Here is a 52,943-nt window from a genome sequence, read left to right on the forward strand (position 1 = left end):
GCCAGAGAAAGAGGCGACTTTCCCCAGTTCCAGGCCTGTAGCTACCGGGGAGAGATGGCCCTCCTTCCCAGCCCCAGCTCAGGAGCTGCCTGGGTGGGGATGAGAGGGAGACACCTCCCTCCTTCCCAGCCCCAGTTCGGGGACTGTCGGGGCAGGGGAGAGAGGGCACATCCATCGCATTAGAAAGGTAAGACTACTGATACTAAAAATATGAAGTGTGTGCTTTTATTTGTAGAACAAAAAACATGAATTTTTTTAAATATAATGCTTTTATCCAAAGCACTTTACAAGAGTTAGCTAAGGGTACAAACATTTGGAAAGGTCATTAAGTGGCCTGCTGAGACTTCAGCAATTTTTAAGTGGTCCGTGAAAATAAAAGTTTGATAACCACTCCCCAGCCTACACATCTTACTACACACCTTAGACAGTATACTAGGGGAAGGCAGCTGCACAGCATTGCCTCATTCACTGCACACTTTCCAAGATGCCCTTGAGAAGGGCATTAGAAAACGGTAAGGATGTTCTGCTGTGTTACCGGAGACACAATACATCAGGTAATTAAAGAGGGTGTCAGAAGGCAGGGTAATGAGGCACAGTTAGGGCTGCAGGTGGAATTTTCAAATGGTACTTCCTGATTTTTTAGTGCTTAATTATGCAACCTGCGCATTCCCTTAGCATACTTTCTGCGTAGTAGTCTGCAAAGAGAAAGTCAGATTATGGGATGATGTTTTCATCCACTGTGGTCCTCCCACATAAACGCTGCAGGGTTTACAATCCCCTCCACTGCGTTATTGGGTCAGTGCCTCTCCCTAGCATTCGAGAGGGATGCAAACAGGTCAGGCTAAAGACGAGTTTGGGAAGCTGTGAGTTACAGTCAGCGGAATAACGCGAGGAGCAGAACAAGCCCCTGCTCCTCTGTGCCATGAAGGCGATGAAGAGCGATCATTTATAAATGAACCCCCTCCCCATACACACACACCCGCCCACAGCTCTCACCCGGGGGGGCGCTCTGCCAAAGCCCCTTTTCCCAGCTGGCAGAGCTGTTCAGCCCGCAGCAAGGGAGCGTGGGCGGGTGTGTGGGCAGCTGCCAGCGCGGAGCTGTGTGCGCTCCCATGCCCAGGCGGGAGGGAGAGAGCCGCGGCCGCTGGAGGGGCGGAGAGAGCGGGCGCGAAGGCGGCGCTGCTGCTGGGAGGGGGTTTGACATCAGTTCCCCTGTAGGAGTTTCAGTAAATGCCACAAGCCGAAGGCGCGGAGCCCTGGGCGGCGGCTGAGGCTGCAGCTGCCCCCGGGGGAGCCGACCCGCCTGCCAGAGGTGAGCCCGGCCCCCGCCTCCCCCATCGCGGACACCGCGCGGAGCAGAGCCTGGGCGGCCCGGGCGCAGGCAGCCCACCTCCCTGCCGTGCATGCGGCTCTGGATCTCCTTCCCCTGGGTGCCGGGCTGAGGCGGGCGGGGGCCCCCCGACATCCCAGGCGAGCGACCAGTCCCCGCAGCCCCCGCGGGGGGTCCCCTTGCTCCCGCTCCGGCCGGAGGCGGGGCGGGCCCCCTGGCCGGCCGGGCGGGCAGCATGAGCGGCGGCCGGGCGGCGGTGAAGATGGAGGCCCCGTTCTACCCCGAGGAGGGGCTGGAGCTGCTGCCCGACTTCGTGCCCGGCTTCGGCAACGGGCTCGGGGCAGGGGCGGAGACGGCGGGGCACAAGCTGCTGCTCGGGGCCGGTAAGAAGCGGGAGATGGCGGCGGCCGCCTCCCCCTCGGCGCTGCCGGGGTCGTACACCCTGCGGCCGCCCGGCGGCACCCGGAGCGGCGCGGCGCTTAGGCTCATCCCCGCCGCGGCGCCCCCGGGCTCGGCAGCGGGGGGAGGAGCCGGCGGCAGGGGCGGCCCGGAGGCGGCTCTGTTGGCGGCCGGGTCCCCTGCGGAGCTGCCGCTGCTGAAGCTGCCGCCCGCCGCGGACCTGGAGCGGCTGCTGATCCAAGGCAGCCCGGGCCTGGGCCCCGCCAGCCCCTGCCCCGCCGCCGCCCCCCCGCCCCCCGCGGCCGGGCCCTTCCTCTACCGCCAGCAGGTGACGCAGGAGCAGGAGGGATTCGCCGACGGCTTCGTCAAGGCCCTGGCCGACCTGCACAAGCAGAACCAGCTGCTCGGGGCGCCGCTCTCCCCGGGGCCCTGCCGGCCCGCCGCCGACCCGCCCGCCGTCTACACCACCCTCGGCAGCTTCCACCCGGCCGGGCCGCTCAGCCCCGCGGGCGGCACCTACTCCGCCGCCCCGCCGGGCCTGCCCTTCTCCTCCCCCGCCCCGCCGGGGCTGGGCAGCGGCCGGCTCCCCGCTCCCGGCGCCGCCAGGGCCCTGGAGGAGCCGCAGACTGTGCCCGAGGCGCCCCCGCCGGGCGAGGCCGGCAGCAGCGCCCCGACGCCGCCCTCGCTGTCGCCGCTGGACGCGGAGAGCCAGGAGCGGCTGAAGGCCGAGCGGAAGCGGCTGCGGAACCGCATCGCGGCCTCCAAGTGCCGGCGGCGGAAGCTGGAGCGGATCGCGCGGCTGGAGGAGAAGGTGAAGGCGCTGAAGGGGCAGAACGCCGAGCTGGCCGCCACCGCCAGCCTCCTGCGGGCCCAGGTCACCCAGCTGCAGGGCCGCGTCCGCAGCCACCTCTCCAGCGGCTGCCACATCAGCGCCGCGGGCCCGCCCGCCCCGCCGCCCCCGGAGGAGCCCGCCGCGCCGGAGACCAGCGCCTGCTGAAGCCGCGGGCCGGAGTGGGACAGAGACTGAGCAGCCTGCCCGGGAGAAGGGGGCGACCCCCAGCCCCGCGCCTCAGACTGGACCCGGGACGGGAGCGGCCCCGAAAACACGTGCGAGTCTCGCTTCCTCGTCGTCCCCCGCCCCGGCGCTTTGCACGGCGGCTCGCAGACTGGGCTCGCCTGCCGGGGAGGAGCCAAAGGCCCCCGGCCCCAACGCGCTGCCGCAGCGGAGAAGGAAAGATCTTCGACTTTCCAGAGTCGTCTTAAAATATTCCGGAGTCGGTTTGGGGATTTGATTGGGGCGGGGAAGCACTAGAGCGTTGCAGGGAAAACATAGGGGTTCAAAGGTTCGAGATTTATTGACCAATAGATAATTTTAAGTACCTAGATTGAAGGTCCCTCTTTATTTATTGATGCCTGGAAAGGAAGCAAAGTACAGAAGTCGGGTATTAAACATCTTGTAAGGTATATTTTATGTTGCACTGAGTACAAAACGGTTTTATATTGGGTATTTAACGTTTAAAGCTGACTTCAAGAGAAATTCCTACACTTCAAAGTGAAGGGTGTTTGGGGGTTGTTTTTTTCAAAGTTCAAGTGAAGAACTTGTAAAGATTTCAGAACTAAAATAAGCCGTTTACAGAGAGTCAACTTTATTTTCCTGCAAAAGGCATAATTCCTAATACACCTTAATATAGTGTGTAGTGATGGTTCAATATGTTTGTTCAGAGCTTGAAAAAAGCTAAAATTACCCATTTCTTTTTTTAAAGCGTGTGTGTATAGAAAACAAAATGTGGTGATGGTATTTCTTGGTATTGAGAAGAATTTTTTTAAAAAGATTGTTTTGCTGCAGAGTAGCTTTTAATTTGCAGCTGGCAGTGAAGAGATGCAAGTAAAGCACTTGAATGGGTCTGCTTTTAAAATCTAGCCTTAGCTGAGAGAGATTCTGCTAGGTAACTTAGGTTAGAATGAACGATATTTAATTACAGATTCAACTGTAAGAAAGTACTCTTACAGACCATAAGCTCCATATTATTTCTTGTGCTAATGCAAACTTGGAGCATTGATATATATATATTTATTTATTTATTGAAACTTGAAACTTTTTTGATGTCACCTAAACCTTATTTTTATAGCAAACGCATCTGGAAGAAATTAATTTGGCAGAAGAGTGTCATTTATGCCATTTCTTTCACTGTGCACATTCCAGTTCTGCTTGCTCTTTATGGGGTATAGTAGCAATTCAGTGCTACCCAGAAAAGGGCTCAGATTGTTTTTTAGCTCTAACAGTTACTTTATGGTAACTCCATTGTATTATGTTTGAATAAATCATAGAAACACAATGGAGAACTAGATTTATTTTTTCAGAAGAAATATGTAAATAATATTTTCTTGTTCTATTTTATCCTAAACACATTTTTCTAGTTGTCTAGGGAGGGGAAGAGTCAAAAGTCAGAATGTGAGATGAGTTTCTGGGTGGAAGAGTCCAGTGTGATTTATTTATTTTTGCCTAGATTTTACTAATAAGGGATAGAAAAGGAATGGTTTTCTCTGCTTAGACTTGCTTTTTGGGATTCTCTGGATAAATAGCAAAAACCATGTTATGGGCAGTTTTGCTTTTTTACTACCCTTTGATATGCATGTTTTGAGAGCTTCTGCAAATCAAGGTTTATTCAGTCTTGTGGTTTCGTACAATTAAATTTTCATTTTCAGCATGAACTCTGAAGGTTCATTCAACAAGAAACCCTGTAAGGCCCTGATCCTGGATCTGCCCATACTTAGAACCACTGAAGTCAGTGGGGCTCAGCATGAGCAGACCCAGTTGCAGGATGGGGCCCCACCATAGTCTTTGGAAAATATCTTAACTAATATAGTTTGTTTTATAAGCATGATCAATTAAACCAATTCCATAACCATTTTATCTCATCCATGTCCTCTTCTGAAAGCTACTTCAGCTATGCTTTGAAATGCACGAAGGGGAACTGATATGCATAGAATGTTTTTTGCTTGTAAAGAGAGTCTTGTGAGAGGGTTGACTTAAAATAGCATAGCTGTAAATGTAAACTGTGCGTGAGGCTTCCCCTTGTCAGGCCTGGGACACACACTTAGCACAGATGACTTCAATGAGTAGTGGAGATGCAAACCACGTTAATCATTTAAAAACTGAGTAAAGTTGTAGCATAGCCAGAGCCAGAATGAGTGATTTCAGTGATAGTCTAAAACTCCCTTCTTCTGTCCTAAGAATTGTGTATTAGAAATACTAGCGAACAAACGCAATGCCGCTTAATTCTTACGAAGTAACTACAACGTAAAGATCTTTTGCTAAGCGTTCAGTCAGTTTCACCACACTAATAGAATTCAACCAGTAGTAATGTGCCATGTCTGGCAAATGTGTTAAAAATGAACCAGTGCTTAGTACATGAAAAACTGCATGTCTTTGCAAAGGTGATGGTGCAGAAGTAGAGAATCGATTAATTTTTTACACTTAAACACAAGCTTTACATAATGAGGGAAGGAGGGAACTCTACTTGGTAAGCAAACTTGCACTGAGTGCTCTGCACTGGCAGTGTTTCTACTTCATTAATGGAAAATATACTAAGTATTTTGATGATACGGCACAGTGGTCAACTTGTGTAGTTTCAAATGAAAGTGGGGGAGGTGGGTGAAGACCTTCTAGCAGTACCTGAGGAAAAGGTTGAAAAACACCTGACACTTGCTGCAATCTAGTCCATTTTGTAGGTGCTCTTTGCTCCTCAGAAGTATTTAAAGATATAGCTTTAAAGGCACTGCATATCATTTCCGATAGGGTTAGTTCACCAATATCTAGAGAAGGGGATGAGCTCCACGAAGAGAAATCACCACAACCTTGCTTCCAAAATGGTGGCAGAATTATGATATGGGGCCAATGAGGAGCCCCTCCAGCATAGCACTAGTAGGGCTACGAAACATCACTTGGTTTCTTTCTCCAGTGATACTTCCGCAATTTGTGGAGCTACATGGCATGTTATTCTCACCAAAGTCTTATCCAACCTCATCTTGAATGCCTGCAGTGTTGGTTTTATGACTACCTCCTTAAGTCTGTTCTTCTACCACTCTTTTTAGCTTGTAATATTAAGCCTAAGCTTTCTTTACTTCAGTCCATTGTTGCTTGTTGGACTATCTTTTAAAATATTGTAATACCCTGTTTATTTCCCCAGGTGTTCTTTTTAGATTATATATAGCTCCCTCAGTCTTTCATGTCGTCTGATCCTTGTATCATTTTTGTTGCTTTTTGTATTTCTCCTAGTTTTTCTTCATTGTTCCTAAATTTTCAGAACCAATAAAGTGCACCGTGCACCAAGTACAGTCTCATTAGGCCATTTTAGACCCTGATATCTGGTAAAATTTTCAAAACCACTTAAGTGACTTGGGTGCTCACATCCTGTTTTCAGAAGTGACAGGCACTTAAAAGCCTAATTCTCATTAAAAGTCGGCTGACTTTAAATGAGACTTCAGGACTATGAAAATTTTACCTATCCTCCTAGACTTAATCTGATCTCTTCACACGCATTCCTGATACTGACTGTTCAAGCAAAAGATTCTCATATCTGCAATTTATCATCACTACCAGTCAGTCTTGCATTATTTTCTAGACAGTTCCAATCTCTCTTGGTCACTCTGCTTGTGTGTTACTATTTTGTGTTTCTCATCAGTAAATTTGATTGCAGTTTAGTTGACACCTTCCTTAAGATCTAGAGTATAAAAATATTACTCTGCACTAAAAAGCATTGGTCCATGGTATTTAATTGGTACTTATGTTTGGCATGTCTTTGTGTCTAGGTGCTACAGAAAGGTGGTGGTGGGTGAGTACTTGTGGCTAGGAATTCCTGTTCACTCCTACTTTCCTCGGGCAGGGGGTGGGAGCTATTGGCAACTGATTACTGCCCACGCTGACTTGGAGTATGGAAAACATATTCTACTGCTTGTAATTTGTGGTTCCATTCCTAGAAGAGCTGTTTAATTCACTCCTCACTCAGAATGTGTAGTAACATCGTCCAGTTTCATCAGCTGGCCTGACCCATCGGCGTGGTTGTTACAGATTCCCGTAATGGGTTTTTCCCCTCCACTTCTGGGTATAAACTGCGTCAAGCTCAGATGTGGAATCCAAACTCCATTGATATTCTAATAAATGTGTTTTGTTCTAGTTCTGTTTCCCCTGTTCTTTAGTTAAAGGAAAAGAGTGAAAAGACTAACTGAATTGTGATGTTGGTAAATAAGTAGATGGCATTCTTCTCTCTTAGTTCAGTACTGAGCTAATGTCACAGTGCATTGCTGGGATTAGCTGTTCTGTTGGAGGTCCTATCTGCCAGAAGAGGCATAAAGACAATGTCCTGAGTAGCACTTAAAATTTAGGTGGCATAGATCTGATGCTCATAGTTTGGCCAACCAAACCTCTGGTGTAGACGTAACTAGGCTAATGGAAGAATACTTCTGTCAGCCTAGCTTCTGTCACTCAGGGAGGTAGAGTTCTGACCTCGAGCATCAAGAAAACCCCCTTTCAGTGCTCTAGGCTCCATCTACACTATGGAGTTATGCCAGTATATGTTCAGGGCCGTCGCTATGCTGCACTGTAGTCCTTTTTGCATAGATATGGCACTAAAGATCCCATGGCACTTTCCCAAGAGTATGGGGTGTCCTGTCAAAACACAGGTGTTGAATTACAACTTGAGCAATTACATTCTGCATACCTAAAATTCCTGCTCCATTTTCAGTGATGCAGGCTATTCTGACATATACCAACACTGACTAGAGAAGAGCAGTGCTGCAGCAGCTGTCATTTCACCTCAGCGGTGGCTGCATTTCAGTGTTTGGGTGGAGAAGTCTCTAAATATCACTTATACCTTCAATTACATATCTGTCTCATCGTAAAATGTTGTTTGAATAAGTCCCAATATTAAACCCTGAATTATCCCACAGGATGTGATTGTTAGCATAGCAATCTTGATATGAACTGCTACTTCTCTTATTTGGCAACCAATTTCTAATCCATGGTATGGGATTTTTAACTAATGGTATTTATTCAGTTTTCCTATAAGATTATTCTGGGCATTGATAGTCAAATATACACTAAATCTCCTTTATGTCCTAATCATTAGTCCCACTGCAGATGGTAGTTGGATTGCCATGATGTAACTAAACTTTATATACTGATTCCTGTCTGAATGTATTCCTTGTATAGATGCCTGCCTAATAAGCCAACAGTTTCTTAGGGTTTTTCCTTCTTATTCTTAAAGTTATTTTCAGAGTTCCTGAAACTTCCTCTGCTGTTTCTTCAGTGCATTTTGTCAGGGCCTCCAGACTTACTTTTTTCACCATCAATTTATATATATAAAAATAATGATCACCAAAAATAATTATATAATTATTTTTGGTGATACTTTTTTCATCATCTTTGTTTACACCTCCAACTACTGTCTCTAGCAATTTCACTGTTTCTTTCACAGGGTTTTCTGATTTCCTTCCGCTTATCTCTTTTTCATTGAAGCTAAGTATACATTTGACAAATACTCGATTTGTGCAGCAACATTGCCATTTTCTAAGTATTTTTATTTGGTTAAATAGTAATGTGACCAAGAACAAAATCATCTGCCTGTTAATCTGATCACCAAGGAGGAGAGTATGTATGTCATCAACGTTGAGCACAGTGGCTTGATAGGCTATTCAGATATACAGAATCTGGCAGGCAGCCTCCCTTTTAAAAACATGTAGGAAGATGAGCAAGGGAAAGTGAAGTCTTGATTGGGCAGTGTGTGTGTGAAGAGAATCCTGCAAATGCTGACTGCAAAGTCCCTGTCTCTTGCTGCAATTCAACCTTGGGTGCAGTAAGTCCTAACTCTGTGGTACTTAATTACATGACAGCTACTCCTGTGATTCACTGAAGAAACTTCTCGAGTTGAATTACATCTTCTCAAAAAGAAAAGGAGGACTTGTGGCACATTAGAGACGAACCAATTTATTTGAGCATAAGCTTTCGTGAGCTACAGCTCACTTCATCGGATGCATACTGTGGAAAGTACAGAAGATGTTTTTATACACACAAACCATGAAAAAATGGGTGTTTACCACTACAAAAGGTTTTCTCTCCCCCCACCCCACTCTCCTGTTGGTAATAGCTTATCTAAAGTGAGCACTCTCCTTACAATGTGTATGATAATCAAGTTGGGCCACTTCCAGCACAAATCCAGGTTTTTACTCTGAAATCTTCTCAAAACTAGAGTATTTAGCAAACTTGGTTCCAGTTGCCTCTTTGAAGGTTGTCAACGAAATCAGAGTTTATGGAGAGTCTCAATGCTCTGGGTGAGAAATTTTGCAGTTAATATGGAAACCATATTCTATTGTGGAGGACAAAGTGTGTTAAACTGCTAAGCAATCTTGTGCCACTCAATTGTTTTCTATCATGCCATGCATCCCTGTTGTGAAGTGACTTGCAACCTGTTCATGCTGTTAGACTTATCAGACATAAAGAAGAGAGAGATGTTGGCTCAGAGCAGGAACATAATTTACTTTTGCACTGTGGGATCTTCGATGGCAAGTGCTGCTAATACAGGTTTCAGAAAACAGGAGGAAAAAAGAGTGCGAAAGATCATGTGTAGTGTGTACTAATGGGACAAACATCCAAATAGCTTTAACTGAAATTTTACAGTTTGAACTGTCTTCCAAAACAACTTTGCATTGGCCTTGTTTAGCCACTTGTCCCTGTTTGACATTATGGCTACTGGCTAGACGCTCTTTCTAAACTTCTTCTGAAGTTCATTGCATGCAGAAAACAGGCCTAAGATGGAACTCCACTTATATGTTGAAACAACTCATACAAACAGGGTGTATACGTCCAGGAATTAAAATCCACATCCCCAGTGGCTTTACAGTGGAATATTGTTAATGAGAATTGGTGCATTGGAACCCTGGAAGCAACCCAAGCTGGCATCTGTTTTTTGGTACTAGCTATGTCCTTTGAAAATGGACCTATGCTTAAGTCAGTGATTCTCAACTGGTGTACACAGAGGTCTTCCAGGGTGTACATAACTCATCTAGATCAGTCTCTCAACCTGAGGGTTGTGAGACAGATTTAGAATGGTCACAAGTGCAGGGCTTGCATTAGGGGGTGACAAGCAAGGTCAATGCCCGTGCCCCAGGGGGCCCTGCAAAGCTAAAATATATGCTTAACCCCCGGGCAGCGAGGCTTAGGCTTCAGACAAAGCTTGCAAGTGAAAAACAGGCTCAAGTATCACACTATGATGTAAATACAATATTTATATTCCAATCAATTTTATTATATGGTAAAAATGAGAGTCAGCAATTTTTCAGTAACAGTGTGCTGTGACACTTCTGTAGTTTTATGTCTGATTTTGTAAGCAAGTAGTTTTTAAGTGAGGTGAAACTTGAGGGGGACACGACAAATCAGACTCTTGAAAGGGGTACAGTAATCTGGAAAGGTTGAGAACCACTACACTAAGTTTTTGACAATGGCATAAATACTGTGAATGCAGAAATTTTGTCTCCTTGTGGTTCCAGCCGTAACTAATTCTAAAGTCAGGCCGTTTCTTGTGCCAGATATGTGCATTTAAGTATTTTCCTTTCAGCTCAGATATGATTTATCAATGCTAGAGTAGCCAACAAATCTGATTAAAGCATGCAAATATCTATGAATTCAAAGCAAGAAATAAATACTTCCCTTTATCTAATCTACCCATCCAGGTATACAAAATTAAAGGAACTGCAGTTTCCTCAACTGTAATGAATGTGACGGTGAAGTATGCAATAGCACCGTACTTTCCATATTCCAGCAATCAAATAGTAGGGTGGAAGCCCTGCATAATTACACTAAATCTTGCGACTGCAAGGCCGCTTTTAGAAGTTCTGCCAAACAGCATTTCTACCAAGAGGCAGTTCAGAACTGATGATGCAGAGAATATGGTTATTTTATAATACCATTTATCACTGATACATTTTAAGCATTACAGGTCATGGCTGTATGTACTGCAAACTGAATGGATGGTCACCATAAATAATAACTGCTCTGAATTAGCATTGTGGAAAGAGGAGGTTCCCTACTGGGGAACACAGTACTCCTGTCTGACCTGTGAAAGCCAGAGAGATTGAACCTTAAGATTGTGACTTTTAGGTACAAAGTCGATTTCATGGCTGTTACTGAGCTCTGTAGAGTTAGTCTAAGGAGCCTGGCTTTACAGGTAAAAGGATATGAAAGTCCTGGTTTAAAAAAAACCTCCATTTTTCTGTAACAGAGAATACATAGAACATATGATGGTGGGTATGTAGTAAATACTTACTGGCACTTACTTGGGATAGCTTACTTAATTCACTCGAGTAATAGCTCAGAATCATGCCGATCACATAGGGCACTCTGTGCAAAAAGAACTGAAACAGAGGAGACTCAGAAATGAGGTTCTGGATTCTTACTGTGCCACTTTTCCTATTTAATATCCATCACAAGAGGAAGACTCTCTAAAATGGTGGGTAGGTAATGACTATGGTAGGGTTGTTTAACACTACCATAGTCATTACCTACCCACCATTCTCGAGCCAATGTCATGAAGTCTTATGACCCCAAGCAGACAGGACCTCTGCCTTACATACACTCTGCAAGATTGCAGCTGTACAGTGCCCTCAAACACTCCTGGGGCATTAGATTGTTACTGACCCAGATCATTTTGTGCTAGTTCCTGAATCATTATTACTACTTCTACAGGAGTACTTCTGGGCTCCCAAAACTTGACCTGCACCAGTTTCTGAGATGGCAACAGAAACTTACATGCTTGTGGTAAGCAATATGGTGCCATGTATCCTAGCAGGCTGGGAAAATATAATGCAACAATTTTTTTAATTGCTTTGGGGACGGAAGTCTGTAAAACAGTAGCCTTGAAATCTTTTTGACCAGTTTTGTAGTCTATCCATGGATAAATTTGACAATCAAATTTAGTAAAAGTTTTCTATACTGAATACAAACTTTATAAAAATATTTAGTCAAAACTAGCTTGTGTTGCTCATTTAAATGTTTCCCAGACTTGTTCTCTAGAAAGTCTGTGCCTCCCAGCCTTGTGACTGGTAACTTCACAATCTTTCTCTCTATAGCCATGGTCACCATCACCCACATGTGATCGAGTAAGGTTCCTGAGTTCTGAAAATGAACCAGACAACGCAGAGTTCTGATCTGTAGTTAAGTGAAATCTGCAGTAAGGACAAACTCCAAAAGGCAGCTACTTTCCTGATTTTTTTTTTTTTTTTTAAAGGCAAATCTCGAGTTCAGTGGTTCTTAACCAGAGGTCCGGGTCCCCTAGGGGGCCTCAAGCAGGTTTCAGGGGGGGTTCCAAGCAGAGCCAGCATTAGACTTGCTGGGGCCCAGGGCAGAAAGCCACAGCCCCACTGCATGGGGCTGAAGCCTGGGTCCCTGAGCTCTGCCACTCAGGGCTGAAGCTGAAGCTTGAGCAATGTAGCTTCGTGAGGGGGTCCTGTGACATGGGGCCCTGAGCAGTTGCCCTGCTCGCTACCCCCTAACACCGGCCCTGGCTTTTAGAGGCAGAAAACCAGTGACTGTAGCACAGGTGGGAGTTTTTATAGCATGTTGTGGGGCCTCAGAAAGAAAAAGGTTGAGAACCCCCCGCTCTAGTTAAGGATTTGGCTCTAGAAGGAAACAAGTTTTTGCTGGTCCCTTGGGTGTTCCCTTATCTAAAAGATTAGAGGTATTTGGCTTATTAATACCGCCCATTGAAAAATCAGCTCTGGCGAACAGTGCTACTTAGTTGCAAATACTGTGTATTATGAAGACACGTTTAGGGTAGTTCTGGCATACGAACAACCAGTTTCAATGTACTAAGTACTGTATTTACGCTGGAATAGCTTTACCACTGTCACATTTTTTTAACTCCATTGGTGGGGGGAAAAATAATTTTTTTTTTAAAGGTGCAATATTGGGTTAGTGAAGTTATTGGCTTTCATGTGCTGTTTAAAAGTGAGCTAGTTTGCATGGTGTGACATGAGAGAGGAAATTTAAGGGCACTATTCAGCCGAAATTCTGTGCCTCCCACCACACCCTGTATTCTGAATGCACAGTTGACTCAACTGAGAAACAGGCCCACCAGCTTTGAGGCCAAAAAGGGAGGGGAGAAATAATTCCCTACCAGGCAGTTGTGGGGCCGTGTGGGGATGAAGAGCTTATGTGATTGAGCATCTTGCTTAATTATAGTTGCATTGCTACTCTCTGTCTCGGGTCTGAGCATTTCCACTGCTCCAGCTTTCTGAATGACGGCAACTGTGAGCTTGCAGTAACTCCCCATACAGGTTCATCGGGGCGTGACAAAGTTTGTTGGAGTGAGAACTCTCCCACCTCTGTAGGTTTTTTGGTCTGTGATGTGGAGCAGGGGGAGGAAGAAACCAGTTGCTTCTCCTAGACAAGCTCTGTTTTTTGAGGTGTCCGTCCAAGGTTTGTCGTCGTGCTCTCTCTAAAATTTCTTCTTGGGCTGATAAAGCTTCCTGTGTTAGAATATGGTGTCCTGCTGTCATCCCAAGAGTAATTACTACTGCTGCTGAGTTGGGTGGAGTGTGTGTGTCTCTACAGAAGGGAACAGGTTTGGGCAGGCACATACCAACATCACTGATGTATAATGCCAGTTTCTTGGTGGGGAGGGCAGGTACTTTGGGTTGTGTGTGTGGCTGCCTAAGCCTAGTAGAATGGCCCAGCTGCTACAGAAGTGATGGGAGGCTGGATAGAGTCCTGAAAGTTCTCATCTATAGTGGTCGTCATTCTTAGTTCTCATTAAGTTTATTACATTTCTTTATAGTGTGGGAAAAAATCTATTCTTAGCCTCAAACTTTTCAACTTGGAGCTCTGTTAACCACCACTTGAATTCTATTCTGAATTCTCCATTCCCAAGAGCAGTATCACTTTAACTGCAAACAGAGGGGATCAAAGGACTCTCTCAGAAGTGAGAGGTAACAACTGTCATTCCCCTCCCCCCCCGCATACACCCCCATATAGCCACCAGCAGCCCAACCACCTTAACATTGCTCAAAAGCAGAACTGTACAAAAATCAGTCATTTAGAAACTAGAATCCCACATTATATTCCTCCAGGGGTTTCAGACAGGTAACTAGAATGACCAGGCATTCAAGACCTAACGTAAAGAAGAGTAGCTAGTAAACCTAAGCAACTCATCCCAGATTCCACTTTGCTGCTGCAACAATGGTGGTAGATTTTTAATTGTGTTTTTGTCTCTCCCTACTTGCCTCATTAAATTAACAGGTTGAGAAGAGGCAACCGTTCCTGAACCTCCCTGGCAGGAGGGATTTTGAAATTTGAGCAGGTACTTTTTTTGGAGTCGGTTGAATGAGAAATTTGGGATTTATTCCTACAAACAGAGCCTGTTCACATTGTAAAAACTAATTTGCTTGGATTCAGTATTACTTCAGGGTTTCTGTTTCTAGTGGAGTTTTAGAATTCTGTGTGTGTAAATTTCTGTTCTGGCTAGTGTATCTTATTCAGACAGAGCTAACTGATTAATTCTGTTGCATACTGACTCCAAATTCTCTATTTTTTGTCAGAAAAGCCTTTCCAAGATAATTTTCAACAGATTGGCTTTCAAACATGGTAACATTCTATACTTAAACTGGAGACTACAGGGCTTAATAAAAATGCAGCTGTGGATTATGTGTACTGGATTTTTTTTTACATTGCTATTACAGACTGTAATATTAGAATCAAAATAATTAGTCGAAGTGGAAAATATTCGTTTATAACTTGCACTTGATTAAATGTAAAACAGTTTATCTTAATTTAGTAGTGTGTAGGAGATACTGTATCTTTTTTAATCAACTTGAGTGGAAAATCCATGTTTACAAGTGTACTCCTGGTTCCTACCAATTGATGGTAGCCAATTTAAAAACAAAACTGGAGGTTAAAACATACTGCAATCCGCTACCTTGGAATAGTGGTCTCACTCCTGCAGCCACTGACGGCACTGAGAGCCTTGTTAGGGACTCAAACAGGAGCAAGATTGGATTCTAAGTCTTTGTTTTACATGCTTAAGACAGAAAGGCGACTTGCCTTGTGCGCTGTTTTGTGCTCCTGTGTGTCATATATAATTTAGAAATACACCAATCAGTTTGTAATACTAGCACCTCTATGGAGATTGCAGTTTGTTTGGGTTTTTTTCCATGGAGGGTTAGACATTTTGGAATGTATAACATTCATCCCTGTGCTAGAATTGTTTACAGGCAAAGAGATTACTTGTTTGATTTTTGCAATCTGCAATGTGCAATTTTGTACATGCATTTTAAACTAAAAGAAGAGTTTATAAGGAAGATACGGTCTGTACAGGACTTGGCCATGAGTATTATTTCTTTTATATAAATATCTGAAAAAATAAAATTTCTTTATATTTATCTTTGTGGTGTTGTTTTGAAAATTCAGAAACTTAAACAAGTTAAATTGTTCAATGAAACACGTTTGGCATTGCCTACATAGTCTGTATTCCTAACACAAAAGCCTAGCTTGATCTCTTGTAGTAAATAGGTTGCACTCCTGCTTCATACTTGCTAGTTGTTCCTTCTTCCAGTGCTAGCCACTTACTTTGTTCTTCGTCTCTTAGCATTCTAAGTTAGGTATGGTCGGGAAAAGTCACGTGTAAAAACGTTGTGGAATTCTGTCTCTCTCTGAATAACTTTCCACTGACCACTCGATTGACAACTCAAAATGTTAGTCTTCTGAAAAAGCTCCAGCCCTTATTTAACTTGATTGTTCTGTCTCTTAGCACTAGCTTGGAATATGAACAAGTATAGTGAATCCGTCTCAGACTAGGGCTGACAATAGCTTACTGGAATCCCGCTTACTGTTAAGGTTTGTATTGTCTCAGAGCTAACTAGTAAAAACTTGTTTTGTCACAGACTAGTCTGACTTGAAGATGACCATGGAGCAGATCTGTTGAATAAAGCATGTTTTGTTTTTTTTTCTCCATAGTCACTACATTAACTACATTTTAATACTGGGTGGGATGTAATAGTTTAGAAGTGTCCCACTGCACAGCACATTTGCCAACTAGGAGAGCTGAGCACAACCATTTTCCCACCCTCCAAAAATCCGAGATTTCAGAAAAATTCCCGTTGTGCATTGAGGTGAAAGAGATTCAGACCACCCCACCCTGGGATTGCTAATAACCCGGGGGTTAGAGCTCTCGCCTGGGATGTGGGGAACCTTTGTTCAAGTCCCTGCTCTGGCTTATTTGAAAGAGGGCCTTGAAGCTAAAGTTTCCCATTCCCAGAAGGGGCCCTACCCACCAGGCTTGACTAATTCAGAGGGATTTTTATCTCTGATTTTGACCAGAAATTCCACCTTGGACCAGAAAACTTCCTATGAAAAGTTTATTTCATTTCAGCTAATCTGCATTTTCTGATAAAACAGTTTTTTGAAAAATTCCCAGCCAGCTCTGCCCAGTAGTGACCGGATATGGCACAACTGACCGGCGTCGCTCAGCCATTGCTTCAGTTGTTTGGGTACTAGTTGTAAGCACTTAGAGAGAGCCCAGTGCTTGTGCTCTAGAAGAAAGCTGTTCAATTAAGACAGACAGAAGTCCCACTTGGAGAACAACTTTCGTAACCAACCCCACCCTACTGCCAGGCTCCCCCCGGAATTAAGATGGTAGGAGAATAATAAAATGTCAAAGCAGATAAGAATGCTGATAACATGCCTTTAAGGCAAAGATAGATGCCTCACATATTGGGTCTTCAGGTCCCTGGAGGATTCCCAACGCACATTCACACGTGTGTGTAACTGAACATGGATCTTCAGTAGGTCTGTAGAGAAAGTGTAAATACTCTCCACACACTGATTTCTCGTGTGTATGAACTTTAAGAACTATTCAGTGTCAAAGTTGCAAAGTCAAGCACTCTAAAGTTAGAAAATGCCACAATTAAGGTTTAGTGCAACCTTAATGCAGCCCTCTTGTGCATCTGTATTTTGATAGTCTTTCATTACATGATCAAATATTTTCCCCCCTACAGGACCCTCTGCACTGGGCAACCTTAATTGTGGGATCTCCTAAATTGAGTGCTTGACTTTGCAATCTTCAGTTCATTTAAAAGAGGTGTTGTAAAACAAAATGAAGGAACAGACATTCCATCAGAGAGAATCATGTTGATCCCCTAAGGTGGGTGAGCAGGGTTCAGACCTTTAGATCTACAGCACGCGTGTTTTCCACCTAAGATTGCTACCAGTTACGCAGTTATCTTCTCTGTGAACCTGCCACGATGGCGGGCAGAAAGAGCTTTAAAACCCACTGGCAAAGTATATTAGTTGACAGCAGAGGAATGTAGACACAGTACTCCCAGCTTAAATTCTAGGCTCTGGAGGGAAGTGGTTAGTCCCCTGCCCCTAGCCTGTTTATTCCCACCCCCACCCCCCTTCCCTTTCCCTTCTGCTGCCCCTCACCCTCAGGTAGCTGCAGTCCCCCTCTTTCCCTTCCTCCTCCCAAACACACACCCCTCCCTGCTTTGCATTCCAGTGTGGCTGCTGCTTCCTTACTGCCTGGACACCAGCAGACAGCCTCCCTGCTCTCAGGTTTGCCCAGCACCAAGCACGCCCTAGGTTTGCCCAGCACCATGGCCAGGAGCAATAATTGCATTGAAAACCCTTCTCAGTCCAGTGATGGAGCATGCTCAGCATCTATGGAGTCTCTAGAGAATTTAGCTTCAGAACAAGTCTGTTGAACATGTGTGGATTGAGGGGTGGGGTGTTTTTTTTTTTTTTTTTTTGGAAGCTTATAACTTAGTCAAATTTGGGCAAGTTTTCACAGGGATGCCAAAAAGCACATCCCTAACACCAGACGTTCCTGCTCTAAAGCATGGGGGCCCCAGAGCTACTCAACTAAGAAGTTATAAGAATTAACGGGAAAAATATTTCCCTAATCTTGTTTCTAAAAACAGCTCTACGATTTTAGCTACAACTTTATCCAGAAATTCAGCCTGAAGGAGGCAACTGCCATGGGAAATTTCTGCCCAAATGGTTAAAGTTTTGCAAAGTTATAAGCAACTGAAAGCAGAGTCTAATTCAAAATGTTGGGCAACCTTACCTATAGGTGTTGCTACCAGTTCCACCTATAATGGGTGAGTGTACATATAGCTGTACTGTACAGTTATCATTAAAGGTTATTAGAAGGCATTTAGTTGAGAAAGGTAATTATCTTCTGGGCAAACTAAGATTTATCATCTACATATGCCTCTTCAGATCTGTCCCATTCTCTCTGCCAACTCCCATTAACAATAGCCTTATGTTTACTTTTGAGGGTTGGCTACCTGTCCCAACAGATGTCAAATGGGTCTTGTTGCGCTCCTGCAGAATCTCTTCCATGCCCAAGGCTCATGTCAGTAGTCACACAGGTTCCTCATCGGATATCTTGCTGGAAGGGTGACAGCCCACATGTTCTTCTTGGCCTAATCCCTACCAGTTCACATCATGGTGGTTGGTTCACCTCTCATTCCCGTCCTGAACTAGAGATTGGTTCCTAAAGAACAGACATTTCCCCAGCTGCAGCCTCTTTAAAAATGCCTCTCTTCCCCTCCCCATGAGTCAATCACATATTACCAAGCTGAGCCTTCTCCCTTACCTGTGCTCCTGGTTGATTCCCAATTTCTGGGCCACTACTTTGAGAAATACAAATGGGTGCTAGCACCCAGTACTAAAACAGGGTGGACAGCTCTTGTCTGAGAGTAGCATTTCACTAAGTTACAACATCAGGCTAGTCTAGTGCTTAGCTTGCTTAGGTACATTTCATGGAGCTGTTGCTTTCACTGCAGGTAGGGAAGAGAGGATGGTGAAAAGAATCCCCCCTGACCCCCAGCAGATTGATACTATTCCCACTATGTGAACTGATCTGTCTTCTACTCAGGGAGTGTTGGGTGACAGTCTTCTCACAGGTTAGCTGGGGAGGAGGTGGCCATTGGGGAATGGTGCTCCAGGTCTGGCAATAGGTCAATTAGCAGGAGATAAACTGAACAGATTAGTTCCCAACTTGAGGATGTTTTATAAAGCCTGTTCTAAAAAGCATGTATCTGTGTTCTGGCTTGGTTTAGTTACCTTCCCGCCAGTATCTATTTGGGAGAGAAAAGACACCTTGAAACTAAACTGCAAGCCATATCTATGTATGTTTGTTTTTTAAAAAAGTTTCTCTGTACCACAAGGTGGTATCCATGCTGAAGCTCTAATGGTGTTCTTCGTGCTACACACACATCAGGTGGGGAAGTACACATAAGCCTCAGCAAGAAATCAGAGCCACCTGAGACAAACTGCTGAAATTCCTATTTTTTCCCTCAAAGTTAGCAAATCTTCAATTTCAGTCCCAGTGGGACCCTGGCAAAGACCAGACTTTTTTCTGTTAATGGATTGCCACTCTAAATTCAGGGAAGTGTCAGCCCTACGTGTGGGGATTACCCTATATCAAATCTGGCCAGTCCTGATTAGTACCAGACTCCAGTTCACAAGCATCACATTTCAGTGCTTGAGACCCACCCTGCTGAGCATGCCACCCCCTTGTCAAAAACCAGAGGGACTGAACAGAACATTTACAGAAAACAGGACTATCCAGTTATAATAGTTAACAACAGTTCTGGAAGGGATATAAAAGCTTCAGGGCTCAGCCATTCTAATGATCAGAGAGCAGGATGAAACCATGGTAGATTATCCCACAGCTGGCTGCTGTCAGAGACTGCACACTGGGCTACACGGACCACTGGTTTGATCTGCTCTGGCAGTTTTAATCGCCACAGCACAACGTGATTATGAGGGCTACAAAGAGTGAAAAATCTCTTAACGCTAAGCATGGCACTGGACAGCCATACCTTGCTGAGTTTGATCTTTAGAAAAAAGCTGCTCTCAGTTTCTGTAGCACTTGTATCCAAAGTATACAAAATGCTAATTGGTAGAAGATTTTACTTCCTGCATAACTGTATTTTACTCAAGCTTAAGCAAATAGCAGGGTTACAAATAGAACTGAGAGTAAAATGAAATCCTACTTCTTGCAACCCGCAAAGCACTGGCTGTTGCAACAAGCCCCCATTGGACTGGGTGAGGATGGCTGAGAGCACTAGTGTCATTGCACCCCAAAAGCTGGGGTGGGGGGAAGGGGCTAGTTCCACACACCAGCTCTGCCTCCCGCCCCCCCTCCACTCCTCTCCCCCACCTCCCCCGGGCCTCTAGTAACACCTCGCCCTACACTTAAGCCACACATGTTGATAAAAAGATACAAACCCAATAATGTGTATTTCACTGTAACACAATTTTAAATATTACCTTGCTGTCTCCCTTGGGTTGTTTCTCCCCGCTTCTCTCCCCCCTCCGTTTATTCTGTTTTTTCTTTCCTTCACTCCCTCCCACTCCCTCCTGCTGCGATCAGCCACTCACCATTCTTCTGACCCTAACATGGCTCCCCCATCTGCTCCCTCCCACTGCAACTGGCATGTCTTCCTTACCTGGTATGGGGGTCCCCTTCTTTACCCTCCAGCTCTATCTCCCGTTGTCCACACCCCGCTGCTCTCCCCTTTGCTGAGTCCAGGCTCCCAAATTGAGGGGGGGGGGCAGAAGACGGGGGGGATTTCCAGCCTCATAGCAAATTTTGTTTATCCCCTTCTTTTTTAATTGTAATTTTAAAATTACCCTGAACACTAGATACCTGATACAGTAAGTCAGTTACAGATTGAAGGGTCAGGCTCACCAGTAGGTCTCTGCTAGCCAGCACTACTCCAGTAATGCAAAGCAGGTGTAAACCTAGCCTAGCTGTTCAATGCATCCTGGCCCTTCTACACTGCCCAAGCATGATATAAAACAGCCAGAGCCTACTGGTGAATGTGGCCATTAAAACTTGGTTTTTAAATCCTTTAAGGCCAATGCTACAGCTGTTCAACTCACAGGAGAGATCACACGGAAATACTTGTTTAGTGTTTGGGTATGAAATTTTTAATAGGACAAAAACCTAAGGATATTCCCAGAGAGAAAGCTACATTCAGCTGGATCTAAATTGGAGAGTATATATCAGTTGTTTAAGGGGAAAACCACATACTATGAGAGAGCGTTGTAATTGTCCCCAAAACATGCATTACAAATCCAGAAGCTTCAGAGTGAAGGTTAAACTTAAGAAATCCAGATGGATTCAGATATGGAAATTCACAGTTCGGGCACTTAAACTACTTTCACTCTGCCCTGTGGCCGTGCCAAACAATAACCATATTAAGGCATTTTGGTGTTTGTGGTCCTTGAGTAAACTATTTTTAAAAAAAGATAAATGAGAGGTCTTCATTTATCTTCACTGCATTAGTTCAGGGAACAAGATGGAGACTCTAAGTCCAGCCACTGCCTGGCTGAGCTGCTCTCATGAGACCTGGAATCTGCTCAAGCCCTCAGGTTTTGGTGCAGGTTGTCCCTAGTATGTGGCAGCCATTACTTTGAAATCTTTGCCTTGCCCAACACACCCAAGATTATTGCTGAACTGCAGAGGGGAACTCAGGTTTGCTAGTCTGACAGAGCACCCGCTGGGAACAGGGCACAGTCAACTCCAGCAAGTAGCTCTGCAGGAGAGGGACCTAATTCCGCAGATGCTGATGGACAATAAACCTGCTTCTTAAACTGTTCTTATGTCGTGTTTCTGTTCCTTCTCCAAGTGACTCATGACAAGCTTCTCCCGAACACTTAAAGGCGCTGAAAGGATTCAGTGTGTAAACAAGGCAGATGGGACTCACTTTCATGTCCAGAAATGAGAAGGTAAGTGGCAGGACCTGCTCCCACTGTCAAACCCAAAGGTTTTGGGGTGGCAGAAGAAGGTGTGCAGGAAACCTGCCCATGTGTACCCTACCGGTGTGACCTCAAGGAGGAAATAACTGGGGTGGATTTGAACTAGGTCTGTACTGGTTTATGACATGTGTATGAGGTTTGGGTACTGCAAGAATCTTGAAATTGGCTGTTAGCTCACAAATAAGGGCAATGGTGGCATTTGTCTGGACATGTATTGATGACCTTTGTGTTTTAGTTACAGGATGCAGACCAGTGGGGGGGTCTGCCCTAAGCAGCACTGAAGGGGTAAATATGCAGTTCTTTTTGGCTGAAACTCTGCACATCTCTTTATCCTCTACTTTTAAAATGCACTGTCATAAATACCCCTTTGCAGCTGAAAACCCTTTCTGATTTTCTTAGTCACTGAACTGCCCCAAAGGAGATGGGTTAGAAAGAGAGATGATTGACTTGTTGTAGTAACGCACTTCACTTAAACACATGCTGGCTCTACTTTATTAAACGATGTAGCTTAATCCCCCACTTGCAGCACTCCACCCACATGCTTTGCCAGCAACCCTGCAAGACTCAGGTCCTGTCTTCACAAACACATCCCTTGTTGATATAGCTGGACCTGCACCTTCGTGGAGGCTGATGTCAAACTGCTGCCTGGGGGCTCTTGCCTAATGTTCACCACTGTGTGCTGGTGCCCAGCCCAGAGTTCTTTTCAGCCCCAGTGCTGGTTTTCCCCAAAGAGGGGATTGTGCACCAACCCTGTTCCTTGTGAAGTCTTTTCACTGAAAGCTGGGTCAATGTAGCTGGAGCGTAGCTTTTTGGTGACTCTGCTCTTCTCCCCAGGCAAGTGCCATCCCCTGAAAATACACACAGAGAACGGGGACCCATCTCCAGCTAAAAGGAAAAAAATGAGTTTTCGTTGGCTACCAGCAGCATGAAGCCCCAGGAAGTTGGACTGAAACACTGTAGGATTTCCATTCCGCGATGTATCTACATAGAGACTCACTATAAGCAGGTTCCTGTATATCCATATTCAGCAGAAGCAGCTTAGTGCTGTATTTCCTGCTGTTTAGTTGTTGGAATTTTTCAGACAAGGCTGCACTTATTAGAAAAAATAAATATCAAAACTCTGTTAGACAGAAGTACCTCAGAACTTCGCCTGCCCCTTACCTCCCCTCACTTCCACACCTTTGCAAAGACTGCTAGAGGTAAGAACATGAACCAAATATATAGACAGCGAGGTCTGTGGTTTTATTTCCACCCCAGGGTGAGAATGGGATAAGCACAATATTCAAAGTACTAAATTAAGAACCTGTTCAAACAGGCATGAGGTAGCGTCTGAGACCACAGGACAAATATTTGTCTGCCACGCACTTTGGCAGATAATCAAAAGGCAGCCAAAAGAGGGTGGAGAAGGAGTCCAGCGGAGACAAGGCCCAGCCTGTTTGCTCATCCCAGTGGAGAGAATTAACCCAGACCTTTGCTAGACGGAGTTCCTTCAGAACCCAACAGAACCATCCCACTTAGATAATCTGAGCCGTAGGTGCAGGCCTGCTTGGTGATGTCCTACGCATGTGTAAGTCACCCTAAGAATACAGGTGACCCTTTGAAACACAGCAGGTGTCCTTACGCCATCTGCCTATGATCAACATGCTGGGGAAAACTCAGATTATTGTGAGACTGTGGCAGCAGAGGAAGCTTCCTTGCTTCTCCTCATCCCCCTCCTGTTGCTACACAAACAGCACGTTGCCAAGTGATGGGATTGTGACATCAGATATAAGTCACGCTCCCCCTTCTCTCCTCATCCCCAAAATCAGCTATTTGCACAGTGCAATCCTATTGGTTGAAATGAAGCATGTCAGTGCATTCATGTGCTTAAGGTGACGCTGTTAGACCAGTGGGTCTCCATATTTTCCCATCCTGTCTAGCTGAGAACCTTTTTCCTTTAGTGGTATGGGAAGGGCAGGCAGATTGCAGCCCACAAGTTGAGAACCCCTTTATTAGATGGAACAAGTCAGACATAGCATCACAGACAAAGCAAGAAGGAAACTTACTATTCTTGTCCCTATGCTGAGTAGTAGTAGAATTTGGGGCCCTGCCTGTCAGGTTCCCATTTGGAGCAGAAATCTAGGATGTGGACCCCAGTATTTTCTTCGTGTAATTTGTCCATTTATGACACATGCTGTGTCCTAGAACAAGGGTGGTGACGAACAGCATGTACCTATCTCCCTCTTACAGAAACCTCAGGTTAGGCACTGCTGCCCTGTCTGCAGAAGCAACTGCCTTGTGCCTCTGTCTCTCTCCAGGACTTCATGCAAATCTCATTGCTTAAACTCTACCTCTTTTCCTCCCTCAGCCCCTGCACTTCTCAGCTGGGAAAACCCTAACCCAAGGCTGAGGCCACATGGCCTGGCTAGATAATCCTTGTCTCTCTCTCTCTCTCACACACACAAGCTTGGACAAGGCTAGAGGCCTGAACACGGAGGAGTGCTCCCCCACCATACCCTTCAGACTCTGGCTGTCATTAGTAGAGTTCCATCCTGGGGGCTTATATGTCACAAGCCATTAGCTCCTTCTGATATTATATGTATCTATTCCCTCCCCCAGAAACTTCTTAATATAGAGAGAAGGTTGAGAGCACGTACCAGTAAGGCAAGGATCACACCTGTTCCAGGGATGTTGTAATTATCTCTCCCCCCCTTCCCCTCCCCGGCCCATAAAACCAGCACTACAAACCCAGCAATTTCATAGCTAAGGTGAAAATAAAAAGGAAGGAAGCCATGTTAGAGGAGGGAGCACACGGTTTGGCACAGATACACCCATCTGCAGGACAATCATACTTCCAGAGTGAAAACTGGGGGACACGACAGCAAAGGGCCATGTGCAAGAACACAGCATTTATCCTTCTAGGATCCTTTCAGTATCTTCTCCTGGGCTCAGCCTCTCTCTTCCGAGATGCTCTTGCCCAGCTGCCACCCCCCTCCCCCACAACACACACAACCTCAACTCTGCCCCCTGGTGATACCAAGTGAAAAAACTGGTTTTAAATCAGTTTCATCTGGGTCACACACTAACATTTACGAATCGTAAGCACACGTTTACTGCTCAGTGTCACCCCAGGAAAGTGTGAAGGCTCTCTGTGTATTAACGGTGCTTTTCCAGTCCTTGACATGTTTTACCTGAGTTCTGTGGTGCCTAGCTTTTCAGTGCTTGTTTTGAGAGATGACGACAACATCCCCGTGATGTTTTTATCCTAACGTGCACTATAAACCTTGACTGCATCGTAATACAGCTCTTGTATATGGGAAGACCTAAAGTACTGTATGGTTGAACACCTGCTTCAAGTGCAAGACTCAGCCTACCTATGGAGTCACCTCCATAACAAAGAACACAGGTTAAAACAAAGGCATGGAAGGCTGGGCCTTGGTTGGCACTAGTAGAACAATATTCCTCCCACCCTGCAAGCCAATTGTCTCATGGCAAAGCCGGTATTTCTCATCCTGCCTCCCTCAACACCACTGGGGGCCTCTTCCTCCCTGGGAGAGCCTTCAAATACAATAGTGGGGTTTCCAAGTGGCTCACCCACTCCCCCTGCCACACTCCATCAGGCCCTGCTCTCTCCATCCATCCTGCTGTTCTGCATCACCCCCATACGACTCTCACATTGTGGTCCTCTCTGACACCAACAGCTAGCGCTCTCACTCTGTCCTCACATTCGCTCCCTCATGGGTCTAGGAAAGCCTAAAGCCCGGCTCTCCCTATTGGCTCTAGGCAGATCTAGGGTTCAGAAATAAATATAGAAATGGGGATGGGTAAGACTTTGACTTTCAGGTGCTTCCTTCTAGATTTTTCTGCACCTTCTATAAATCGAGTCACACCAAACTCTCACCATCCTGTTCCTTTGGAACTGCAAAATCTTCCGGCTGGCAAAAACTCACAGTCCCATAGAACAGGGGCAGGTATGGATACTGCATCTAAAACTTTATCACTGGGCTGCCGTGCTCAGAAACAGACATGATTTCTCAGTGTGAATGATAAGCCAGTATGGATGCAGGATACAGCCAGCAACGGTTCCTATACAGGACTGCATGTAAGCACCTGCTTATAGAAATCAATGGGACTTCAGCACATGCTTAAATGTTGTGCCGAACATGGATGGCCTTAAGCATGTGCTTAAATCCTTTCCTGAATTAGTGCCCACGTGAGATGTCCCCACTTTATAAGATGGCTTGGGCACAAGGATGACACCCACCTCTCTGAACCCACTGTTTGGAATGAGGTGCGCTGCCAGCATGGTCTCTATACTGGATACTACATTGTTATAGAATAATTACCCACCTCAGACAGAGATTTAACTGCAAATAACATACTTGGGTCCCTTCAGCAGCTTCACACACAATATGGCCTTCCTGATAAAGTAATTTACAAATTAGACGCTGCTTACAAAATCAGACATAAAAATACAAGTGTCACAGCACGCTGTTACTGAAAAAGTTATTACTTTCTCATTTTTACCATATAATTATAAAATAAATCACAACCCTCAGGCTGAGAAACACTGATCCAGTGTACAGAGCAGTATAAACAAGTCACTGTATGAAATTTTAGTTTGTACTGACTTCCAGGGGCGGCTCTACCAATTTTGCCGCCCCCAAGCAGTCGCCGCCAAATTGCCGCCGCACTCGGAAGAGCGGCGGACCTGCCGCCGACTTGCTGCCTTGGGACACGGACTGCCGCCCCATTCTCAATGCCGCCCCAGGCACCTGCTTGGAAAGCTGGTGCCTGGAGCCGGCCTTGCTGACTTCACTCGTGCTTTTTATGTAGCCTGTTGTCAGGGTTGAAAGTAACTTAAGGGACTTACCAGTACGCAGGGCCGGGGTCCTGAGCAAGGTTTGCCGGGGAGGGGAGGAAGGGGCTCAACCGGAAGGGGCGGGACCTCAGGTGGAAGGGGCGGGGCTGGGAGCCCCGGCAGCGATTTAAAGGGCTGGAGCCCCAGGCCCTTTAAATCGCCGCCGCTACCCTGGGGCTCCAGCTGCGGTAGCAGCGGCCGGGAGCGGGCCCCCTTTAAATCACCACCACAGCGCCATGGTGGTGGTAGCGGCGGCGACTGCCAGGACCCCAGGACCCTTTTAAATTGCTGGGCCCCAGGGACGCTGCCCCCTGCTGGTACGGCTCTTACCGGTACACCAAACCGGACCGGCTTACTTTCACCTCTGCCAGTTGCAAAACTAGACAAATGTCTAGATGAGTTGATGAACCCCTTGGAAGAGCTCTGCATGCCCTGGGTTGAGAACCACTGCCTTAGTCTGCCAGCTGTGATCCTTTAAAAACTACTCAGCTTAGTTATGAGGGGCTGAATCGGGAGCTGAGGACCAAGCCAGCTTCCGAGTCCATATATTTCAGGTAAATTAAGTCCAGCTCCTTTTCAGCTATTCTGGGAGATGACTTCCAAAGGTATGCAAGGAATGGCACCTCTCCCTTTTTTCTGATTTATGTTTCGTAAAGAAATCATTTTAACCATTTTTTTCCTGCTGAACTTTTACTTTCGGGCTTGTCTACATATGGGGTTACTGAGGAATAGCCACCGTGCTTTAAATTCACACCCACTTAATCCAAATTCATTTTCAACTACAGACAAGCCCTTAGAAATCCTGGATGAGGAATATAAATCGGGTCTCACTTTGTTTTGTTGGAGGAGCTCTGGGAGGGGCCAGAGATGCCTATTGAGCTCTAAAATCTTAATGGAAAGGCAGGGCTGTGGAACCTTTAACAAAAGCTTCACTTATCCAATGTGTTAGTTAAGCCTTAGTTAAATGAATATTAGCAAAAATCAGAGATTTAAGCATCATCCCGCAATATCCCTTCTCCTCACACTTGTTCAGGTTTTTTTCCAGCCTCTTGTGAGGTCCCCATTTCACTAGTTCTCCAGCCACCTAAGGACTTGTCTGCACAACAAAAATTACCCACTGCTGACAAGAGGTGCCAGCATGGGGTGTAGCTGACCACATGTTAGCTGCAAATAGTGTAGGCAAGGATGAATCATGTTGGCGCAGTTTCAGAAACTGGGTTTAAAACTGGAACAGATTTTAATGAACGTTCCTTAAACAGCACTGAACACGGTGTGTCCTTGTCTACCCTTGCAGAGGAACCGTGTGCCCCCTTTGCCAGCAATGGGTAATTTTTTTACAGTGTGAATCAGGCTAGAGAGTCTTTTGATGGATCCTGAATTTCAAATGTAAAGAAAAAGCAGAACCTACGAACTTTTCTTCTTTAGCCTTCTCAGTCCTTCTTTGTATACAAAATGAAAGAGCAACACAGGACAGAAACCTCAGCTTTATTCCTTCTTCAACCCGCCAGGTTGTCTTTAGCACTAAGGCCAGACTACAAGGACAAGCGCCAATTTCCAAGCACTGACATTAACACTATTCCAGGCAGTGCATCAAAGGAAAAGGCCCCTTTAGTGCACCTGAAAAATATTTAGTCATCCTAACCGAACTGGGCAGAGTTGGCAGTTGGTTGTGAGCCTTTCCTAAGATAATTACTTTTAAGGACCCTGGCTGCCCTCAAAAGAGGTAGCTTGGAGGTGGGGAGGGGAAGAGAGAGGATAAAAGGCAGCTGACCTGGCTAGAGAAGGAGCAGCGGTTTGGAGGTCCCCCATGAATTTGCTGCCATTTGTGGCCTGCTGGCTTCTTTCAATTCTCACTCTCTTTTATAAAGTTAGCTTGAGGATTTACTCCATTGTAAGTCACCCCTTACCCTGGCTGATTGCCATAGACCTCACCCCAATGTAGTGCCTCATCCTTCTACTGTGAAAGTCCATATTTAAATGCCAGGCCAGGCCGGGCTGACAACACAGGCTCCTGAGGCCTTTATGGGGCAACTGTCACTGCAAAAAGGGGCACATTAGTAGCCTACGATTGGCACCCTACGGTGGCTTGTTACAGTAGCACTGTCACTACCCATCCCAACGTTATGTAGCCCTACAATCCACGGTGCCTTCTCCACAGCTAGTGGTATAGTCCCCAAATTGTAATTCTCATGCCCAGGCCCTGGAGAGCCCCGCTTGCCTCCCACCTGGCCCAAACCCCTTGGTTCCCTTCCACAACATGGGGGGAGGCCAGAGTTAACCCCAGAAATCAACGCACGCTGGTATAGCACCAGTGATTTCACTTGAACAGACACAAAACCTCAGATTTTGTCAGGGATGATCCTGGGGCCCCTATGGGGAGTCATGGCTGGATCCCCAGCAACAGTACAACTGACCAGGTCCCCACCACTCACGTGTACAGAGTGACCTGACAAAGAGCCCATACAGCCCCCCAGCCCTGAGTCCCAAAGTTCCCGCTTTGCATTAAGCGGTGGTGGCTGGGTGGGGTGTGAGCTTGGAGTGGTGAATCCCACTCTCTGCTGCATCTCCAGGTGCTGGTGATAACCTGCCCATGCTCCAGCCTGCTCCCTGGCCTTCCTGAGCCCCAAGTCTGGGCTGCATTTTGAGCTGCTTCTCACAGCAGCAGCAACAGGTGTCCTCCGGAGTGACATCCCCTTCCTCCATTGGGAGGCAAGCTGGAAGCAGGTAGCCAGGGTGGGATATCCTCCCAGGCTTCTGGGGAACGCTCCCCTTTCTGTCCCAACCCTAATGAATCAGGGCTTGCTAGGGTAGGGCTACCTCCAGGGGCATGTGGAGTTGGGGCTCCTTTCCAGCCATTTCCTAAATGGAGCAGAACATCATATTTTGAAATGTGAGACATAGGCTTCCGACGGGTCCAGAGGGACACTTGGGTGTCTCTATAATACCACACTCACGTTCATCCTTCAGTCTATACCACTGTCTCTAAACAGAGGGTGTGTGGAGGACGAAGGAGGGAAAGCAGACAGGCCTCTCAATTGTTCCCCAGAGTGTCAGCTTTCAGCAAATTAAAAAAAGGAAACTTGTAGCTTATAGGTTTGTAAAGAAAAGCTTGAAAACATGACTTGAGTGTAACCACTTCAGCCATGTCTGCCTGACTTTGAAGAGAGCCTGAAACAAGAGCTGAGACACAAATTGCCCCTATGCGTCTCAGTAGGGGCTAAGTATCAACACTGTTAACTATTTCCCTGCTCTTTAAAGCAGGTCAGAAAAGAGAGGAAGCATCATTATGTGTGGTTTCAGAGTAACAGCCGTGTTAGTCTGTATTTGCAAAAAGAAAAGGAGTACTTGTGGCTAACCAATTTATTTGAGCATAAGCTTTCGTGAGCTACAGCTCACTTCATCGGATGCATACTGTGGAAACTGCAGAAGATATTATATACCCAGAGACCATGAAACAATACCTCCTCCCACCCCACTCTCCTGCTGGTAATAGCTCATCCAAACTGACCACTCTCCTTACAATGTGCATGATAATCAAGGTGGGCCATCTCCAGCATAAATCCAAGTTTAACCAGAACGTCTGGGGGGGAGAGTGGGTAGGAAAAAACAAGGGGAAAGAGGCTACCTTGCATAATGACTTAGCCACTCCCAGGCTCTAATTAAGCCTAAATTAATAGTATCCAATTTGCAAATTAATTCCAATTCAGCAGTTTCTCGCTGGAGTCTGGATTTGAAGTTCTTTTTGTTGTAAGATAGCGACCTCCATGTCTGTGATTGCGTGACCAGAGAGATTGAAGTGTTCTCCGACTGGTTAATGAATGTTATAATTCTTGACATCTGATTTGTGTCCATTTATTCTTTTACGTAGAGACTGTCCAGTTTGACCAATGTACATGGCAGAGGGGCATTGCTGGCACATGATGGCATATATCACATTGGTGGATGTGCAAGTGAACGAGCCTCTGATAGCGTGGCTGATGTTATTAGGCCCTGTGATGGTGTCCCCTGAATAGATATGTGGGCACAGTTGGCAACGGGCTTTGTTGCAAGGATAGGTTCCTGGGTTAGTGGTTCTGTTGTGTGGTGTGTGGTTGCTGGTGAGTATTTGCTTCAGGTTGGGGGGCTGTCTGTAGGCAAGGACTGGCCTGTCTCCCAAGATTTGTGAGAGTGTTGGGTCGTCCTTCAGGATAGGTTGTAGATCCTTAATAATGCGTTGGAGGGGTTTTAGTTGCGGGCTGAAGGTGACGGCTAGTGGCGTTCTGTTATTTTCTTTGTTAGGCCTGTCCTGTAGTAGGTGACTTCTGGGAATTCTTCTGGCTCTATCAATCTGTTTCTTCACTTCCGCAGGTGGGTAGTGTAGTTGTAAGAATGCTTGATAGAGATCTTGTAGGTGTTTGTCTCTGTCTGAGGGGTTGGAGCAAATGCGGTTGTATTGCAGAGCTTGGCTGTAGACGATGGATCGTGTGGTGTGGTCAGGGTGAAAGCTGGAGGCATGTAGGTAGGAATAGCGGTCAGTAGGTTTCCGGTATAGGGTGGTGTTTATGTGACCATTGTTTATTAGCACTGTAGTGTCCAGGAAGTGGATCTCTTGTGTGGACTGGACCAGGCTGAGGTTGATGGTGGGATGGAAATTGTTGAAATCATGGTGGAATTCCTCAAGGGCTTCTTTTCCATGGGTCCAGATGATGAAGATGTCATCAATATAGCGCAAGTAGAGTAGGGCGTTAGGGGACGAGAGCTGAGGAAGCGTTCTTCCATAAAAATGTTGGCATACTGTGGGGCCATGCGGGTACCCATAGCAGTGCTGCTGATCTGAAGGTATACATTGTCCCCAAATGTAAAATAGTTATGGGTAAGGACAAAGTCACAAAGTTCAGCCACCAGGTTAGCCGTGACATTATCGGGGACAGTGTTCTTGACGGCTTATAGTCCATCTTTGTGTGGAATGTTGGTGTAGAGGGCTTCTACATCCATAGTGGCCAGGATGGTGTTATCAGGAAGATCACCGATGGATTGTAGTTTCCTCAGGAAGTCAGTGGTGTCTCGAAGGTAGCTGGGAGTGCTGGTAGCGTAGGGCCTGAGGAGGGAGTCTACATAGCCAGACAGGAACAGCCAGCATGGATTCACCAAGGGAAGGTCATGCCTGACTAATCTAATCGCCTTCTATGATGAGATTACTGGTTCTGTGGATGAAGGGAAGCAGTGGATGTATTGTTTCTTGACTTTAGCAAAGCTTTTGACACGGTCTCCCACAGTATTCTTGTCAGCAAGTTAAGGAAGTATGGGCTGGATGAATGCACTATAAGGTGGGTAGAAAGCTGATTGTCGGGCTCAACGGGTAGTGATCAATGGCTCCATGTCTAGTTGGCAGCCGGTGTCAAGTGGAGTGCCCCAGGGGTCGGTCCTGGGGCCGGTTTTGTTCAATATCTTCATAAATGATCTGGAGGATGGTGTAGATTGCACTCTCAGCAAATTTGCGGATGATACTAAACTGGGAGGAGTGGTAGATACGCTGGAGGGCAGGGATAGGATACAGAAGGACCTAGACAAATTGGAGGATTGGGCCAAAAGAAATCTGATGAGGTTCAATAAGGATAAGTGCAGGGTCCTGCACTTAGGATGGAAGAATCCAATGCACTGCTACAGACTAGGGACCGAATGGCTAGGCAGCAGTTCTGCGGAAAAGGACCTAGGGGTGACAGTGGATGAGAAGCTGGATATGAGTCAGCAGTGTGCCCTTGTTGCCAAGAAGGCCAATGGCATTTTGGGATGTATAAGTAGGGGCATAGCGAGCAGATCGAGGGACGTGATCGTTCCCCTCTATTCGACATTGGTGAGGCCTCATCTGCAGGACTGTGTCCAGTTTTGGGCCCCACACTACAAGAAGGATGTGGATAAATTGGAAAGAGTCCAGCGAAGGGCAACAAAAATGATTAGGGGTCTAGAACACATGACTTATGAGGAGAGGCTGAGGGAGCTGGGATTGTTTAGTCTGCAGAAGAGAAGGATGAGGGGGGATTTGATAGCTGCTTTCAACTACCTGAAAGGGGGTTCCAAAGAGGATGGCTCTAGACTGTTCTCAATGGTAGCAGATGACAGAACGAGGAGTAATGGTCTCAAGTTGCAGTGGGGGAGGTTTAGATTGGATATTAGGAAAAACTTTTTCACTAAGAGGGTGGTGAAACACTGGAATGCGTTACCTAGGGAGGTGGTAGAATCTCCTTCCTTAGAGGTTTTTAAGGTCAGGCTTGACAAAGCCCTGGCTGGGATGATTTAACTGGGAATTGGTCCTGCTTCGAGCAGGGGGTTGGACTAGATGACCTTCTGGGGTCCCTTCCAACCCTGATATTCTATGATTCTATGAATTGGGTATGGGTCCTGCTTTTGAGTAGGGGGTTGGACTAGATGACCTCCTGAGGTCCCTTCCAACCCTGATATTCTATGATTCTAAGTCATTATGCAAGGTAGCCTATTTCCCCTTGTTTTTTCCTATCCCCCCTCCTCCCCAGATGTTCTGGTTAAACTTGGATTTATGCTGGAAATGGCCCACCTTGATTATCATGCACATTGTAAGGAGAGTTGTCAGTTTGGATGAGCTATTACCAGCAGGAGAGTGAGTTGGGGGGGGGGGGGGGGCAGAGGGTGAGAAAACCTGGATTTGTGCTGGAAATGGCCCAACCTGATGATCACTTTAGATAAGCTATTACCAGCAGGACAGTGGGGTGGGAGGAGGTATTGTTTCATATTCTCTGTGTGTATATAAAGTCTGCTGCAGTTTCCACGGTATGCATCCGATGAAGTGAGCTGTAGCTCACGAAAGCTTATGCTCAAATAAATTGGTTAGTCTCTAAGGTGCCACAAGCACTCCTTTTCTTTTTGCATCATTATGTGGAAATCTATCCACTGACAGGGGCGTCAGGTTTGTAGAAATTTTGGTGGTGCCCAGAACACCCAGAACTCCCCCCTGCCTAAGGCTCTGGAAGGGAGTTTGGGGGGGCGAAGGGGTCTAGGGTTCAGGCGATTGGGGTGCATGAGGGGGTGGGGATGCAGAAGGGGTGAGAGGTCAGGCTCTGGAAGGGAATTTGGGTGCAGAAGGGGTGAGAGGTCGGGCTCTGGAAGGCAGTTTGGGTGGGGGAGGGGGTCTGGAGTGCAGGCTCTGGGAACGAGTTTGGGTGCTGGGTGCAGGCTCTGGGCGGGGGGGAAGTGCAGGGGTGTGTGTGCAGGCTCTGGGAGGGAGATTGGGGACAAAAGTAGGTGCGGGGGACGGGTGGGAGTGCAAGAGGTAGTTGGGGGAGGAGGTGTGGGGTGCAGGAGGAAATTTGGGGGCCGAAGGGTGTGTTTGCAGAGGAAGTGTGGGTGCAGGCTCTGGAAGTGGATGGTGGGGGTTCGATACTTACCTGGGGCACCCTCTCCGGCAGCAGCTCCTAGGCGGGGCAGGCCGGGGGGGGGGGGGGGGTCTCCTCACGCTGCTGTCTCCAGGCACCTCCCCTGCAGCTTCCCATTGACCGCAGGGGCATGTGGGGTGGGGGCAGCGCGCAGCGGCACAACCCCCTCACACGGGCTGCAAGGACCTGCCAGCAGCCACGTGGAACGAGGGCGCAGGAAGCCGCTCAGCCCCGCTGCGCTGCTGGGTGGCGGCAGGAGCCCCCCGGCTGTTTTAAATCGCCCAGGGGCGGCAGGTGGGGCCGCGGGAAGCGCAGGGGGGGTGCGTGTATGTGTGTGGGGGGGAAACTTTGCTGGAGCCGGCCCCCTGGGACAGGAATATTCCTGGTGCCCGGGCCCCACGGGCCCATAGAACTCGCCGCCCATGACCACTGATTCTGCGTGGCCATGCATTTGAGACAGCTCCCTGACAGCACAGGGTGAGGGGGGCGGGGGGGCACCAAAGGGAGGTGCGACTGGTTACATTGTCCAGAAGTGGTGCTCAGCATTACCAAGAGTCTTGGGCATGCTGCTCTATACCATAGATTACTCCTCAGTCTCCAGCACTGAGGATGAAGAATGTTGCTGTTCCCCATGGCAGATGGAAGGTTCATGTGACATACTGTACACTATGCATCATCTATTTACATCTTTTTTTACATTACTCACAGATGGCTTGGCATAATTACTTTTTTTAAATAAAAACAACAAGATATCCAGACTTTAACATTATTTTCCTGGGCCCACAGTTATACACTTGTGGGACCAAATGCTGATGTCTCACTCACACCCCCCCCCCCCCCCGCATTGACTTCAAGGGAAAGGTTGGCTGAGTAAGGACTGAAGAGAACAGAGTTTTGGCAGTCAAACAAAAATTCTCTGTCTCAGGGCACATGACTCACCACTGTGCTGGCGCCTCCTTCTGGTCACTCTGGGGAGTAGCTCTTGAGGCCAATGCCCCTGCCCACAGTGCACATGCTGGTGCTCTGACTCTAGTCTGCAGCCCCTCTCGCTCCAGGACTGCATCGTCCTCTTTGTGACTTCGCCTTCCAGCTAGGCGACTCAGTGTTCCTTCTTCCAGGGTTCCGTTTGCCGACAGTCCTAGGCAGTCTGCCCATTCACTGCCCCAGTGCCACTCCCTCAGTGGCCAAGAGGGGAACCCAGGCCCACCCTCCACTCCAGGTTCCAGGCCAGGGAGCCTCAGCTCAGCAGTCCTGGGCTAGACAACTGGTGGCTCCCCATACAGGGAGGAACCACAATCTAAAGGGGAGGTTTCAGAGGAACAGCCGTGTTAGTCTGTATTCGCAAAAAGAAAAGGAGTACTTGTGGCACCTTAGAGACTAACCAATTTATTTGAGCATGAGCTTTCGTGAGCTACAGCTCACTTCATCAGATGTTTACCGTGGAAACTGCAGCAGACTTTATATACACACAGAGAATATGAAACAATACCTCCTCCCACCCCACTGTCCTGCTGGTAATAGCTTATCTAAAGTGATCAACAGGTGGGCCATTTCCAGCACAAATCCAGGTTTTCTCACCCTCCACCCCCCCACACAAATTCACTCTCCTGCTGGTGCTAGCCCATCCAAAGTGACAACTCTTTACATAGTCAAGTCGGGACACATGACCAGCTCACATCTCCACAGCCCAGTGACCCCCGCACACCCATCTCAAGGCCACAACGCTCTCTACACCCCATGTTACCTGCGGGAAGGGACTCTCTATCCTTTTCTCCATGGGCCTGTGTCATAAATATAAAGGGAAGGGTAACCACCTTTCTGTACACAGTGCTATAAAATCCCTCCTGGCCAGAGGCAACATCCTGTTACCTGTAAAGGGTTAAGAAGCTCAGCTAACCTGGCTGGCACCTGACCCAAAGGACCAATAAGGGGACAAGATACTTTCAAATCTTGGGGGGAGGAGGGGAAGGCTTTTGTTTGTGCTCTTTGTTTACCTTGTTGGTTCTCTCTTGGGACTGAGAGAGGCCAGACAGAAATCCATCTTCTCCAACCCATCCTAATCCAAGTCTCCAATATTGCAACCAGTATAGGTAAACCAGGCAAGGCGGATTAGTTTATCTTTTGTTTTATGTGAATTTTCCTGTGTTAAGAGGGAGGTTTATTCCTGTTTTCTGTAACTAAGGTTTTGCCCAAAGGGGGATCCTCTGTGTTTTGAATCTGAATACCCTGTAAAGTATTTTCCATCCTGATTTTACAGAGATGATCTTTACCTTTTCTTTTCTTTTTTTTAAAATCCTTCTTTTAAGAACCTGACTGCATTTTCCATTGTTTCAAGATCCAGAGGTTTGGGTCTTTGATGATTTCATACCAATTGGTTAGGAGATTATTCTCAAGTCTCCCCAGGAAAGGTGAGGTGTAGGGCTTGGGGGGGGGTATTTTGGGGGAAGACGTCTCCAAGTGGTCTCTTCCTTGTTCTTTGTTTAAAACACTTGGTGGTAGTAGTATACTGTTCAAGGACAAGGCAAAGTTTGTACCTTGGGGAAGTTTTTCCCCTAAGCTTATTCTTACTAGCTTAGGTTGTCTTTCATATGGGTGCCCACATCTGTACCCTAGAGTTCAGAGTGGGGAAGGAATCCTGACAGCCTCCCCGCACTGTATTTCATAGAATCACACACGATTATTGTGGAAGGGACCTCAGGAGGTCATCTAGTCCAAACCCCTGCTCAAAGCAGGAACCAACACCAACTAAATCATCCCAGCCAGGGCTTTGTCAAGCCAGGCCTTAAAAACCTCTAAGGAAGGAGATTCCACCACCACTCTAGGTAACCCATTCCAGTGCTTCACCACCCTCCTAGTGAAATAGTTTTTCCTAATATCCAACCTAGACTTCCCCCACTGCAACTTGAGACCATTGCTCCTTATTCTGTCATCTGCTACCACTGAGAACAGCCTAGCTCCATCCTCTTTGGAACCCCCCTTCAGGTAGTTGAAGGCTGCTATCAAATCCCCCCTCACTCTTCTCTTCTGCAGACTAAATAAGCCCCCTCAGCCTCTTCTCATAAGTCATGTGCCCCAGGCCCCTAATAATTTTCGTTGCCCTCAATGGACTCTCTCCAATTTGTCCACATCCTTCCTGTAGTGGGGGGGGGGTGTCAAAAACTGGATGCAATTCTCCAGATGTGGCCTCATCAGTGCCAAATAGAGAGGCATAATCACTTCCTACTATCTGCTGGCAATGCTCCTACTAATGCCGCCCAATATGCCATTGTCCTTTTTTGCAACAAGGGCACACTGCTGATTCAGATCCAGCTTCTCATCCACTGTAATCCCCAGGTCCTTTTCTGCAGAACTGCTGCTTAGCCAGTCGGTCTCCAGCCTGTAGCAGCACATGGGATTCCTCCCTCCTAAGTGCAGAACTCTGCACTTGTTCTTGTTGAACCTCAGATTTCTTTTGGCCCAATCCTCCAATTTGCCTAGGTCACTCTGGACCCTATCCCTACCCTCCAGCATATCTACCTCTCCCCCCAGCTTAGTGTCATCCGTGAACTTGCTGAGGGTGCAATCCATCCCATCATCCAGATCATTAATGAAGATGTTCAACAAAACTGGCCCCAGGACCGACCCCTGGGGCACTCCACTTGACACCAGCTGTCAACTAGACATCGAGCTATTGATCACTACCTGTTGAGCTTGACAATCTAGCCAGCTTTCTATCCACCTTATAGTCCATTCATTCAATTCATACTTCTTTAACTTGCTGACAAGAATACTGGGAGACCGTATCAAAAGCTTTGCTAAAGTCATGATATATCACGTCCACTGCTTTCCCCTCATCCACAGAGCCAGTTATCTCATCGTAGAAGGCAATCAGGTTGGTCAGGCATGACTTGCCCTTGGTGAATCCATGTTGATTGTTCCTGATCACCTTCCTCTCCTCCAAGTGATTCAAAATGGATTCCTTGAGGACCTGCTCCATGATTTTTCCAGGGACTTAGGTAAGGCTGACTGGTCTGTAGTTCCCCGGATTCTCCTTCTTCCCTTTTTTAAAGATGTGCACTATATTTGCCTTTTTCCAATCATTCGGGACCTCCCTTGATTGCCACGAGGTTTCAAAGATAATGGCCAATGGCTCTGCAATCACATCAGCCAATTCCCTCAGCACCCTTGGATGCAGTGCATCCAGCCCCATAGACTTGTGCATGTCCAACTTTTCTAAGTAGTCCTGAACCTGTTCTTTCACCATTGAGGGCTGCTCACCTCCACCCCATACTGTGCTGCCCAGTGCAGCAGTCTGGGAGTTGACCTTGTCTGTGAAGACTGAGGCAAAAAAAGCATCGAGTACATTAGCTTTTTCTACATCATCTGTCACTAGGTTGCCTCCCCCATTCAGTAAGGGTCCCACACTTTCCCTGACCACCACCTTGTTGCTAACATACCTGTACAAACCCTTCTTGTTATCCTTCACATCCTTTGCTAGGTGCAACTCCAGTTGTGTTTTGGCCTTCCTGTTTACACTTCCTTCCTGCACACTCGAACAATATTTTTATACTCCTGCCTAGCCATCTGTCCAAATTTCCACTTCTTGTAAGCTTCCTTTTTGTGTTAAGCTCACCGAAGGTTTCACTGTTAAGCCAAGCTGGTCGCCTACCATATTTGCTATTCTCTCTGCACATTAGGATGGTTTATTCCTGCGCCTTCAATAAGGCTTCTTTAAAATACAGCCCACTTTCCTGGATTCCTTTCCCCCTCATATTAGCCTCCCAGGGGATCCTGCCCATCAGTTCCCTGAGGGAGTCAAAATCTGCTTTTCTGAAGTCCAGGGTCCGTATTCTGCTACTCTCCTTTCTTCCTTTTGTCAGGATCCTGAACCCGACCATCTCATGGTCACTGCTGCCCAGGTTGCCACCCACTTCTACTTCCCCTACCAGTTCTTCCCTGTTTGTGAGCAGCAGGTCAAGAGGAGCACAGCCCCTAGTCGGTTGCTCAGAACTTGCACCAGGAAGTTGTCCCCAACACTCTCCAAAAACTTCCTGGATTGTCTATGCACTGCTGTATTGTTTTCCCAGCAGATGTCAGGGTGATTGAAGTCCCCCATAAGAACCAGGGCCTTTGATCTGGAAACTTCTGTTAGTTATCTGAAGAAAGCCTTTTCTATCTCATCCTCCTGGTCTGGTGGTCTATAGCAAACGCCCACCACGACATCACCCTTGTTGCTCTTGCCTCTAAACTTAACCCAAAGACTCTCAACAGGCTTTTCTCCAGTTTCATACTGGAGCTCTGAGCAATCACACTGCTCTCATAGGGCTGGTCTACACTATGGGGTGGAATCGATCTAAGTTACGCAACTTCAGCTACGTTAATAATATAGCTGAAGTCGATGTACTTAGATCTGCTTACTGAGGAGTCTTCACGGCAGTATGTCGACAGGAGATGGTCTCCTGTCGATTCCCCTTGCAATTCTCACTGAGGTGGAGTATCGGAGTTGATGCTGGAGCGACCGGCAGTCAATTTATTGCATCTATACTAGACACAATAAATCGACCCTGGCTGGATCGATTGCTGCCCTTCGATCCAGCTGGTAGTGTAGACAAGCTCTTCAACTCCACCTTTTCTCCCCCACCTGTCCTTCCTGAACAGTTTATACCCATCCAAGACAGTGCTCCAGTCATGTGAGTTATCCCACCAAGTTTCATTCCAGTTACATCATAGTTCCTTGACTGTGCCAGGACTTCCAATTCTTCCTGCTTGTTTCCCAGGCTTCTTGCATTTGTGTACAGGCATCTAAGATAACAAGCTGATTTTCCTACTTTCTCAGTATGAATCAGGAGGCCTCCTTGTTGCACCCTCCTCCTTGTGTTTCCTCCCGGTATCCCACTTACCTCTGGGCTTAGGTTGCTGTCCCCCAGTAAACCTAGTTTAAAGCCCTCCTCAGTAGGTTAACAAGCCTGCTTGCAAAGATGCTCTTCCCTCTCTTCGTTAGGTGGATCCCATCTCTTCCTAGCACTCCTTCCTGGACAACATCCCATGGTCAAAGAATCCAAAGCCCTGTCTCCGACACCACCTGTGCAACCACACATTTATTTCCACAATTTGATGGTCCCTACCTGGTCCTTTTCCTTCAACAGGGAGGATGGACGAGAACACGACTTGAGCCTCAAACTCCTTTATTCTTCTTCCCAGAGCCACATAATCTGCAGTGACCTGCTTAAGGTCATTCTTGGCAGTATCATTGGTGCCCAAATGGAGAAGTAGGAAGGGGTAGTGGTCCGAGGGCTAGATCAGTCTTGGAAGACACTCCGTCACATCCTGAATTCTAGTTCCAGGGAAGCAGCGCACATCTCGAGATTCCTGGTCTGGACAGCAGATGGATGACTCTGTCCCCCTTAAGAGGAAGTCCCCAGCCACCACCACCTGTCTCCTCCTCTTGGGAGTGGTGGTCATGGAACCCCCATCCCTAGGACAATGCATCCCATGCCTTTCGGTCAATGGGGTCTCCTCCTGATCCCTTCCCTCAGATGACTCTTCTGAATCATTCTCCACCATAATACCTGTGCAGAGAGTCTGAAAACGGTTTCTTACCTCTATCAGTATTGGGGGTACATGGGTTCTCCTCTTTCTTCTCCTGGAGGTCACATGCTGCCAATTTTCTTTCCCATTCTGCACCGCCCTCTCTGATTCTTCAGCATGCTGTGCCTGCAGTAACAAATGCTAACTTCTATCCAGAAAGTCTTCATTTCTCTGATGCAGTGCTGGGTTGATACTTGGGTCTCTAGTCCTTTAACCTTCTCTTCCAATATGGAGACCAGCTTGCACTTCGTACAGACAAAGTCACTTCTGTCCTCTGGGAGAAAGAGGAACATGGCACATCCTGTGCAGGTCGCTCTCCCTGGCAGCCGGGTGGGGAGCAGTTCAGAGCCTCTTCTGCCTGAGAGAGCCTGGCTGGGCTTGGCTGCCAGGGACAGGGGCCGAGTATGCCGGGGGATGGAGGAGGTTCTCTCCAGATGTACCAGCTCAAATGCTTCCATCCTCTTCCCAGGGAGTGACTGTCCCCTTCCCAGCATCCTCAGGCTGGGACTTGTTTTATAGGCCAAGCCTGCTCCTGCACAGGTGAGCTTCTCTCTAATTAGCTGCTCCCTCCAAAAACTCCCATTTGCAGCCTAATTAGCTGATTGGGCTCACCTGGCCCAATTTTGCTCTTGCAAGGCTAGTATGGGGAGCTCACCCCATCACAAACTACAAGTCAGGTAAGGCTCACAGGAAAATATAAGCAAAGGCAACACTAAAGCAAAATTATGTGCTGCTAGCCAAAGGGGCTCCAGAGAATTACAAGGCCATATATATCAGCGGGGGGCCAGTATTGGCAACGCCAAATCTTCAAAAATTATGAGTCAGGTCCCATGCATCATGAGTCTGGCTTAAAACCATGAGGCTTAACAAATAATAATAAATGTTGGTTTATTTTTCTTTTCCTTCTGCTTTCTGAGCCTTTCAGTCACACTGATGTCATAGTTTCAAGGTTTTCTCCATAGCCACAAGGGGCGCTTGCTCTATTTTAAATAAAAGCTGAGATTCTTATATCATCACGACTCCAGGTGCTGGGACTTTACATAAGCAATCCAATATTGTGAGATTTGCAATAAAATCACAAGAGTTGGGGAGGCTGATGTACTAAGAAGAAATTTAGGTCCTTTTGTAAAGGGAAGGGGATGAAATTAATGACAGAACAAGGAGTAATGGTCTCAAGTTGCAGTGGGGGAGGTTTAGGTTGGATATTAGGAAAAACTTTTTCACTAGGAGGGTGGTGAAGCACTGGAATGTGTTACCTATGGAGGTGGTGGAATCTCCTTCCTTCAAGGTTTTTAAGGTCAGGTTTGACAAAGCCCTGGCTGTGATGATTTAGTAGGGGATTGGTCCTGCTTTGAGCAGGGGGTTGGACTAGATGCCCTCCTTAGGTCCCTTCCAACCCTGATATTCTATGATTCTATGGCTCAAGACGCTTCTTCAGTCCATCCTCTTCAAGAAAGCTAAAGATATTTGAACCATCAGGGAGTAAAGAAGAGGCTGTGACGTTACACTCCATATTCTTCACAAAAATATTGTTAGGATATGAATATGGCATAACTAAGATATATTTTATGCAAGATGGGTCATGTGAGGTATCATTGAAAAGGGTATGATTTACTGAATGTGTTTATCCAATTTGTATACATGTATCATTTCTGTATCTGACGTTAGGAATATTGTCTAAGTAACAATTACAACTGTGTGGGTACGTGCTTGGGAAATGCCCAGCAGACAGTAAGCAATCAGCCTTAATGGGCCAATAAGAAAAGACAATGGATCTTTGAAGATGTGGATTTCCCATCTTCCCAGGAGTTCCTTCCTGTGGAGCCTGCAAATAAACCTTGTCTCATGGTTGCCCTGACACTGCAAGATCATGTGATAATGTCACTTGGTACAAACTACCAACTTGGACGCTGCTGGTACTTTTCCACTGGAAACAAAGGCTTCCCGCCTTAAGTAAATTCTATTTAAGGCTGGGAAGTGTGGGGGGAAAATCCAGTGGGCCTAAAACTTCCGAAGTAGGCCTAAAACTTTAGTCATCTAACTGTGTGTGTAAAAGCGTAAATAGAGACTAAAAAATTTCACTGTAGGGCAGTTGCAACAGAACAACTTAGGAAATGTAACCCTAACACTTAGAAATTAGGGAAGACTCGCTAACCACAAAGAACAACCTGTCAGTAACAGGAAAAGCTTGTTTGCTATATACTAAATAAGGAAAACTACTGTTAGAGCCTATACTATATGCCAAATAAGGAAAACGCTGGTTAAAGGAAGTGTGCTTAAGAAATTGTGGTTTTCAGCTGTATAAACTCCTGTATTTTCTGCTTATGTAGCGCAACTATAGCTGATTCTCCCTGTATATGTATACTTGAACAAAGGTGCTTCAGGCGTTTCTGATTTCAGACGCAACACGTGGTTAATTTTCCACCACAGAAGGAAGGCATTCTGGACTTTCTTCCATTGCCAGCCCAGAAAGGAAGACTGCTAAAAACACCTGAAGGCAAAGGCAGGGTGGAGTCCAGACTGAGACAGGGGTCCAGTCTGTAAAGAGAAATAACTGGAACTCTGAGATACAGAAGCTCTGCAACTTGCCTAAAACAACATTGAGGGTGAGAAATTACATTTTGTAACCTATTTCTTGAGTGTATTAAGCTTAGCTTGCGTGTTGTGTTTTATTTGTTCAGTAATCTGCTTTGTTCTGTTTACTATCCCTTATCATCAATTTAAATTTACCTTTTGTAGTTAATAAACTTATTTCTTGTTTATTTCAAAACCCAGTTTATGCAATTCATGTTGAGGGGGTGGGGAAAGGAAGAAGCTGTGCATATTTCTCTCCACATTGAGGGAGAGGGCAAATTTCTATGAGCTTGCACTGTGCAGATTTTTCTATACAGCACAAGACAATATTATTTTGGGTTTACTCCCCAAAGGGGGTGTGAGTGCTGGGTGAATCCCTGAGCTGATCTCAATGTCTCTGTGTCCATTTGCAGCTGGGTGTGTCCGTGCTGGAGAAGGATTGATGGCCTGGCACAGTAGAACAGGGTGAGGAAACCCAGGCTGGTGGAACAGGCGGAACCAGTGGGACCCTGGTGGCATCCTGAATGGAGGGGGTCTAACCCATCACAGACGCACAAACAGCTAAAGGCAAAAGTTGCCCCTGTGCAGAGGAGACAAGAAAGGCCTGTGCACTCCTGGATGAGGATGATGGAGGTGGGGACCAGAGCTGGTGGGGTATGGATGGCATGGTCGGGGGGTAAGTGAGAAGGGATTTCCAGTTAGTGAACCAAGAATGTTCTGAGCTGAGGGAGCTGTCAGGTCTGACCACTGTCCAGGGTGACAGTGCACCAGCTCCGTGAGTGCGCTGCCTCCACTCTAGTGCACCATCTGCTGAGCCTGAGCTGGTTCAGGTTAGCCCTGTCCTTACTCTACACAGGGGTGAGGGATATTGGGACGATTGCTGCCACCCTCAACCGTCAACGGAAGCACCTCTGGGCAGAGATGCTCTTCAACTGACTGAGGGAAACTATGGGCATCGTCCCTGTAATGCAGACAAGGCCGCATCTGGGTTAGAGAGGATGGGAAACCCCGAGCAGAGAGAGGGACAGGAGAAGATACTGGAAGGAGGAGAAAGAAGATGGGGTTGAAAGGACACAGTTTGCAGGGTCAGGAAAGCCCTAGTCATGGGTGGGGAGGAGAGAGAGAGAGTGTGTGCATGTAGGGGAATGAAGCTCCAGGAGGGGAAAAGACAAGGCTGGGATTCAAAGAAACACAGGGGGAATCTGGAGAAGGGAGGCTAACATGTGCCACCAGGGCGAGACAGAGGAAGAGAAGAAGAGAATATGACCATAGACAGCAAAGGGGAGGAAGGGGGATTAAAGTGGAAAATTAAACAAACTGAGGAGGAAAATAAAGCCCCAGAAAGTCTCTCACACCTTGGAGAAGGTTGATTTGTGTTTCTCTGGGATGGCCCAGGTTCTAAGGCCAGGTCCTAAGGGTGTATATTTACAGATTAATTAAAAACCCTCCAACCAGTCCATTTCTGACATGGCTTTCCCCTTTCCACTTGGACTGCAGCACTCCATCTTCACAACAGCCAGGCTTGCTGAAGGCATGAACAGGAAGGAAGAGAGGCAGCATGGCCCCAACGTACAAGGCACTGAGCTGGAATTCAGGAGACCCGAGTCTCCCATCTCTGCCACCTACCATCTGAGACATCCTGGGCAGGACTTTTCACCTCCGGGCCTACGATTGCCCTTCAGCTTGTTCATTTAAACTGACAGCTCTTTTGGTCAGGGACTCTCTCTCTCACTGCAGGTACATCTTTGCGGCAGAACGAACCCAGGTGACTGGGGAGCAGCCACACTGCAAAGCCCTGCCCATGTTGCTGTCTCCTCACTGGTGTTGCGCTCCCCCATGTGCATCCCTGGTTCTTCTGGGGGCATGTCCCAACATCCTTTGTGCTGCAGTAAGCCGAGCAGCTTGTCATTCCCTCCCAGGGAATCTGTCCCTTCTTCTGGGCACATAAGGACTTGAGGGAAGATATTAGAGGACACTCTGCACTTGAGAGATTTAGCTGCAACCTACCTGCAGGGGGAAAGTTAGAGCAGTGACCGGGCTCTAATCCACACCCCTCAGCAGGGTCAGCTAGCCCGGGCTGAAAACTCTGCCAAACCTGGGTATGAGCTTTTTGTGTGTGGATGTGAGGAGGGATTAGGGATAACACCAGAGTAGGCTCCTGAGTTAACTGCAGTGCAGACATAACTTATGTGTATGTACAGTGCCTAGCACTGGGGGTGGGAGGAGGCGTCCTGCTCCTGACTGGAGAGTCCAGGTGTTACTGTAATACAAATAATAATACTAGATGAAATAGTTACAGAGGTGCAAGAATGTATGCACAGGAATATGGGGATGAAATGAAGGGTATATTTTTAGGCTGAATGGGGAAAATATTTCTGACAGTGAGCTGTTAAGACTGTGGAATAATCACCGAAGGGAATGTGCATACACCCTATCCCTTGTGATATTTAACATTAGACTGGACCAAACATTATGTAACATAGTGGTTGGTGGACCAGTGAAAGACTGGGTATTTAATAAGTCTTTCCCAGCTCAAACTGGTGTGATGTGAAGGCTGAGAATCCATATTCACGTTAATTAGATAAAGCTAACCTGTTGACCTTCTCTGTAGGAAATCTGGTGATTTGCCTATTGGTTATTGCTTTATGTTTCTAGCAAGCAAACATCTCTCTTTACTGATGGCATGGTGGGTGGATGGAAAGCTAGTTTACATTTTCACATTGGTTTTACTCCTCTGTAAAGCCTACTCAGCGGTGACTAATCCCAAATTGATTCACCTTTCCCATTCGGAGCACTTCATTTTCACCAGATTTTAGTATTTAATTCAGGTTAACCATTTGCAGACTATGTGCTGGGCATATAATATATTGTACATACATTGGCTGGCTCTAAGGTGGTACCAAAAATATTGCTCAAGTGTGACAACAATTCCTGAGGTTCTGATCTATTGCTCAAGGCAATATAACACAAATGAAGGAATTATTTTTATCTCGATAGTCAGATTTGTATTATCACTGCTCTCAAAGACAAATTATTTTGTTATAATGACCCTAGGCAGACGAAACTCACACAAACATAACACATAAAAGAAAGTAGAAAATGCAAAAGAAATGATAGGTAACATCTGAATAAGAAGGAAAATTACCTACACTATGTACATTGTGCACTGCAGACTGGTGAGGTAACCATCCTTGTTTGATCATACACTGGGTTCATTTGTGAAGCTTCCAGAAGTGCCAGTGGATCATGTAGGGCTAAGTATGTACACAAGCAGGTTGTGATGTCAAAAATCTTCACACCCAGGAATGATTCTGCCAAGGAAAACCCAGTATAGAATGATCCAGAAAGCCTGGCAGTCTGAGAGGAACTTCATCAACCTGATTCCAAACATCACTAGCAGTATGAGGAGCTACCAGCTCCCTCTTGACCAAGATAGGCTTAGGCCCAGACAGCACAGAAATGTAGGAAAGGGGGTAACTGGGGCATCTGCACCAAAATCCTGTAGGCAAACGCGGCAGGAGTCCAGCACTCAGTGGGTCCCCTGGAAAATGGCACTCAGAGGCAAGGATCACAGCCCGAGAAGGTCCCTCCCTCAAATTCTGGACAACCTTGCTGGCAGGTGAGAATGTGGGATAATTCACTTAAGTACCACTCATGCAACTAGCAGAGCTAATCCTGCACCTCCTTGCCACTGCTCTCAACGAACTGTGATCCCAGGACCTGCCTGCTTTGCCACTGGATCTCTCCCTCTGGTTGGAACTCACTCCCCACGCTGCAGCTTCACGGCTTGGACTCCACAAGGCATGGTGAGTCCAAGCCCTATTCCAGCTCCTTAGCCTCCTCTGGCCCTTAGCAGGATTCCCCAGAGACTTCCTTGGAGCACTCCCTTTCAGGCTCCTTCTGGGCCCTTTCTTACTGCCTGTCCCAAGGTCAGGACTCCTTAACAAAGGACTATTCATTCAGGCCTCTCCTGAGCTGGATTCCCGTGGCCTCCCTTTCTCCTCCCACGGCAAGAGAACTTCTCTCTCCTGCCCATAGGAGATGGCAACTTCCCACAGTTTCACCCTCAGAGCAATCCAATTGCCTGAGAGGAAGGGGTTTAGCTGAGCACTGTGGCATTCGCGTCCAGTTTCAAAGCTGCAGCAGCACTGGAGAGGTAGCACTGCCCTGTTTGGGTTCAGTATGGTAGTTTTCTTTTTCTAATGATACATAGAACTGGCTGAAAAACTGGATTTTTCCCATTTGAATTTTCATGGGAAAAATCCCCCTTTGAATTTTTACTGTTGAAAAATGCCAATTTTCCCCCGGGAAATTTCAAAGCTGTGGGAAAGTGGGTTCCCCACCATGTTTCACTGTTAAATGTAACTTTAAAGTATTAATGTTATTTTCTCCCTGAAAGTTATACTATTAATACTTTGTTCCTGTTTCCCAACTGGGAAAAAAGAAGTCAGGAAATTGGAAAAAGTTGATTTTGCCACACTTTCTCCCGATTATCCAACTTTTGCCAATTGAGTAATGGTCAGATAATGGGAGGGAAACCCACAGATATGAAATTAAAATTTTCAAACATTTTGAACATTTTCAGGCTCCCCCACAAATTTTTACATTTAGAAAAAAATTGTTATTCCCCCCAAATTTGTTTTCAGAAAGATCTGGGAAATAGCAAAGTTAGTAAAAAACTATTTTTCCACAAAAATATTCATTTTCAACTCAATCCTATTTTCCAGCTAAAAACCTTAATCGGAAAATGTTTGACCAGCTCTAGCTATATTCGTTACATAGAGGCAGGTATAAATAAATAATTTAGAATTATCTTTGTTGATAATCTACCAGGAGTGCAACAGACATTATCAATGAAATTTCAATTAATTTCTTATTACTCCTGTATTTATTCTGTACAAATTCTGTTCTGAGGTACACCAGTATCACTCAGGAGTAACAGCTCTGAAATCAATAGATTTATTCCAGATTTACACTGGTGAGTCTCAGAGCAGAGTCTGACCAGGAGTAAGGCAAGACATTTAAGGATCTGTAGTGTTAACTTGAGTCTCGGCTCCTTTGTTCCAACACAAAGGAGCTCCCCTCTCACACGTCTCTGCCTCGTACTCATAAGAACAGCCATACGGGGTCAGACCAATGGTCCATCTAGCCCAGTAGACTTGTCTTCCAAGAGTGGCCAATACTAGGTGCTTCGGAGGGAATGAACAGGACAATTATTGAGTGATCCATCCCCTATTGTCCAGTCCCAGCTTCTGGCTGTGGGAGGTTTAGGGACACCCAGAGCATGGGGTTGCATCCCTGACCATGTTGGCTAATAGCCATTGATGGACTGATCAGATTGATGGACTGGATCAGAGCTCCGGTATGAAACTGCAGAAAAACCTGAGTGTCTCTGGATTAAGTTTAGAAGTGTGAGCAACAAGAGTGATGTAGTGGTGGGAGTCTGCTATAGACCACCGGACCAGGGGGATGAGGCTTTCTTCCGGCAACTCGCAGAAACTACTAGATCGCACACCCTGGTTCTCCTGGGCGACTTTAATCATCCTGATATCTGCTGGGAGAGCACTACAGCGGTGCACAGACAATCCAGGAAGTTTTTGGAAAGCGTAGGGGACAATTTCCTGGTGCAAGTGCTGGAGGAGCCAACTAGGGGGAGAGCTTTTCTTGACCTGCTGCTCACAAACCAGGAAGAATTAGTGGGGGAAGCAAAAGTGGAGGGGAATCTGGGAAGCAGTGACCATGAGTTGGTCAAGTTCAGGATCCTGACACAGGGAAGAAAGGTAAGCAGCAGAATACAGACCCTGGACTTCAGGAAAGCAGACTTCGACTCCCTCAGGGAACTGATGGGCAGGATCCCCTGGGGGAATAACATGAGGGGGAAAGGAGTCCGGGAGAGCTGGCTGTATTTCAAATAATCCCTATTGAGGTTATAGGGACAAACCATCCCGATGTGTCAAAAGAATAGTAAATATGACAGGTGACCAGCTTGGCTTAACAGTGAAACCCTTGCGGATCTTAAACATAAAAAAGAAGCTTACAAGAAGTGGAAGATTGGACAAATGACCAAGGAAGAGTATAAAAATGTTGCTCGGGCATGTAGGAATGAAATTAGGAGGGCCAAATCGCACCTGGAGCTGCAGCTAGCAAGAGATGTTAAGAGTAACAAGAAGGGTTTCTTTAGGTATGTTGGCAACAAGAAGAAAGGCAAGGAAAGTGTGGGCCCCTTACGGAATGAGGGAGGCAACCTAGTGACAGAGGATGTGGAAAAAGCTAATGTACTCAATGCTTTTTTTGCCTCTGTCTTCACGAACAAGGTCAGCTCCCAGACTGCTGCGCTGGGCAACACACCATGGGGAGTAGGTGGCCAGCCCTCTGTGGAGAAAGAAGTGGTTAGGGACTATTTAGAAAAGCTGGACGTGCACAAGTCCATGGGGCCGGATGCGTTGCATCCGAGAGTGCTAAAGGAGTTGGCGGATGTGATTGCAGAGCCATTGGCCATTATCTTTGAAAACTCATGGCGATCGGGGGAAGTCCCAGACGACTGGAAAAAGGCTAATGTAGTACCCATCTTTAAAAAAGGGAAGAAAGAGGATCCTGGGAACTACAGGCCAGTCAGCCTCACCTCAGTCCCCGGAAAAATCATGGAGCAGGTCCTCAAGGAATCAATCTTGAAGCACTTACACGAGAGGAAAGTGATCAGGAACAGTCAGCATGGATTCACCAAGGGAAGGTCATGCCTGACTAATCTAATCGCCTTCTATGATGAGATTACTGGTTCTGTGGATGAAGGGAAAGCAGTGGATGTATTGTTTCTTGACTTTAGCAAAGCTTTTGACACAGTCTCCCACAGTATTCTTGTCAGCAAGTTAAAGAAGTATGGACTGGATGAATGCACTACAAGGTGGGTAGAAAGTTGGCTAGATTGTCGGGCTCAACGGATAGTGATCAATGGCTCCATGTCTAGATGGCAGCCGGTATCAAGTGGAGTGCCCCAGGGGTCGGTCCTGGGGCCGGTTTTGTTCAATATCTTCATTAATGATCTGGAGGATGGTGTGGATTGCACTCTCAGCAAATTTGCGGATGATACTAAACTGGGAGGAGAGGTAGATACGCTGGAGGGTAGGGATAGGAAACAGAGGGACCTAGACAAATTGGAGGATTGGGCCAAAAGAAATCTGATGACGTTCAACAAGGATAAGTGCAGGGTCCTGCACTTAGGATGGAAGAATCCAATGTACCGCTACAGACTAGGGACTGAATGGCTAGGCAGCAGTTCTGCGGAAAAGGACCTAGGGGTGACAGTGGACAAGAAGCTGGATATGAGTCAACAGTGTGCCCTTGTTGCCAAGAAGGCCAATGGCATTTTGGGATGTATAAGTAGGGGCATAGCGAGCAGATCGAGGGACGTGATCGTTCCCCTCTATTCGACATTGGTGAGGCCTCATCTGCAGGACTGTGTCCAGTTTTGGGCCCCACACTACAAGAAGGATGTGGATAAATTGGAGAGAGTCCAGCGAAGGGCAACAAAAATGATTAGGGGTCTGGAACACATGACTTCTGAGGAGAGGCTGAGGGAACTGGGATTGTTTAGCCTGCAGAAGAGAAGAATGAGGGGGGATTTGATAGCTGCTTTCAACTACCTGAGAGGTGGTTCCAGAGAGGATGGTTCTAGACTATTCTCAGTGGTAGAAGATGACAGGACAAGGAGTAATGGTCTCAAGTTGCAGTGGGGGAGGTTTAGGTTGGATATTAGGAAAAACTTTTTCACTAGGAGGGTGGTGAAACACTGGAATGCGTTACCTAGGGAGGTGGTGGAATCTCCATCCTTAGAGGTTTTTAAGGTCAGGCTTGACAAAGCCCTGGCTGGGATGATTTAATTGGGGATTGGTCCTGCTTTGAGCAGGGGGTTGGACTAGATGACCTCCTGAGGTCCCTTCCAACCCTGATATTCTATGATTCTATGATGATCCTCCAGGAACTCATCACCTCTTACTATTAGAAATGACTTGTACAGCACTTAAAAATGCCAGATTTTCAAAATAGTTCAGCACCCAGCAGCTCCTATTGAGGACAAAGACTGAGCTCTTTTGAAAATCAGGTTCTTGCTGCACAAATAGAAGGACACCGTCCACACCCCAAAGAGCTCACTCGCCGGGGTTAACAAACAGCAGGGGCGTGTGAGGTCAGACAGGACAAGGGTTACAGAAATAAACCCATGAGGTTACTCACTTTGTGTGTGTGCACTTCTAGCTGCTTACACGGAAAGTGTCATTATTATTGACTGACTTGGCTCTTGTTAGCACCGAGGATGAAGTGAGTCATCAGGAGAGATTTGAGTCCAGAGCAGGGTTTGCCAGAATCTGAAGGCTATCCTGGCCAGGATTTTCCAAGTCTGAGTATCAATGACTTGGGGTTGCCAACTCTGGTGATTTTATTGCAGGTCTCTTGATATTTGGTGGTGTTTTTCAATCCCTGGCTCTTGGACTCATGTAAGGATTTCAGATTTCATTTTTTTAAAAGGACGTTTCTAGCCCTCAGGTTTGTGAAGAAAAGCTTGAGAACACAAACCGTAAAGGCTCAAAAAGGTGCAATGAAAAGGAACCCAACACTGATGATTTTAAAAGTCCCGGGGTTTTTGAGATGATGCTTGTGGCAGGCAATCCTGATGACAGTGATTAGTCCAGCTTCTCCAGGTGTGGCTCCAACTTCATGCAAATAGTCTATGGTACACCCAGACACCCTGGTGTGAATATAACCATGGCTTTTGTAGCTCAGTGCATCAGGTTGTACCACTTGAATTCCATGCCCAGTATTCTCACTGATCTATATAAACAATTATCAAACCAAAAGACACAAGCTTCAGGGAAGCCAATACCCTAAACTAAAGCACTGCTTGCCCCCATTACCATGGGATCCAGAGGAACAAAGCCATTGAAGGGTTTTTTCAGTTTGCTGTGCACAGGAACTACAGTCAGTGGGTTAACAACTCCAGGACTTGATAATTTAGCTGGCAACTGCAGATTCTCTTTACAGGCACTTCTGCTCAGGTATTTATCCAGGGTAATTGGGTTTACTGGAAAAGACATTCCCTTGAAATCAGGGTGTAAATTTCAGAAAGATGTAAATCTTCAACTATCCTATCAAAGTTGTGATTTTTATTCAGTTTTCTTTTGGTCCTCAGCATTGTACGCAGGCAGGGAAGGGGCAGGGGAAATAGCAGAATAGGAAGATCCCTGGAGAAAACATCGAAGCAGGGAACTGAAAGATTTCAGGTTGATTGAGGAGAATTTAAAAAAAAAAAAAGGCTATATGAAAAAAAAACAAAACATCCAAATTAAAGCAGCTCATTGGTGACACATACTTTGCTAAAGAGTTTATTGGGTGTTTTTCATATGTATTTGGAGTAAATCTACATTAAAATCTCTCAAATTTTCTATATGACTTGGGGAACAAATGCAACAGATTTTGGCCAAGCATCCTACTAACTTCTAGTGCCCAAGCTGGAGGCATGATTTTGAACTACCACCTATAGGAACATATCTTCGGGGTACGCAGGAGCCACTTCCGCAGCCAAAAGCTGTTTACTCAAGAGGGCTTGCAATAAGTGGTTGTTACTTTCCAGTATAAAATGTGACAATGTACAAGTTGAAATGGAAGCCCTTCCCAGCTCCGTCTATTGCAAATGTAGCAAGTAAATTTCCAGAAGGGGGAGGGAGAGATAAGATTTTGAATATGATGCACAACATATGTCAGTTTGAAGCTGAACAGCTTTCTGCACCAAATATTCTAGCCAAACGATTAGTAACACCTGATATACCCACTGCTCCTCATTAGTCACCTGCCAGCAATGAGCAATTGGCTTCATATTAGCACTTGCTACTCTCTTTCCTCCCACCAATTAAGCATCTGTTAATCATGAGAAACAAATCATCTTCTTGGAAAACAAGGGACAAACATTGAGGTTTTGTAATAAAATGGAACATTGTAAATAATCAGTAAGATGCTTTGAGAAAGTTAATAGTTTTTTTT

The 52,943-nt window shown here is 46.4% G+C and overlaps 1 protein-coding gene and 1 long non-coding RNA gene across 3 annotated transcripts; both read left to right on the forward strand.

The window, feature by feature from the left end:
* The first annotated feature begins 1,145 nt into the window (after window positions 1-1,145).
* LOC125637308 (transcription factor JunD-like) lies at window positions 1,146-15,157 on the forward strand. The gene has a single exon (XM_048851630.2). It carries the CDS (start codon window positions 1,566-1,568, stop codon window positions 2,724-2,726), a length of 1,161 nt encoding a protein of 386 aa, XP_048707587.2. The 5' UTR covers window positions 1,146-1,565; the 3' UTR covers window positions 2,727-15,157.
* A 6,255-nt stretch (window positions 15,158-21,412) lies between these two features.
* LOC142072239 (uncharacterized) lies at window positions 21,413-49,795 on the forward strand. 2 transcript variants are annotated; one of them, XR_012668682.1, is made up of 4 exons: window positions 21,413-21,518; window positions 42,771-42,946; window positions 43,328-43,547; window positions 44,412-49,795. It is a non-coding gene; the product is annotated as an uncharacterized LOC142072239 (long non-coding RNA). The 2 variants fall into 2 exon arrangements; XR_012668681.1 differs by lacking the exon at window positions 21,413-21,518 and having other exon boundaries at window positions 42,462-42,946.
* The last annotated feature ends 3,148 nt before the right edge of the window (window positions 49,796-52,943 follow it).

The sequence above is a fragment of the Caretta caretta genome, chromosome 5, assembly GCF_965140235.1.
Source record: "Caretta caretta isolate rCarCar2 chromosome 5, rCarCar1.hap1, whole genome shotgun sequence".
Classification (NCBI taxonomy): Eukaryota; Metazoa; Chordata; order Testudines; family Cheloniidae; genus Caretta; species Caretta caretta.

What these genes read in the sequence shown, in the direction of transcription:
- LOC125637308 (XM_048851630.2), top strand. Translation starts at nt 1,566, where the DNA reads ATGAGCGGCGGCCGGGCGGCGGTGAAGATGGAGGCCCCGTTCTACCCC.